General features: G+C 41.1%; 1 protein-coding gene across 1 annotated transcript; it reads left to right on the top strand.

The window, feature by feature from the left end:
* Positions 1–13,146: 13,146 nt before the first annotated feature.
* On the top strand, positions 13,147–53,755 carry DKK2 (dickkopf WNT signaling pathway inhibitor 2; the record flags this gene model as incomplete). Its single annotated transcript, XM_082316514.1, has 4 exons — positions 13,147–13,404; positions 52,000–52,150; positions 52,825–52,974; positions 53,505–53,755. 4 exons carry the CDS (start codon positions 13,147–13,149, stop codon positions 53,753–53,755), a joined length of 810 nt encoding a protein of 269 aa, XP_082172640.1.
* Positions 53,756–72,089: the final 18,334 nt, after the last annotated feature.

Below are 72,089 nucleotides of genomic sequence, written 5' to 3' on the forward strand. Positions count from 1 at the left end.
AGCAGGTTACATACGGTCTTGCTTTACAAGTCCTGTGAAACTGAGATAGTTTCATTTGTCTCGGGAAGCTTGGTATCTAACAGACTGACAAGAGGTCTATTCAACAGTTCTGAGAGGTTTTAAAAGATGCAGGGACATATGCTCCTCCTCTTCAGTTTTGAGAGGGAGCTGCTTTTTGAGACTGCTCTCCTCATCCCAGGAGCATTTTGAAAGACAAGTTAATTTCTGAACTGCAGAGTTTCACTGAATTTAACTCAGTTTAACTGAGTTTGCTGTATAACATTCTCAGCTACCACGCTTGTCTTCTGAAAGCATTCATTCTCTTCCCCACCTTGAAGAGAACAGTGGGCCTATAGGAATGTATGTCCTCTAGAGCTAATTTTAAACATTAGCAGGACAAAGTAGTCTTATTTCCTAAGATCATATGAAGAATTAGAACTAGAGTAGATTAAGTATGTTCTCAATGCAATCAAAAAATACTACAACCTCCAAGTCGAAACCAGGCATGGCATCCATGTTGCTGCAGAGTAAAAAAAGCTATCAAATGCTGCTGAAATTGGATGGTCATCTGCAAATTCAATGTTTAGTAACTGGGCAGTAAGTTTTATAATATTAAAGTCAGAGCGAGAGTGTGTGTGTGTGCGAGTGAGCTTCTAATCGTCTTGATCTTCTTTTCCAGGAGGGAATTTTCTCTCTTTGATAATGAATGCATGGTAACAGGCAGCGGCTGTCACTGAAGCGGCAGAGCTCCACCTCCCAGCCACTTTGGGCTGGGCAGTTCCCTTACAGTTAATTTCACTGCTGCTCCAGTGAGGAACTCTTGAGTTGTAGATGGTGTCCTCTGAAAAGGCCCTAGAGTCTCGTTCCTTCTTTTTTTGTTGTGGTTGGTTGGTTGGTTCGTTGTTTTCTTTCTGAAGAATACCTACCACTGATAGTAACCACCTGGATTGCTTTGATGGTTTGTTACTGACAATGTGGGTTGTGTGTGGTAGCAAATAAAAAGAATAGTCTCTTAAACTGGGTTACAAAACAGTACCATGCAATTTGGGAGGGGGTTATTTCTACAAAGATACTCCCCACCCCTGCCTCAGTGATGCTGTTGATGAGCATCTGTAAACCAGTGAGGACAGAGATAATAAAAAAGACATGTAGTTAGACAATATGTATGTTAAAAAAAATTAATAAAACAGATATTGTAACAGTAAATCCATATTAATTTCCCCTTGATTACTTATAGAATCCCTGTGAAAAACCTTCTCTCGCTCAGAGTTTTAGATAAAGTATGACGGTTCTATCACAATAGTATGCTTGTGATACATGGAGACATGGATATAAAAGATTTTTTTCAGTAAATTTATACAGAATTTAAAAATTAATATCAGAACTGATGCTTTGTTTTAAAAAGAAGCCATACGTAGAAGTCCGCACTTTATTTTTCTTTCTTCTTCATTACACCCATTTCAATATTGCAGGCTATTTACTGTTATTTTGTGAAAAATTCCTGACCAAGAAAGATTAAGATTTAGTATGTATCAGTAACAACTTCTTTTCATTTAGTGTGTAAAATTAGGAAGACTGCATGGCCCAGACATAAAGTATGGGGTAGAAGTGAGGTATTCTTTGCACATTGGCAGAGCCAAGTCTAGGCAGATACATGGAAGTAAAACACTCAAGATTTTAAAATATAAATGAAATGTCCAAAATTGATCACACTGGCGAATGAAAGAAGAGTCAATGTAGTAAGTTGCAGGTTTGAAACCTTGGATTAAAACCTATTAAAAAAATAACCATAAAACGTTCCTAGATTATTATGTGATTTACTTCTTCCTGTTGACTCTCTTAGAACTTGTTGCCTTTCCCTGTTAGTTTTTGCTCTCTTCCTCATAATTTGAATTCCACTGTTTTAGTAATTTAATCATTCATTCTCTCACTACTGGTACTTTATACAATTTTGAGGTGGCTAGTAACACCTTTTGTTGCAGTCAAGTACTTCCATGGGGATTTAAAATCTATCGTTATTCAACTGATTTCAGTACCTACTATGTCAGGATACAAGTTAATATTTTGGACTATGAACTAACGCTTTAAGCTTCTAGGGAAGCCTAAAAGATCTAGCCTGGGCTGAAAGAATCAGAAGCATGAAATGAGAATCATTCTAAAACCTAACATTTCCATGTTTCCACTAATTCATTATGTTTTGCTTTGAAAAAAATGGAAAATCAAATTCAAAGATCAAAGTCCACATAGCTTTCTACACACAAACTGGCATTTCATCTAGATTATACATGTAAATAAAGTTGCAGCTTGCTCCTAAGACATAAAAAGCAAAGGTCAGATGATGGAAATAAAGGGAAAAACATGTAAGTCTGTTTGTTCTGCATTTCTTGGCAGCCAGTACATTCAGGATTCTGGTACTTGTTATGCAGAAAAATAGAGCTGCCTATTGTGGATAATAGCAAAAAAGGCAAAGGACCAGTTCTGTTCCTCTTGTAACTCCATCGGTGTCAATGGACTTAAACCAGGAATTCATTTGGCAGGGGTCTCCAAGTCACCACTTGAGGCTCACATGCTAACTTCTTCCCAGAAAAGTTATGCTGAGTAAGGCTGGCAAAAAGGTCCCATTAACTCTTTCAGCTGGAAAAATCTGGGACAGAGCAGGCCCCGGAGCACAGTGCTAGGAAGAGCCAAGCTTTGGTAAGGAAGCTTAGGCTGAGGTTTACATAGTTATTGTCTTTGAATTACCAAAGGCCAGAGCAGGGCTGAGTTACCAAATGCCAGAATGGGAGTAAATTTAGATGCTCCCTGGGGTATATGTGTGTTGAGCAGTGAAGCAAGCTCCCTTCTCTCTATCTCACTGGCTGCACACCAAAGAGAAGAGGCTCCCCTTCCTTCCCCTTCTGATCATTTTTGTCGTCGTCTTACACTGAGAGAAAAATGGGAAAATGACTGCAACCAGGGAACGGAGCGTAAACATACATGCACAAGAGGAAAACTGCAACACGTTGTTCTTACCTGTAACTATTGAGCTTCACAGTTGCTCTCCATCACCTATGCAAGTAGCCAGGAATGCAGCCTGCATAGTTTCTTGAATGGCTATCTTAATTTTAGCCTCTTCAAAGATTTTAGGGGGGAAAAAATCCCATAACTCTGGATTTTGCTGCTACTTTATTTAGCAGACATATAGGAAGTGTGTTTAAAACAATATGGATTGAACCTCTTTTTTTCTGTCCACTTTCAACAACAGATAGAGCAAAGAGATGGGGTATCTTGGGTGCTAGCTTGAGGTTCTTTTTCTCTGCTATGCAAGAGTGGGATACTCATTTGTTCTTTTCCCACTTTTGTGAAAATTGCATGTGGAATGCTATTTTTCTTCTTTCGCAAGAAACATCATTTCCCCTGCAAAGCACACCTTTGTAGGTGGTCAGAAAGCAGGCGTTAAGTTGGCTTTTCAATGGAAAAACTGTTTCAATTGAAACAAATCAGAATTTAAAAAAAACCCAGAAATTAAATCCATTTGCAGAACAAAATGTTCCCTTTTTTTTTTGCAAAATTACTTTTTATTTAATCATTTACTTTATTTATATGTTGCTAATTATTGCAAGCATATTGGAATGAAAGGACTAAGTTGATCAGGAATGACGTTTAAAACATTATTTCATTAAGAAGAGAAGTGAGATGTCCCTTATTTTGGACAATTATTTATAAAGTCTACATTTTTTTTAGAACACAACCCAATTGGAGAGGCAGCTCATAAGTGATCAATACCAGATTCTTATTTTATCAAATGCAGTTGCATTGGCCTGTCAGTAGAACAGATTTTGACTCTATTTAATGAACTAACCATTCAGCATAAATTCTTCTAGTGTGGATAAGGAATGTTTGCCATGTCATATTATTTCCTGATTCTACAGCAATATACTTGTGCTAAAAAAAACTGCATAGGGGTTTATGTTCTAGAAGACTTATCTCTTTATCTTTCAGTTGTTTTCTTAAAAAAAGACGGGGAGTAAAATTGAGCAACCACACAGAGAAGGAAGCAACCTCCCTAACTCCCTTTTTTGCAAAGCAGAGGCTCTGCTCTTCCTCTGAGAGTGGGATATTTGTTACAGCCTGTAGATACACCATCCTAAACATTTGTTTAAGGTAGGTTTGCAAGCCAAAGCAAATGACTGAAAATATTTTTACATTTGCTGTTTTATACAGTCTTCAGATGTAACTGCATTTATCAGAAAACACGAGATAAATGTAATAAACAGGAATCAGCTTTTTCAGTACTTATTATAGCTAAGGTTGCACAATGGTTTCCATTCTAACTCCCTTTTCAGCCTCATTATTTTCTGCTGCTTTCATTCCTGAGAAGGGAATTTTCCTTACGGTTATTTTTCTCTGGAAAGTTTGAGTAACTTGGCTCAATATTCCCAAGAATATTGCAAAGAAAATGGGTGTATGTGGACTTGCTAATTATAAGTGTTTTTATTGTTTTAACAACTCTTCAACATATGCAGCTGGGGGAGGGGGGCTGAAATTTCAGCTATTTCCATATCAAGTCAGCCGTCTTTCTGGGCTACTGCGAATTCATGTTTTGGTTTGTGCGTTATGATCTTCTGGAAAACCACGTGCTGTGCATACACAGCATAGCTCACATACATCTTCCTCGCAGCGCTTGGTGCTGGGGAGCGCTCTGGTGGGGCCAGCAGCAGTCCTGCAGGCGGGCAGGGCAGGAGGAGGAGAAAATACCGCCTGACCATTGCTGCTCCTCTTGCTCTGCACGTCTGGCTCACTCCTATCTGCTCCCATCGGGGAGACCGGGGGGTCTGACTTGTGGCCTCCCGGGCATGAGACCCGCACCTTTGCTGCGTTTTGCTGAAACCTTTCCTTTTGGAAAGTACTTCTTTCTCTGATCAATGCTGAAAGGTATACCTCTTCGGCAGCACCGTCAGGCTGAGTTCTGTTCAGTGACACAGTGAAGATGTTTTGCAGAAAAATAATGAAGTGACTTAAAATAATTTAAATTGACTGGTTATTACATTTGGCTTTTGAAGCAATGTTTGTCAATGGCTATTAATTTTGGTGGGCTGGGAGTGTTTCCCTTTGCTTTCGTTGTCCTCTCAAGAAATTGGTGATTCCCACTCTGAAGGGTTAATGATCGTCAGAGGGGCTGATTCAAATCCTGAACTGTAAGCAACCAAGCCAGTCACAGCATGCTGTGTCATTAATTAACTGTGACACCATCCTGGACTGTTTTAATCAGGAAAAGGAGTTATTTATGAGGAATAACAGTAACATTCAGTACTCATCTTTTTGAAAAAAAACTAGCAGGAGAAAAATCATAAATATGGATTTCAAAACAGTTTTATTGCATCATTTGCCTTCCTGCTCATGAGGAGCACAGCATTAGGAATTAGACCCAAAAATATAGAAATCAAAGGATGTATTTCTTCTCCTGTTTCCATGACCGGGGCTGCATGCTGCGAGCCTGCCTCTCTCTGGGCTGCAGTCGTGCCTCCTGCTCCGGCTGCAGCCGGGGCCGCCCGTCGCGGCACAGCCGGGCCAGGCAGCAATTACACCAGCGGCTGCGCTTGCTGACAGTTTTGGGGAGAGGGTACCCTTTAGAGGGAGAGGTGAGCTGGGACCTCTTGATGTGGCCTGGCTAGGCGGGCACGACGTCAGCACGTGGATGCTCTGCAGCTGGCGCCAAACCCCTGCCAGGGGTTGATCGTGGTGACAGCCCAGCGAGCGCTGCGCTGGCTTGCTCTAATTGCTGGATATGCTGGCAGTCCCGAGCAGCGATGCCGCACTGCTGCTGCCAGCACCTCGCTATGCTGTCCCCACACTGCGCTGGCAGCGTGTCCCGCAGCACAGAGCTGTCAGGGGTGAAGGCTGAGGAGGAGGAGGAAGAGCTTTACCCACCTGGCAGCCTGTCCCAGAGGCTGCAGAAGGGGGTCCCTGGCACTTCTGGGTCACAGGGGCAGGGCTGCGGCTTTCACAAGTCCTCTGTTAAGAGGGAAGGAGGAGGAGGAGTGGGCCAGCTCTTGGGGCAGCGGGCACACCCTATGGACTTCAATGCTGGTAGCAACACGGCATAAGCTCTAATGAGTGGTTCCCCTGATGCTAATACAGAAATATTACCTGTGGAGAAGAGTTTTGTGGTGGCCATAGACTGCGTTAGTGTGGATTTCTGGAGCTGACACCCACCTGTCATGCTTTTGGGTATCGCATGCCCCAACCTGTCCTCTGGCTGTTTTGCTGGGGCCACAGTCCCAGGACATGATGCATTTGGTGGAAATGCTGGAGTGAGGGGATCCCCTTGCCTTTTGTCCCCATCCTACAACCAGTGCCTGTGCTCTCTTGCCCTTGTACTGCACGCAAAGCCTTCTCTGTGTGTGCGGGGGGGAAATTGAAGGGGTTTGGTTGTGAGCTGAATATAAAAATGGTGAAAAAGGGAAGAAAACCCCAAATTCATCCCCATAAAGAGCTGGAGGACAGAGGGGAGGAAGGAACTCCTTAAATGTGCTTTTTTTTAAAGAAAATGTTGTATTGTTGAGCTGCAGCCTTAGTAAAACTACGTATTGCTTGATGGTCCTGATTGAATTTTTTAGTCAGAAATTAAATAAAAGACAGAGTAGGCCCCAGGGGCAGTGCTAAGGGAGATTTGGCCATATCCAAGTTGTGAGAGTTGCTGTAAGGGGCAATGGAAATTCAATGCAGCTGGTGAACTTAAAAAATAATAACAAAAAACAATACACCTCTGTGTTATAAAATGTCTTTCATACAACAAGTACCCCAAAATGTTCTATATAGAATTAAAAACAGATTTAATTTGAAGAACAGGTAATTTTGTTTATTTAAGGGAAAGAAAAACATAGGACATTAGGCTGAACTAAAGCTGGTATAAATCAAAAATGATTCAAATGAAGTCAAGCGGTTTAAAATATAGATGCTGTAAAATACACAGGATTATAATCTGGCCCATAATATTTTGCATTTACAGTGTGTAATTCTGGCCCTTTGGAGCAGGTCAGGTAAATGATCTCCCCATTTTCATTGTATTTCCTTTTTGTTCTTAAATTGAACATATTAATTTCTTGTGTTCCTTTATTTCTTGCTTTTGTCTTGGTTTCTGCTAGACTCTGGCTTTCCCAATGTTTCCTCTTTAAAAAAGTTTCAGAAACAAAAGGGGGGGGAAAGCAAGAGGAAGAAAGTTTACTCTTCCATGCCATTCCTGGCCCCATAAAATCCCCTCTCCTCCAAGGAAAGTTAAAACAAGGCTACCATGAATCTAATGGAACTCCTTGGCAAAGAATATAAGGGGGGGGGAGCTCATACAGAAAAATAAAGAGATAGTAGGAAAGCAATTAAAATGTTGATATTTTTCAATGAAAATACTAACAAATTGATTTTTTTTTTTGCCATTTTATGTTTTGGCAAGGATAAGTAGTGAAACTGGAAAAATTCTACAAAAACCTTCATTTGTTTAAGGCCACTCATTTTTTTCATTAAATTTATAAACAAGTGTAATTAAAAGAAACACCATAGCATTTGTAAAACAGAAGTACGTGTTTGGAACATTTAAATCTCCAACATTTATTCAGGGTATGAATACCTGATTTAGAAATAAATACAAGCTTTACTTGTTGTGTGTGTCCTCTTTATGGGTGCAAATAAGACAAAAGGAAAACCTACTTTTCTTACACAAAGCATGCTAATGTAGTTGCAAAGAGATATAAATGTATTTCTGTATTGAAATATAGATATTTTAAACATTAAATGAGAACCGAGTACTTGTGGCTCACTGATGTAGTTCTCAGTGTTTGCAGCTGGAGGTCCCACTGGTGTTTAATGAACATTTGCCCCCTTGACTGGCGTGCTGCACGTGCGTGGGTTGTAACCAGCACAGCCTCTCCTTCTGCCTACTGGAAACCTGCAGGAGGAATTAGCAGTTAAAGCTGAGCATGGGGGTCTTCAAACAGTCTGCCTCCCAAGTTAGGGCACCAAGTGCCACCTCAGAAAGATCCCAGGAAGATTCGTGGTTACGTACGCAATGGTCAAGGAGCAGGTTCGGTCACTGCAATATGGTACTTAAGAGATTTCTAGTGACTGTCCCGTGTGTTATGTAGCATTTGCCACTGACTGTGGTTTTTGGGGTAATGCTTCTTCCATTATTCTGTACAGTTAGCTGTAAAATATTGTTTTGAGCAAAAGGCTATTGCTCTGAAATATTTGACTAACCACACACATACACACACAAAGTATGAGGGCCTTAGCTTCTCCCAGCTAGGCATCCAAACTTATTGGCAAACTCTCCTTCTGCCTGACCTTCAGTAGTGTGGCAACCTCTGCTTAGTGCACCTCATGCGCTTAACAACCACTGGTTTTTGTAGCTGGTTCCTCTGGTAGACCCTCCATGCCGCTTAAGAGCTTTAGAAGTTCTTGGTGTCTCTCAAAATCCAGGTTGTAGTGGCACAGTCCTAAATCTGAAAAACAGAGATGCTTCTTGGTATTTTTGCCTCCATACTATCTTATTTGAGTAGATACTGTGAAATAAATCTGTGTCTTTAAAGGACATAAGAGCTGCTGCAATGAGGAGCATAGGAAATCCATGACTAGGTTTGGAGGTCTGTATTTGACCAGCCTCCAAAAGTGTGGGCTGAATGCTGGTTAAAAGTGGGGAAAAAAAAAAAACTACCAAACAGCTTGTTTCTTTGCAAGTATTATCTATCCTTTGCACAGGAACTGTTGTGGCAAACCAAGATCTTGTTACCTTCATCCTTTTGTTAAGATGAAAAAAAAAAAAAGCTCCCTCTCCAACGCAGGTTTAGTGTCCTGTCCATCTACTTCTGATTTCGTTGGTCTCAAGCAGCGTGTCGGTCTGCAGCAGTTGCCCTGCAGTGAAGAGGGCTGTTGCTGCCTCCGGAGGGAACCATCTGTCAGGGCAGCGAAGCAAAACCTGTTTCCATTTCCTCAGACATGCTGCAGACTATCTTCCCTTCAGACCAGTGAGTTACAAGATAGGTCTTGCCCTGTTGGAAAGATACCCACTTCCATTCCCACTAAATTTAAATTAATGTCTGGAAACTTAGTTGAATGCAGCTGGTTGATTACCTTCATACTTAGCTGAATCCGGACTGATTTGAAAAAATGAGTTTGGGCACCTGTTCTTAAATATCTGAAAAGCTGTGAGCATTCCTCCCTAGTTTTCTTCAAATTTCTAGAGGTTATGAATATATGGGGACTTTGTGATTTACTTAAAAGGACTTGAAATGTGGCTTGCTTTTTACATTTATTAATCTGAGTAATAATTTTAATAAGATATTCATAGATATATATTTAATTAATTTACACAGAGTCTACTTACAGTCTGGTCCTTTAGGTGCTGTGTGCCTCTCTTTAATACCACATATGTCCGTTCATTTCAAGAAGAGCTGAATGATACTTGCATGAGGTCATCATATTGTGTTTTTTATTGTCATGGATTCTCTTTGCATGTCTCATCAGTTTATTTTGTTCTCTTTGTAATCCTCCCTTATTCAAAGCAACCCTGGTGGAGAATACGCCACCAATGACTTATAAATTTCTATTCCTTCCTGTGTAAGAGAAACACAGGTGGATATTTTTTGTGGTTATTTTTTTTAAAGAGTATCTGTCACAGCCAAATACTAACACAATACACCATCTTATAGTCCTCAGTGAAGCAAAAGACAAGTGGGTGGAAGTATTTCTTGAGTGTGCACAAGAGAACATCCAAAAAAGTTATAATTTGAGGGGGGTTGCTATTGCTGTCACCAAAGTTAACAAACAAGTCAGTTAATAGATTGAGAGCCCAGTTAAATATATGATAGATTCTGAGTTGTATTTTGGAGAAGGGGGCTGTCTGAAGTGTGAGTTAACACAGCCTCCCACGTATTTTGATCAGGAGTCCAGACCCACATTATCATTTTATCAAATGTCTTTGGGGTGAGAAAACGATATTTCGCTTGTCCAGTTTTTGTGGTAATCTTGCAAAACCTGCTGACTTGATATTTTTACAAATTTGGTACCATCCATGAAGGACAGATCAGGGCTAGGGCTCCGTGGTGGGATATATGGAGAATACCAGGAAGAGAGATGTGAATTGTAACTTAAGTGTTCTCTGCAGCGTATTTATCCCCAGCGAGAACACAGAACGTGACTAGGGCAGTCCGCGGCAATAGGAAGAGGAAATGCAGGATTGACTTGTTATTGGAAATCAGGGAGCCGTTACCAGTTTGTTTCTCCACCTCAGTTTGATCCTGCGCGAATGGGCGGGTGGACGTCAGCGCTTCTGTGTCTGTGTGCGAGGCTGCCCGTGGATGTGTGTATACACACTGCGCATGGACCTCTGAGCGGATTGCGTGTTTCTCTGTGATTTTACCCATTTTGTGTGTGCGTGGTGTTTATGTGGCGCTCTGCCAACTTGCTATGAAATTATCTGTTAGAGCTTTTCCTGGGGCCCTGATAGAGGTTTGCTTTTGGGTTTGGGAGGGGTGAAACACCAGCAGGGCTGGGTGTCCAAAACAAAAAGGACTGTTTTTTATCAGTTTATTGTGAAATTGCACATTGCTTTCTGATCTTTTAGAAACATTTCCTTACAAACGTCTTCAGGAATTACCAGGGATGAAGACAGAAATGTAATTTTAATTTATTTAAGGCTGCATAAGGATGGAAAAAGGAAATGCTGTGAAGAAGGGAAACATTGGGTTTTTCGGTATTTGGTTTTTCATGGTTTGTGTGTTTGTGTGTTTTTTTTTTTTTTTTTTTCTTCCCCTGAACCTAATTTTCTGAAATCAAGTGCTAATAAAACTGCTTCCAACTTCAAAACCAGTAAACGTGAGCTCATCTGAAGCCCGAGTCGGACCAAATGCCATGCTCTATAGGACAGTTTACAATCTAGTCTTGGGGGCTGGTATGTCATTTCAGTTGTTACTTAAAAAAAAAACCAAAGAACCTTCCCTGTAATATGGGATTAAACAAACAATTCTAAGGTTTGAGCTGTGGAAAAACATTTAAATTAATCTACTCTTTACAAGATGCTCTGTTTAATACAATACAAGCCCTAACATTAGGACACACTGCTAGCGGTCACGTGTCGATAGATAGACAATATTTTAAAAAACTTACCCAAGGTGGTGTGGTTCACGGAGTATTATCCGCAGAGAGCTCCTGTTCCCCAGGAGGGCTTCTGCTCACTGGGAGCAGGAGCACTGGGGGCCAAAAGAGTGCCCCGCTCCTCCCTGGTATTTCTTGCCTTAGCAACTTCCTTTCGCACAGCTCTTATGTAGAAGAAATGGAATTTCAGGGGTGCATTTCTTCTTCGCCCGTTCGGCCGTGTCCAGAGGTAGAGTAACTGGAAAGGATTGATAGGTTAGAGGAGGGACCCCTCAGGAGAGGGGAAAACATGAAAATTCTCTGTGCTGTTCCCAGACATGCTAGCGTTCGTACATGAACATGTGGGACAGCGAGAGAGCTGCTCCTCTCGCCCTCTTTTGTTCCCTCCACCCCGCCTTCACACGTCCAGGGGAAAGACAGGGGCTGGTAGCGGCTCCACTGCAGTGCCCCATGGTGATGTTCTCTCCACTAAATCTTTTTCAGGTAATAGGGAAAAGAGAAGAGCCGGGTTTACCCCAGTTCTGCTAATTTTGCGCTCTGTGTCCCTGTTTACCTTCCTTTTTCTGAAATCCAGTGGGTTTGGTGCTATGGCAGGGAGACGCAAGTGCCTTGGAGCGCGTGGGTGTAGCACCTGGATGTTTCACAGCAATCGGATGTGTGCTCATGCCAAGAAATGGAGAAGATGGATACAAAATAAGTCTCTCGGGTTGCTAGTGGCACTGTGGCACTGAGAAGTGTCACGTTTAGGAATAGTGCAGTGCACTGTTAGTGGCTGGACGTGCTCTTTACCTAGGCAATGGACTTTGGAGGCTCAGCCGTAAGATTTGGCAGGATTTGCCTGTCAGCCCCGTACTTTCACAGCACGGCAGGACTAGCGTGCTTTGCACTTCTGAGCGTGTCGCGGAGCTGGGGCACCTCAACACACGCTTCAGTTCAGCAGCGCGCTTCGGGGAGGCCGTGCGGGGACAGCCTGCCGTCACCCGTCCCCCTCGGCGAGACCACCTCCACCTCCGGGCTGGGCACCGGAGCGGCAGCCGGGAGCGTGGCACGCGTGTCCGGGGCTGTGCGTGGCCGGAGAGAGGGGGTCCCTGCCAGGCTGGGGGGAGAGCGGCCTCCGGAGAGGTGGGAGCTGGGTGGGGGGACGGAGGGGGCCAGAGTCACTGCTGGGCTGCGGACAGAGGGAAGGGACACCCGCTGCCGGCGGCTCTAAAAATGCGGGGGGCAGCGAGAGGCCGCCGGAGCCCCCCGAGTGCGAGGGGAGCCGCGCAGGAAGCCCGCCGGGGTCCGCCCCGCTGCCCCGCTCCCGGCGCCCCCGCCCCGGGCTCCCCCTGCCCGCCGCGCCGCGCCGCCGGAGCCCCGGAGCCCCTCGCCCCGCACCGGCAGGGCTGGAGGAGGAGGAGGAGGAGGAGGAGACCGGGCGCTTTCACTCCTGCTGGCTGCAGAGGCTGAGGCAAAAGGCAGAAAAAGGAGGAGGGGAATAAAAAGTAAAGAGAGGGGGAGAGAGAGAGAGAGAGTGAAAGAAAACTAAGCCCAGCTTTTGCCGGTGCTGCTTGGATTGGATCTGGTTTGAGTTTCCTCTCTGCTGGCTTGTGCAGCGAGAGAGGAGGAGTGGGGGGAAGTAACTCACTCACTCTTCCTCTGAAGCTTAAGCAAACGTGCTGGTGACTGCACTGGTGGGGAGCTGCCCTGGGTGCAGTTTCCTTGTAGCTTATTGCTCTCAGTTACTAAAGAATTGCCTGGACTTCTCGAGGACCTGGAGGAAAAAGCCATCACTTCACAGACCCGATAGTTGCTCAGTGCCTATTAACTTGACACATTTTTTACCTAGGGGATTCTTTTTTTTTATTATTTTTCTCCCGTGTCTCTCAGAACAGCAGTTCCTTGAGTGTGTGGCATTGAAATCCATTGCTTTGTTAATAACTTTGGGAGATATTTTTAAAAACTTTTTTTTCTCTCTTTTGTTTTCTTTGCCTTAAAAAAAAAAAAGAAAGAAAAAAGATAGTCCTTTTGGGGGGAGGGGAGATGATCGTGCTGATGTGGAATAAGTGCTCCTGCTGTCTCCTCTTACTAGCCGCGGTCCTGATCGTGGAGAGCTCCCAGCTAGACAGCTCCAGCTCCAAGGTGAACTCCATCAAGTCCACCCTGATGGGGGAGGCTCCAACTCAGGCAACCAACAGATCTGCAGGCATCCACCAGGGACTGACGCTTGCTAGCAGTAAGAAGGGCAAAATGCTAAAGCAGATGGGAAAACCTCCCAAGCACTATCACCGGCAAGGAGAGGTAGGATGTCGCTTCGTTGCTTGAGTGTCTGTCCGTCTGCGTGCTATATGCAAGGAATTGCTAGCCCCCCCCAGCGTTGTTTTCAAAGCTTTACTGTGTTAAATTAATTAATTTACTTCATTGGGCTTGCCTGGGACAGTATCATTTCATAACTGGTGTTAAGAACTGTGCAAGTGGGAGTTGGAAGGTTTTAAACCTTTCATTTTTCTCTGTAGGATTAATAACTGATGGAAGAAAGGGTAATCTAAAAAAATATCATCTCCAGCATTTCTTTGTTTGATTCCTTCAAAAGGCTGCTAGAAGTAAAGGAAGAAATTTCTTGTTAACTCTCAGACACTAAATGAATTGAGTTTGAATAGGTGAGGAAAGTTTGAGCATAAAGTGGAAACTGTGTTTACAGCGGTGAAAAAAACTTGGTTTTAAAAGTCACACCTAGCAAGTTGATCTCTGATGTCTTTCTCCATGGTGAGAATAAAAAAACATGCTGTCCCAGTGGTGTAGTTTAAGGCACCTTCATTTGCTTAATATGACAGAAAATAAATTCTAGGTTTCTTGTCCAGAATACGCTCCAGTGGTTGTGGAAGTTTTGGTTATGTCCAGTTAAGATAAGCAGGGAGCAGCAGCCCTGAATATGAAGTCTGAATGTAAGGAAGAAAGAAAAGGTTATAGAAACTCTATGAAAAAAAGACCCTGACTTGCTTATGCAGTCGTCTTTCCTCTCTGCCCTGCTTGGAAATTCGGAAGTCTGATAGAAAATTATCTTCGTTCAGCTGTCTTTGTGGTAAACTATAACGCAGCATTTTAAGCCATCAGTCCTCTACTTCCTTATCAAGTCTCAACTTGGATGGTATGAACGTTGCGCGTTGTGGTGTTGAAGGCGGTAGACTTCTTCAGAGAATATAGATTTTATATTATTGGGTATTACTAGTACCTCCAAATACAGCTGCTTTTCATAAGCAACAAACAGTGTAGCAGCAAGGGAGCTGCCAACGTTCAGCACTAAAAAGGCAAAATACTTGGTGCCTGAAGGGTCTGTGTCTTGCCTACATTTTCCTTAAAGCAGCAGAGAAGCTGCAAATTCAAGCAATCCACCGAGTTTGCTAAAGGGTTTCACATCGGCTTCCTAATAATTGAATGTTATCATTTGGTTTTGTGTGCAGGCATAACAACAGTGGTGGTAGTTTTGGTTTTTGCGTGTGAGAAATTTGTTTTTAAACTCCTCCAAGCTTTCTTTCCCTAGCAACTCAATTGTTTTATAATTTACCCAGAATTTGGTCGCCTCTCCTTACCTCTAAGCAAAGTTTAGTAACAGATGCTGTGCTGAAGTTTCATATTACTGAAGTACTGTGCTCTTTCCTAGTGCACATTGTAATAATTACTATGTTAAATCACCTTGAGGAAATACAGGAGCATGATATGCTTTCTCATATGTTCTCCTTGGGTTTTCTTTTGTTTTCTGTGTATTCACAAAAAGTGAGTATATAGGACCTGTTTTCCCACTGAGTGTTATCTCAGTCTCATGAGTTTCAGTATGGGTATTTGTGGGGCTGTGCTGTAAGCCCCAAACACGATATATAATTTTTGCCTTTTGGGGAAGTCTTGCTACCTTTCCCTATGTACGACATCCTTAGCACTTCAATGTGTATTCAGTGCAATGTTGAGAACGATGGATTATAATTCACCTAGTTCCTGCAAAACAAGTTGCACGGCCCACCGGTTGCAGTTGCAAGATTTGCCCCTTACTTGCCAACCTGGATTGTTTGCCGGGGACTTCCAGTTACTGGCATGAACTCACAAGGTACACTTCAAGTCAGAGACAACATTGTAAGTATCTGTAATGGTAGAAGCGGCGGCACACACGTTAACGTGTCCTGTTTGTAGCACAAGCAAAGACCCCTGGAGAATCAGTGACTTTGGCTCCCAGGGAGCAAAGCCTGACCTCCCGTCAAGGGCTGTCGGTGCTGATTTCCCCCTCTCTCCCTGGGACTCTGTCCCCGGCTCCCGCGTGGTCTCATGCCGATGTAGTCTGTGAAAATGACTCAGATGGACTACCAATAATTGTGGATGTTACTTTCGGCCATCTGCCTGAAGCAACACAATTAACACTGAATTGCAGTAAAAAGAAGAAAAGAAAAAAAAAAAAGTTGTTACTTTTGTGATAATGCTTTATCTTTGGCGATACTTCCAGTTGCAGGGTTGGTAAGCTGCTGCATTTTTTAACAGTGGTGTCACACATCTCAACCAATTAAGACGTGATGTTTTCATTATTTTTTTTAAAGTACTCTCTTATTAGGTTAGTACTTGATTTGTTTAGATTACGGGACTGTGCTGAAGTTTTGCATGTCACTTGCTAAAAGAACAGGCCTATGCTTTTCTTTCTAAAACAATCTGTTGCATTAGTGGAATTTATAACGTATCAAAAGTAGCAGTACCTTTTATATCTTGGTAACATTAAACCGTGAGTTGTCTTGTTTACATCTAGTAAATAGTTTTAGTAAGGACTAACAATATGCAGCTTAAAGGAAAACTTAATAGAATTTTGCTGTTGCAGTTGTGACAGCTCTGAGCCGTGCATTCAACTCTCTGCAGATACACATAGTGGAAATCAGAGAACTCTCACCAAAACTGATGAAAGGCCCATCAGCCAGCAACCAATTTACTTATTCAGCTTGGTAGACTAATGCACTTTCAGAACATTTCTTTAATATGTTAATGTAACATTTTCAATTATGGTAATTCTCAGGACTAGGAGCAACTTGGGAGTCTTTAATCAGCAATAAATCAACGGATACAATAGTTCATGGCTTATCTGGAGTGTTGATGTATTTCAGCTGGTAGTTACAGTGCTTCTGCCCAGAAAGGGAAGATCCCGCACTCCTTTGTCAGGCAGCGTTCCAGTTCAAATTAATGAAAATACTCACATGAGCAAAGCAAGCTGATCCGCCTTGCTGGAGGGACTGGCGGGGCAAATGTGGATTTTAGTAAGACTTACATTTTTATGTCTTTCTGAGGAATATTATTTATTCTCTGTTCTTATTCCCTTTACTGCCTTGGATCAGCAGAGAATGAGAAGCACTGATGTGCTAAATTGGTGAGATTTCACTGTCTTCACTGTTCTTCACTGTCACTGCTGTTTTCCCCTTTCTGCAAACTGTTAATGTTTTCCCAGTTTCACAGAGCGTCAGAAAGTATCTACAGCATTTCCACACGGGAAAAATATGCTCAGAAATAGGACTGTATAGAGCATGTTAGACTCCGTTACTTTTGGGGGGGTCAGTACTATATACCGTCTGCCATCAGTTTCCTTTCAAAACGTGATTTAGAGAAAGAAATGGCTTCTAGGAACAGCTAACGTCTCAGTGCTGTAGCCTTTCTAGGAAATTGTTCTGGACATATCATCTCTCTAAGTAAATACAGTACAGTGAATAGAGTCATAAATGAAAAAGGCCAGATTAGCAACGAAGGTGGATTAAGTTTTCTGCATGCTAGATACAGCTTCCACTGTGTTCTCGCTCAACTATAGGGATGCAACTTGAAAGGGAAAATCCCATGTATTGTAGCTGTAATTGAAAGGCATAGCCGTTCCGTAGATTCCTGGATGATGGCTCTGTAGCCTCTTTAATTCATTTTGCTATCTTTTTGACTTCTTGCATCTGGGTTATAGTCCCCTCTCTTCTGAGGCTTGTCCCCTCCACCAGTGCTGGGGATTGCACTCCTTCACATTCAACCACCTTTAATGATCTGGTAGGCTGAGACCTACCAAACTTTATTTCCAGCTGTTTTCCTTCTTTATAGGGCGCTATTATCTTCTGCCCTTTCCAAGTCCTGGCCAAAAGCCATTCTTTCAGCTCTTTTCCCGAGCATGTCGTGTGTCTCATTCCCTTTGCTGCTGCATAGCTGGTTGGGTTTATGCTGCCCGCCGAGACTATCCCTCCCGCTTCCCCCACACGCACGACGGGAGCAGCAGCAACGAGGGGAAGAACTGGGATGGCCAAGAGAGGGGACCGGCACTACTGTGGGGCTGAGTAAGAGATAATGAAGTCTGGAAAAAGGGAGAGAGGAGTGAGTGAAAAGCTGGGACAAGTTTTAACACTTCAGAAGCACGATACACCAATATCAGCTATGCCTTTGTATTCCAAATGTACTCGATCTAATTTTAAATTTTTTTTTTTTTTTAAACTCTGTCACAGCTTGAGCTAAGAGGCTTGAGACCACAGAAGCCAAACCAAAAAGGCATTAATCCAAATGGCTAAGTTGACACTGACCTCATACCTATCAGCACATGGACATACATGTGTTTCTTGAACAGGACGTAGTTACCCACAAGGACTTGCTAGAAAATGCTTGGATGATGCTTTGTAGCAAGTAAAACAGCATGAGATGTAGTAATTGACTGCAGTGCCCTGAGAACGTTACAATAAAATGCACCAAAGACACCAAAAATGTAACCGCAATATCTTGAATAGCTTGCAACCAAGACAGTATAAATTATTTCTCTGTGGGATTAAAAATAAATTAATTACAATACCTAGAAATTACATCCAGCAACAGCTTCTTTTTTTTTTTTTTTTTTTTTTTTTTAATTAAAAAAAAATACAGACTTGCTAAATCTGCAGAGGTCACCAGAGAATGTATTCTTTGCTCTTGCCGTTCGCTGTTAGGAATCTGGGAGACATACTGGTTTACTGGCAGCAATCTTGCTAAATAGCTGAGTGGCTTGTCTCTTAATTGCAAAAATGGGATGCAGAATATTATCTGGGTATTATCCTGGGTCATGCTTGGTGGCCCCTTCAATTCTTTGTTATTATTATTTGACTTCTTAATGTAGAGCAAAAGCTCCTATAAAGTGGGTTTACTACAACTATTTCCTATTAATGTTGCAACAATGCCTAGAAAACTTCCAGGACTCTGATGTGTTATCGAGTGTGTAAATACTTAGGAAGAGTTAGTTGCTGTCTGGAAAGTCTGTCAGAGTCTAAGGACAACACAAAAGATGATGAAGCATGATTACATTTTGCCCTCAGAAAAATGAGTCTGATTAACTCATTATGTTTGATTAACTGATGCTTTGCAGATGCAAATACAGCACAAGTTTAATTTTGAGTTTAATTATCTCAACACCGGATGCATCTTGCAAGCACTTCATATCTCATGGTTTGTCAGTTGAGCCTTTGGTCCTTTTACAGTTGTACTTACAAATGCCTCACCCTGGAAATGTCATTTAGGAGGAATTTAACTCTGCAGAGGAGGAGTTCCATGAAGCTCCTGCTTCTGTTTGTTCTTCGAGTATTGCTTTCCTCTTCAGGTTTTGTGTATCTGAGAATTTTTTTTAAGTATATCCAAACAAGTTTTATATATACGTAAAAATGTTAATTTGGAGAACACCTTCAAAGCAGAGACCTTCCCTTTCTGCTTGGGCTTGCAGAAGTCCCTGCCACACTCATGCTGCCCCCCCATGCACACACTGGTTGTGGCTGGCAAAAGTCAGAGTGCCCGGGGCCAGACTTGGGGCCGGCAGCCCCCCCTTGGCCCGTGGTTGGCACGCAGCTTGTCACCCTGTCCCGCTGCGGAGCTTCGTGTCAGTGTCGGCACTGCAGTCGTTAGACATTTATGATAGGTTTGAGGAGTTGAAGTCCGTATGACACTACAGAAATGGGGAAGAAAACCAGAAGCTGCCTCTCCACTTTTCCTGCATCGGTAAAACTCCCAGTGTATTTAGATATTTTTTTTTTTTTTAGAGAACTGAGGATAATTCTTTGGAAATCCTTGTCTTTTAGTGCTTTGTTCTAGGCTGTGTTTCTGGTGCCTTTAGGTTGAAACCAGCTTCTATGAGCTTCATATCCATGGATGTGAAAGGCCCATACAAAAGCCAAGAAGATCAGAAGGTTTGTTTTGTTACCTTTTTAAAATTAATTTCGCATGCAAAAGTCTTTATTTTCATTAGAGAACATGAACATTCATTTCTTTTTTGATCACGTATAGGATGTGCAATGACCGTATGTGTCCCCAAACCGTCACTTTTCTTCAGTATATTTTTTTTCTTTTTGACCAAAGGGCAGATTTATTTTAATGAAAAATTTCAAGAACACAAAGCAATTTTCAAATTGTAATGGAATGTGAAAATAGGTGAATTTGTGATACTTCCAAGCTCATTGCAGAATCCTTTGTTCTAGAATGAGCTACAGAAAGTAGTGTTAGCGAGAGAGAGAGATGGCGTAAAAGGATACATATGGTCATACTAAATGACCAAAGCACAGCAGTTTTCAGATAATGTAATGAGTTCTGATCATCTTAGTTACAGTTTTCTTGGGATCGGCCCTAAATCCATCTATGATTTATCCATTTGTGTTCACACAAACAAAACTTGAGTTATGAAAATGAATGGCTATAAACACACAGTGGGAATGTGGAGTTCACTCATTTAGCAACTATTTTGTTCTTAGTAAAGGAAAGAGCAGAGCAATGCTACAAAAAAGAAAAAAAAAGTTTAAGAGTTGTTTTTTTTCCCCCCTCAAAGCACATAAGCACTCAGTTCAGCCCCTTGGGACTTTCTTAAAGCTAAGCTTTGATATGATTGAATTTTCATATGCACAGTAATGAATCTTGGAGACATGCATGTTGCACATATGTAGTGCAAATGGCACTGGTTTAGCATTTTTAGCAGTAAGCAAAGGTGGACTGTTCTGCACATGCTCGGGAATGAGGTGTTGCTTCACTCTGCAAGCCCTCTGCCTCATTCTCTGTGCATCATGTAAGTGTGAACCTGGCTGTGCATGCTTTTAAAAGCATATTTATCGCTCCAGTGAATGAGAGGACAGGGTTCAGTTCTACGCGTTTTGGCAGCTTTTGTTGAGTGAAGCAGTGACTTGCTGTCAGTGTGATCTCTTCCCTGCAAGTCTGAAAGGCCTAAAGCGGAGATCTCTTGAAAGGAATTGCAAACAGAATATGTTTACGTTGCAGCAGGAAACTTTTCTTCTTGGAATCTCATTCTTAACTAGAACAGCATCAGGGAAAGTAATGCATCTGATGGGGGAAAAAGCTCCCTTATTTTTTTCCTTTTGCACAGAGCAAGGTAGTTTCCAGAATTAGTTCTTTCGCTATGTGTTCCTACAGAAAATGGTGCACCTCTTCTTGACAGCCTGCTGTCCTAAAGCTGGACATTTTGCTGTAAAACAAGGTCTCTGGAAGCCGGGGACAGAACTGTGTGTAAAACCACTAAGAGAAATGCAAAATGCTAAGCCTAACTAATCTAGTTGGTGTTAACTTAGTTCAATTCATTTTCAGAAGTATCAGAAAGATTTAGATTGTCTCAAAAAAAAAAAAAAAAAAAAAAAGGTACTGACAGATGTGCTACCATCTTGTATTTAACCTTTTTGCTTTCGTAGGAATTTCTCCCCTCCTTTTAGTGTTTTTTTGTTTTTTTGTTTTTTTGTTTTTTACAACAAAATTCTAATGTTTCATGAAGTACAGCCACAGTACTCTGGAGGGCCAGTGTCGAGTATTCATGTCAACTCAAAAGAAGCCATAGAAATCTAGGTCCTGTGTTTAACTGGGGCTTGGGTCCCATCTGAAATAGCTGAGGTTGTTCTCTGAAGTCACTACTGAAAACAGATTTTGGGCTCCCCAATGCTGCAAGTTCTAAGGAAGGCTCCACCTGCCACCCGCTCTCACGGCTGGATTTACTGGTGTGCCGGAGTGCTTTCCCTGATTTTCTCACCATGCGTGTGTTCATGTGGAGTAGAACGCAGAGGTGCTTTGGCTTAAACGATCTCTGTTCAGGGTGAGTTTTTAGAGAGCATGGGTTTAAAAGGAGAAAAACCTCTGTCCGATATGACATAGAGCTGCAAGCAAGAGATGGTGTTAGGGAGCCTTGGGCTTGGCAGACAGTTTAGTTTTGCAGTATGTTTTCAGTAGCAGCTGAGTGAAAAATGGCCAAATGAAGCTTCTGTTGCCTGGCCTGGCTGGGCTAGTACAGACTGCAGAACTTGCCATATTTCTTTGTTTCTTCTCTTTTGGCTTGAAAATGAGAGAGCGGAGCCTGCTTCCCATCCAGTTAATTGTGAATTGAGGAGACTCAGGATCCCGCTTTCTATCTTAAAAAAGAAAAGTTTGTGTTTCTTTCTATCTTGTGGGGCATTAGGTTGTCCAGGACACCAGACTGAGCTGTGAGTCTCCTACTTCTCCCCTTTGGTAGGAGGAGTACTGGGTGGATACTTGCGTTCTTTTTCAAGCATCCTCTCCCAAGTCATCCTTCAGGCAGGAGGGAAGGAGAGAGATGTCAAATGGCCATTTCTTCTTTCAGAGGTAGAGAGGACAATGGCGTTCCTCACCAAAGAAAGAGTTACAAATTGTGATTAAATAGTTAACATATAGCTTTCACATAGAGAGAGACCATATGGTGAGTAACACGAACGGATAAATAATAATGGAAGAAGCAGAAGGGAAGAAAAAGCTGGCTGCTATCCTGTGTTTGCATCAGGGAACAGGGTGACCATTCGGCAGGCTAGAGAAGGTGCCACAGCTTGTATATTACCTGATGATAAATTTGTGAGCATTTACGGAGATAAACAGCCTGGCATCATTAGCCTTCTCTTTGTGGGGGGATTATCTCATTAACTCCCTGGGATTATGGGAGCTACCAAGTAAATGTGAGGACTGTTTCATGTGTTTAGCATAGCCTGAAAGTTTTACCAGACTTGTCATTCTTAAATTTCAGTTTGTCATCCACTCAGGTAGTAATAATGATACCATCTGACCCGCATAACCAACCACATGCCATAACGTGTGAGCTGAACACCATCGGGTTGCCCAACGAGACTGGAAGTTGTTCTTCCAGACCCCCTCAGTTCCTGTTACTCCCAACAAAGCTAAATTTGCAATGTATATTATTCATAACCTAATAGTTCAACCAACTCCTGGGGTGGGGAGAGGGAAACCGGGAGGTTGCCATCCTCTCTCCACACCTTCTCCAGGGAGGAGCCAAGTGTTGATGCTGCCTCATGTGTCGTCTCAGGGGTAATGAGGAAAACGGCCTATCAACAGTTAGGCTTAAAAGTCTACTTTATCTTTTGGTGGAGGGGCTAAACTGCTTAGCTGCATAAAATGCTTTTGTAATTGTTTGAATAAATACAGGGGTTTGAAAATGCTCTTCTGGAATGCTTGTAAACTTCTGTGCTTGGTTTTGTCCCCGTTGCTATCTTCCAGACTTCCCACTCCTCGCCAAGAAAATGGCTTTTTAACAAGAAGAATCCTCTGGAAATTACTTTCTGAGGGGGTCCTTGCCACAGCAGCTGCAACAAATTGCAACTGAACTTCAGTCCCAATTGGTTTTTATTGCTAAAAGGATAAGTGACCAAGTGAATACTTGTATTATAGCTTCATGACAATTTATTAAGTATCAAATTGTAGTGTGTGGTGTTGTTTAACCAGCAGATTAAGGTTTTCTCTGTGGAGGGAAATTTCTCTCAGACTTTATATCAGTGCTTAAGCTGAAAGAGGCTGGGAAAGTCTTGCTGATCCCAAACTGTCCTGTGGTTAGGCTGACTTCCACTGAGACCCCAGTGCCGGGGCCTGGCCAATGATGTCAGGGCAAGCAGAGTATAACCAGCATGAGGCAGCCGAAAAGAGAAGTCACGGCACTGCAGCCTAATGCGTGCTGATCTGCTCCCCGCTGTGTAAACAAGTCTCCAGGGGGCATTTTCTGAGCAAGTTGTTTTCGAGTAGCAGCATAGCTTTAGCATAGCTCAGATTATGCTAATCGGAAGGCATTTTTGGTACAATTTTCCAAATAAGAAACACGGATTCCAGGGAGGTCAAGGAAGGATGGAGCGAAACCTTGGGATGGTACAGGCTGCTTCCTTGTGTCTTTGAGCAGAGCTTGCCAGCTGGAAAAGAGTCGCAGGTCTGCTTGCCTTCCGCTCAGCCTCTCTGCTCCAACTTCGGGGCCAGTAGGGAGGATAAGAAAGACTGGTCCCTTCATTTCGCTAGAGAAGTGACTAGAATGGGAGAGAAGATGCATCTTTTATTAAGTGGGAAATAGGAGGTATTGCATAAATATCTAAAATGTGCTAGGTAGTGCAAAATTTTGTAAGGATTTCAGATGTAGGAACTCAGGCTTTCTTAGCCTACGTGTTTGTCTATATGCATATGAAAATCTTGGTTTAATTATTATCTAAACAACAGAGGTAGACAGATAAATTATAACTTAAAAGGCATTGTTATTATTGTTATTATTATTGAAAATGCAAGAGCTTTTTTTATCTTTGGATTTCACTGCAAGTGTAGAAGACACAACAGGCTGGACCGCGAGAGGGGAACAGTAATCAGGTGGTTGGAAGAATGAGTTTAAAAGTCAAAATTTCATGTTTAGTTTTTCCCCGCTTGCTTTCCTGATTTGCCAAACTGGGAAGCACATATTTGGCCCTGTGCTTGACAGGGATTTTGAATGGCTTCATTAAAAAACATTTGTAAAATGTTTAAAGACCATGCATGGAGACGCCTGATAGGCAGAAGACGTTCATTTAAAATGTAAGTGGGGATTTCTGTTATTGGTGCACTTCAATGAACTTAGGTTATGGAGGGTCTAAATACCAGAGAGCAAAACTAGAGACACCCCTCAGTCCCTGGGAAAGCAGATTTCTAATGAGCCTTCCCCAGGCACGCTGACCTTACTGTCACTGCTGTAGGTTTGGGATTTGGGTTTGGTTTTGTTCATCGCAGTCACAAGGATGGTGCCTTTTCTTAAACACTGTCCTCTTAAGTTATCAGTGAAGGATAGATAAGAGAGTCTCTATTACAGGCACACATGTGCACGGCAGGTGTGAAGGGAACTCTCCAACTGTTTATGAGCACACAAAGCCCCACGAACAAAGAGGGCAGAAAAGAATGTTGTCATTTTAAGGAAAAATATGTTTTAAGGCCCTGTTAAAAATAAAGCCAAAAAGGAATAGCAAATGGGCTGCAGATTGTCTGTGTAACAGGGATTAGCACTGTGAAAATCTTTCATTTTTCTGAACAGGCATGTACCAGAGTCAGGCCCGGCTAGCCGAGATACCATTCGACACTGGAGGGGGTGTCCACTTTCAGGCTCTTGTCTCACTGAGTTATCCACAAAATCCCCCTCTGATAGGAACAAACAGACGAAGAGTAGGATAACCCTGTCTTAAGTCTGCTTTAAAGGTTTTAGATGAGCAGAAGGCAGTGTCTAAGCTGTACGAATAGGTACGATAGCAGTGTATGAGTTCCAGGTCTGGAGTGCAGTTGTCACTACTGAATTTGGTGGGACTGAAGCCTATTTTACAAGTAAAAGGTCAGAATGGAAGGGTCAAGCATGGGGAAAATGAGACAAAACCTCTTATCTTCTATAACAGCCACGTCATGATACCTTCACTTGTTCAGGAACAGCTTTCAGGTCTACTGAGGGGAATGTCCATAATGGTGGTGACAATTCAGTACCCAAAGAAGTGATGTAACTCACTCCCCTCCAGCACTATTTCCCAGCAGATGCACCAAAAAAACGTGGCCACAGACGCAAGCTTATGCTGCCTAGAAATGCCACACTTTGGCTCCGTACTCTGCAAAATGTGCTGTCTCATTGCCTGTCTTATCCAAGAGGTGCAACATGATTCTGCGCAGAAAGCCATCTCAAAGGTTAGGCCCTGTTTATAGATAGGATGAATTTAAAGGGTATTTATGCACCTAAGTCCCCGAATGTTTTCAGTGGGAATTAGGTTCTGCGTGCCTTTAGGGAGCAGGGTCGTGGCCTTTTGCACTCAGGAGAGAAATTCAGCTCAGAGGAAATCATCCAGCTGAGACTCTGTCGCTGCAAAGCATGCTCAGCGAGAAGGAGCTCTCTTGTCTTTCACCACCTATGTAAGACAGTCAGAATTTGGTCATCAGAATAATTTGTTATAATTATCATTACAGAAAAAGATAAATCAAAATAATTTACGTTGTCCCCTCAACGATGAAATAATGGTATGAAAGATTGGTAATGGATCTGTATCTAATGTACCAGACAGTTCCTCTGGCCCTTCTGTACAGGTTTTGATCTCCATCCAGAGTAACCCTTTTCTTAAAGCACAGTAATTTTTTTTTAGTGTAAAACTGGACAAGGATGCAGAGATGTTGCAAGCAGAGCTGTAGCGTTTCTCTTTAATGAGCCTCTTCCTGACCCACCCTATGTAAAGCAGTTGACACATCATGTGCTGCGCAGCTGGGACGGCTACCCTGGCACATGTATCTGACACATGAACATATTGACTTTGGCCTTTTGGAAGCACCGGACCCATGCTGTTCTCCAGAGATGTGTCTAAGTCATTTCCCAGATACCGTGGATATAGCAGCGGTAGGAGCAAAAGATGAAGTGGAATTCACTAATTCAGATTTAGCTGATTCTGTGAAAACAGATTGCACAACAGAGACTGACACTCAGTTTCTGGATTTGATTTCCTCTCTTTCCTTCTCTTTGACCTCCAGTGCTCCTTCTGGCTGTTGGTCAGTATTAGGGTCTCAAGTTGTAGAGTTTGTGTGTGTGTGTGTGTGTGTGGGGGGGGGGTTGTTTGGGGTTTTGGGGGGTTGTTTTTTGTTTGTTCATTTGTTTTTTTAAATGCAAGACTTTTGCGATGTAGCACTTTGAATTTGAGCTTTACCCATTGACTGAAGGGCAGACCAGGTTCTGTGAGATACCAGCTGGAGGGCTTGAAGGGCTGCTTAGGTGGTGCAGGGCTGAATTTCAGCCGGGGTGACCCATGCTGCTGAAACAGCACGAGCAGACAAGACCAGCCATGAACACGGTTCGTGTGCTGTCGGCAGTACAACACGTGTCTGTGTTACTGCAGGACGGGGAGCTCTGCTGCTCCTGGTGCTGTTGACTTCACTGGAAGTCTTTGTGCTTGTATGCTTTGACCACTTGTTAGTAAAATTTCACACTGCTTTTACTTTTGATCCCCTTCTGTCCTAAATGACCCTATTGGCAGGAAATTAATTTAAACGGTAGCTGCTGAGGACATTTTGTGAACATTTGCTTCTTTTAAAGCTTATTTTCACAGTATGTTTCACCTGAATATTTTCCAGAACAAAAAACCTCAAATGCTCTGCTGTCCCGATAACATTTGCGAGGCTGAGGCTTCCCTCTTCCTTCCAGCCTGCCTCAAAAACCACTCTCTTAATACTCAGCCTTAATCATATTTGTAAAGATAATATTAAGGGTAATGTTTCAAAACAGCACTCTCTTACCAGGCTAATGACAGATCAAAATCAAACCACAGCATTTCTGGCAAGTAATTTACCACTGCTCTTCAAATACTTGTGTGAACGGAGCTAGAGCTCAAGTAGAAAAACTTTAAAGAAACTGAATTGCCAAGGGATAACCCATTTCATAACTGATTAGGACAACTAATAACTGATCAGGAGACAGGAAAAAATAAGCAGGACTCAACGGCCAGCTTTCATAATGCAGGGAGGCTATAAGCAAAGTTTCACACAAACCTTTTGGAGACTGATGCTGCTCAACTTACTGGTAAATTGTCTGGAAAATGGGGGATTAGTGAGGCACAGAAAGTTTTAATGAAATGTATTTGGAACAGTAAGAACTTAAATGGGCCACAAAGAGTTGCAGTAAATGTCAGTATACTGAACATCTGAGAAATAAAACCCACAGGTAAAATTCCATTTCTATAGGTATAAAGCAATGTACATGGCATAATGTGATGGCAGTTAGGCACATACAGTGATAACTTCTAGATTAGAGTCACTTTAGCTATCAGTTAATGGTGCAGCAGCAGCAGAGAGAGACAAAAATTAAATATTAAAAAAAAAAAAAAAAGCCAAGCAGAATATCAGGGACTGAGAACAAAACAGAGGGCATTTTTACACTACTTCTGAGTTCATGGTGCTAAATAACTGTTAAAATGATAGAGAAGCAGTCAGGATTAGACGGGAGAGGAGGACAGCAGGGATGATCAGAGCAGCAGAACTGCTTTAACAAAGGAGAAATTAAATAGGACATGATGCCCCCGTTTGGAAAAGGGATGCCCATGGGAGAACAGGACAGAGAGATATAAAATAATGAAGAAAATGAGGAAATGGTGAGTGGGGAGCAATCACTCAGTATTTGCCCTAGAAGAAGAGCCAAGAGCAGCCAGTGTGAAATTATCAGACAGCCAGGATCTACTTTTTCATATTGCACTGGTAGGTACTAAACACAGTCGTAAAACTTCCAGCTTCAGATGTGTCTAAGCTGCTGTTGGCTGAAGATGGGAGAATGTGTCTGGGAGAAATCCTTCTGTACTTGCCTATTTTCTTACTCCTTGGAGTATTTGCAAGTAGCAGGACACTGGCCTGACCACTTTGATACATTATGGCAACTTTTATATATTTATCTAGTTTATCAATAATTTATTATTTTAATCAACATAATGAATCAATATAAATATAAATTTATATTTTATCAGTATCATAAATAACCTAGCTCGTTACTGCAATTTATCAGGAAACTTGATCATATGTGGTTCAACGTCAGCATCGTCTTGTTTATCTCAGTTAGGATGTGTGTATATATAAGTATTAGGCAAATATTTAAATACTTTGCTGGACTTGATCTTTGGGTCTATGATAGTGGGCACTGATTTTCATATCCTCTTCAAGGCCCATTGAAATCAGCATGAATACTCCCACGGACTTCAGTGTGGGTTTGTTATCCAGAGAGACTCCTAGACTACGTGTTAAATATTCCAAAGAGATTGCTGCGGCGAATGGAAAACATGACTATAATGAAAAGGAAATGGAAAAACAAAGAAATAGACAAAGAGGCTTAGGACAGATTTACAAAGTATGTAGTACACAGAAGTCAGGGGAGGCTTTTCAAAGAATTTTGCTACCATTTAGCTACGGAAGTAAATACTTTCACAAAAGGGTCAGATTTTCAAGCCATTCATCACTCAGAATGAAGGTCTTTGGTTTTGGGGGCTCTTTTTGCTTTCTTTTGTTACTTCCTCAAGCTCTTTTTTGCTCATGAGTAAATTCTTCCCTCCCAAATTATCATTACACATAGGGTTGAGTATCTTCATACTTTATAGAAACTTCCTAAATACATCCTGTAATTTTGTAGTGAGTGTCTATGGTAAATTCTGTTTAACTCGGTGAATTGACTTAAATTTGCCTTCAGGATCCACCTTCTTTTCTCTGCTCAGATCTCTCAGCCCTTCTGTATACACAGTTCTCTTTGAAGGCAGAGTTCGCTGTAGACAAGGTCAGCAAACTTGGACCCGACAGCAGAGTAAGTGTCGCTTCCTCACAAGCTCATGGCAGAAGCAGCCAATACTCCCTCCTGCCTCTTGGTGAAGTGTTTTCTAAGCTGATGAAAATACGCAACGCAGGAAGACAAAAGTGAGATTTTTCTCCTTTTAAATATACTCTGTATTTCAGTGATGCGTTAATAGAACACTTTACTAGTGCAAATTATATTTATCACTTATGCTGTTAGAACAACCTTACAGCTTTCTGAAAAGTCTAATGTCTCCAAAGTTGCTACAGTTTTGATGGAAACTACTCTTGTGCCAGGGAAGTACAGGGTCCATCTACAAACAGATGCAGACAGCTGAGGAGAAAGAGCAACTCAGGATTATAGTCAAACCCAAGAATCTCTTACTTGATAATTCAGATCTATTTGACCAGAGATTTTAGGGAGCCTAAATAAGAGTCACGGTGTTACAAGTGCTAGGGGGATGTCTTTTCCCACTTTCACCAGATCTCCCTCCGCATCAGGCAAAAGTGGGAATTTGCAGAGTCTAAAAATATTGTGTTCCCTCCACTGCTCCCCCTAGCTGCAGTCTCCAGTTACCAGCTCTGATTTAATGAATATTGTTAGTATTTAAAAAAATTTTAAAATCCCTTCTTGGATTCACCTATGCGTGGAAGCCTATCATTTCTAGTCTAACGTTTGGTCTGCTGAGTCATCAGTTATGCTAAACTTTTATGGCGTTGGTTCCAAAAATTTGTCACACACTGTCACCTGAATTTCCCCATTATGTGGAAATGCTCCTCTCTGAAACAACTGTATGATATTTTAAGGAACTCAAAACATTTGGAAGATGATAACTTTAATCCAAACATTTACCCAGTGGGAAGTAGTGTATTTTCAGAGAAAAAAGACACAGATGAAATTAATACAGACTGGTGTTAAATGTCATAAAGTTTAATAGGAAGTAGACAGGTTGAAAATGATACTGTTTAAATCAATATTCCTTTAAACAGTAGTTTTTCTAAACTTGCCTTAGAAATATTTGTTTTGAAAAGATGCATACCTAACATATTTTCTACTTTTGGAACTCCATTTTTTCACAAAATATTCTGGTTCCAGAATTCCTGGAAGTATCAGAACTTAGTGAATGCTTTTAGTGCTTAAGAGGAAACAGAAAAAAAATGTAATGGAAACTGCAAGATTTCACTGGGACTGCTCCATTTTCCCATAAAAATTCTTGGCATAAAAAGCTGCTTTTTTCTTTTTAATCCTTCAATGAAAAAAATGTGCTGTATTCACAATTTGTACAGATTCTAAGCAGAAGAATATCACCATTTATTGCAGATAGGAAAAGTACTTGCTTTGGGAACCTGTATTTGCTCTTGAATCGGCAGGTTACTGCTGCATTCATTTTCCATCTTTCTCGGCTTTCACGCTCGCTCATCCATCTCTTTGCGATATTATATCGTTCAGTTTAGTAAACTCTTGAGTGTATAGAAATCTAAGTTCCCAGGACTCTGAATTAGACTGGAACTCAATTAATCTAACAGACTTTTGAAACTCGGCTGTAATTCCCAGTTCATTTAGATACTTAATGATAATTTAACCTCCCATCTGTATTTGTACTTGCTGACTCGTTGCTTTTTAGGCAGTAGAAGTCAGTCAGCCTTCAGATCAGAAGCATGTGGTGCCCCTCCAGCAGACAAACATTTTCCACCAACATTTTGAAGAGAATAAAAATCTAAGTAAATAACCCCCGAAGTTGAAAAGATGCTATTCACCAAACATTGGTAAAGTAATTCCACAGGAAAAATAAATGTTCAGCAAAGTGATCTTTCCTTTGAAAATTGCATCCAGATTTTACAAACTGAGAAGGGTGAACAACTGTGTCAAATGCAAGGCAACGCAGTTTGTCTACAAAGTGTGTTGCCACAAGGTACTAATGTTCTGCTTATGGAGAAGTGCAATCTGGGCGAAAAGTAAACAGTTTGCTTATCAGCAAACTGTTGAAATCCCAGTACCATGAACGCCATCCCTCATGTAATATATACAATTCAGGCATATGTACCATCTCCCAGCTAGTTCCGAATGATACAATTCAGGACAGATTCATCTGGCAACACATCATTTTGAAAAGGAAGCTTTCTGTTCTTTGAAGGAAGATGGTAAAATCATTATGTCCGACAGGCAACAAAAATAGAGCACAAAATGAGACTTTCGGGAAAATCAAGCATTCGGTTCACTGTTTATCATTTGTTCTAGCATGGTTGTTCCTTGGTTAAATTCATCATTATTGCCTTTATATTCTCCTTTCATGAGGGGAAGAATTCGCTTCTACCATGGAGCTAAGTTTAGCAGTAGTAGTAGTAGTAGTATGTTATCCAAGCAGGGAGGAGAGTAGTGTAGGGACTTAAGGGGCAGTTACCCTATTAAAATGCAGTGTTATAACTCTACTGCCTCTTGAAGCAGCCATGTGTATTTAAAATCCAAGGTTCTTTTTCTGAAAAGAAAAATCACTCTAAGCTATTATAACTTAGAAAACCTCATTCTCCCTGAATTGCACTGATTTTGGTCCACCTGTGCGAGTCCTCTGAATTGAAAGGAAATTTCAGCAATACAGTACTTGTGAATTTGTGATATTTGTAAGAGCTAAATCCAAATCTTTGTGCTCCAGGCTAAGGTGAATTTGTGCTGCAATCGACTCAGCAAGCGATCAGTCAGGCTGTGGAAAAAGTTTTTTCAGAAGGTAACTAAAGCACTTCTACCTTTAAATTCCTTTCAGGATTTTAGCCGAGGACATAATTTTAGGGATGGTGTAGTGAGGAGAATGTCTCTGGCTTTCTCACTGTAGTAGCATATCCTAATTTGGACCTGTATATTATTTTTTACATTATGTCTGACATATATCTGCACATATATGCATATATATACTAAGACTATTTATGGTATGTGGATTAAGCAGGAAAGTTATAATATATTTTCTGTTTTTTACCAATACTCTGATGTTATTAGAACTGCTTTTGCAATCTCTAGTACCAGGAAAAGGAAAAATGTCATAAAAGAACATTTTCTCAAGAAGTCTTGATAAAGACACAAAACTTCCTGTTAGGGGGAAAAACCTTCTAGAAATTAGGTTTCTTCAAAACTAAATTATTTACGATTTTAATTTTCATTATTCAGTCTTATTCGCTGCTCAAAGCATAAGCAAATTTCATTTTCCAAATATCTTTTGAAGATAAGTTTGAAGTTTGGAATTAAAGTAAAATTATTGTGAAACATATTTCTTTTAAAATGGCGTAATGCGCTTTCATGTGTATTGTTTTCCAATGTTTAAATGTGGTCAGTTCACAAGGAGGATGAGGATGATTTTACCTGTTGGAGCTGAAAGCTTTCCTGGGATCAGGCTGTGCACTTTTTCTGGTTCACTAATCACCAAAATTCTTTTGGTCAAGAATTTTGCTGGTGATGCACATGCTAGAAGAGATTTCAGTTACTTTAGCTGGATTAACAGGGGCGATAAATGGGAGGAAATATGTACTTTATTAAGGAAATTCAGAAACCAGCTGGTTCTAGATGGATCTGATGGGACAATTTAACATAATCTCTTACTTCAGCAACCTGATTTCAGGTGGAAAGTCTAATTAAGACTAAGAGGTTTTGTAGCAAAAAACCCCTAGTGTTCCTTATGTTAAAAACAACCTGTGACAACAGTTGCATTTTTCATCTTGGGAAAACTTTGTTGTTAGCATGATGCCAAGAAGGAAAAATAATATTTGCTGTTCTCTTTCCCCTAATACTTTTCTTTTGCCATCTCTCCCAGCTTTGTGGGCTGGGCTTGTCTTGCTTCTGCAAAGTGGAGTTCCTTCTGTACTATCTTCAAAGCAGTGGGCACCTTTTAATTTTCTTTTGTCGTAGCCACAAGGCTTCAAGTGGAGAGACACTTACGTGGGACTCGTTGGAGGTCAGGGCATTCTCTCTGCATTAAGACTTTGAGGAAAACCAGAAGCAGTAAAATAATTTCCTGAGCGCTGTTGAATCAGAATATGATTTCTATAGAATTGCAGCTTATCACACTGCCTCCTGTTTTAGAGGAAAACTAATACAGGTGAGACTGAAGATGACTACAATATATATACTCTGCCCCAAAGCCTATGGAAGTTAGCCTAGTGTCAACTGATTTCAACTTGTAGGGACCGCTTTGACTAAGGTCTCCCAAAAGAAATAACCACAGTAATAATAAATATAACATTGCTCTCGTATAGCTATGCAAGAAATCTGGAATGCGGAATCTACCTACTTGGTGCAACTTGACATATTCCTGTGGAAATCAGTGGGAGATTGCCAATTTCCACCAACAGAAAACTGGCCCTGCAAATAACTTTATCTTCTTTTAATTCCTATCGTTCTCGAACTACAATGCCACAAAACAAACCTGCGTTAACTATTTCCTCCTGTAAGTGTATATCTTGCCATATCTGACGCAGAACAGTAGTTAGGGATATCAGCCAGCCTTCGATGTCTGGTTTTGTAAAATTGTATGTCAGTTGAAATTGCCACGCAAATATGTGTTGTCTTTGTCCTACTCCTCAGCTTTGGAGCTAAGTTTTAAAACACAGCTATAACGCTTGTTTGCTTGTATAGGTGTGCTAGCTGGTGTTGTTTCTGTCTCACGTTCATCATGAGAACGCATTGGGAAACAGAGTTGTCAGTTATATAGAATTATTTCTAAGCAACTTCCTACTTGGTAAGTCAAGGATGGGATGATAAAGCCAGGACATGTCCATTCGACATGCAGTGTTGTGACTCACTGGGTAAAACTATTTGTGCGGTGTGACATCAGCAGGTTTTCAAGCTACATCAAGGAGATATTTATTAACACCGATGGTTTCTTGTGGCACTGAGAAAAGAATAAGTAAGTGTAAAGGAACAGCTTTTTAATGTTCTTCTAGGAGAATTTCAATCCCATATTTTCCAACAACGTGAATGCGGCTGCATTTGAACACTAAACCAGAAAGGTTTATAGTGCATATGGTACCTATTTGCATTTTTTAAATGTCTAATTTCTGCTGTGGAAATGGAAGCCAGCTTGAGTTATTTATTGTGGGATGCAGAAGGAAATCACGACCCTTTGCAGGGACACGTTAGAATCCCTGCGCCATTCAGCCAGTTTTCTCCTGTCACACCTACTTAAATTTTCAAAAAGACGCTTTAATGTATTGAGTGTGCTCTGGATCATACTAGTTCCTGAGCGCTTATGACAGCTTTCAGAGATTGCTGGTGGCTCCCAGTAGATTGTAATTCTAGAAACAGAAGCCTGATGCTAAGCATCACCACCTGTTCTCCATTATTTTTCTTCAGAAGAAAACAATGCAAGGATAAGATTACATACTAATGGAACCCATTTTCACTAAATAGGTACATTTGGTCACATGTAATTTGGTGGCCCATAAAAGAAAAAAAGAAAATAGTAAGCTGTTTTCAAAAGGGAGAAGCAAATAAAACTTAAATGAAGAGTTTCCTAACCACGTTAACTAAACCCCATTCTGACATGGCAGGTATACCAATATGCAGTATGTAAGTACATACAGATCCCTTGTTGGAATAGCTGTGTTTTCAATTTGATTTGTTGACATATCCTAAAAGACTTTGGACCTCATTCAGCTCTTTGTAAATCCACTACAGAGCTAGATTTGAACCTTTCTGGCATTTACACTGGAATTCCTATTTCTGCTCTGCTTAGAACAATGCAGGTCTTGTCAGTAACTGAGGTTCCTCTGCTGCCTCTCAGTAGAAAAAAAATTATATATAACATTGTTATAACAATACTGGCAATTGATGTAGTTGTTTGTTACATTCTGTTATCATTTGCCATATGCCAGCATGGTCCCACGTTGTATCTCTGCTATACATTCATGTGACGTATATCTAGATAAGTGAAGGAATTTTAAAAATTAAATCACGAATGTTATCTCTGTATAGGTTTTAGCATGTTTATGTGGTATAGGTAGGCGGTACGTTTTTCAAGCATGAAAGCATATGTATGTCTCCTACTCTTGAAATCCTGACCGTGGTAGAATTCATATAAAATCCATGGTAGCCTGGCTCATGATAGTCACTAGTCCTGGTTATGGATGCAGACCGGTCTCTAAATGGTACCCAAATCTGCTTCTTAGCACTTTTTGTTGCAGTTTTTCCTTTTGCCGATATATTATTCCCAAGGCTGTTATAAAAAAGCACTTCTTTTTATTTTAAAAAGTTTTTCCCTGCTTGTGCTCCCTGGTGATTTTCCTCCAAGAGTCCACATCAGACTGTTTGTAGCCTTTCAGTAGCATTGCTTCTTGCAAACTCTGGTAAAAAGTGGTGGGTTTTTTGAAATAATCTTTGTTTTCTGAAGTGTGTTAGTTCCTGAATTTTGAAAATGAGATTCAGCAGTTAATTGAAAGGCAGCAAAGGAAGGGTCACTGTACTTTTCCCACAGCTGTGCACTTTTGGGGGAAGGAGGTGTTATTAGCAGTGTTTGCTTACTGCACGCCCGCTCGGGAGGTGCCACCTGCCAGTGCAAGCCCCGTGCCTGTAGCGTTGCGCCCTGGCACCCTGCTCTGGAGCAGCTCCAGAGCTCCCTTAGTGGCAGGCACCCTTCTGGGGACAACGATAGGTTTAACTGCTCCCAAACAAACCTAGAAGTTTTACCAGTTATTTTAGGCTCCTCTTTTTGGACAAAACTTAGGTAGAATCTGGAGAACTAAAAGGTTTGTAGTCCAGACTTCCTGTGCGATCCGTGAGAAGGCATCCAGCAGGGACCCGCGGAGGAGCAACATTGTGCACTGAAGTTAGAGCTTGACAGTAGGTGGTAGAGATCCACCACCCTTCTCAGCTGGGGCTTGACGACAAACCTGCAGGTCTCTTCTATTTTGCCACAAGCAGCCTGATACGCAAAGTACAGAGCTCCTGTATTCCCTCATTTAGGGCAAAACCTTCCATCAGTAATCCCATCAGAACTGATGGGGCCGTGCATGTACTGGACAATTTGTAGGTACTTAGGTCATTTTCTAGAGTAGGTTTGGTGGCTGTGTGAAGCAGCCTAAATGCGAGCACCATCTTAGCCATAATTACCAATGGAGAAAGGCTTTGGATCAAAAAGTAGTCTGGTTTATTCTCTCAGATATGTTTGTTCTGTAGTATTGAACTGGAGTCTTAACTCTGAAATTGGAACAGGTTTTGCTCAGAGTAAGCAGAAAAAGTAGATTTATGGAGTGCTCTACAACTGCTTTTTCTGAATGCAGTAATGGTTTTTAAAATATTTTTAGATTTGCAAATGTGTCTGATGACTTAAATATTTATAGACTTGGTTAGTCTACAAAAGCAGATTATTTAAGCTTTGAAAGAGTTTCATTTCAGATGTACAAAATGGATTTTTGAGGACATTGTCAGACCATGACATTACTCTGTGCATAGATGAGTGGATGTGGTGTTTCAGAAAAATTTGACACACACAGTCTTAGCTTTTCTGTGAACAAACCAGCCCATGTGTATGCCTCTTTTTCAAGAGTTTGCCCAAGTTGCTTGAAAATAAAGTGAATGCTTCCAACTAATGCATAATTTACATTGCATAATATTTTTATGCTGTCATGTATTGATGACCTGCTCTTCAAATCTTTACTCATGTGCTAAGTCTTTAATGAGTAAATCCATTGTGAAGCCCAGCAAAACCACGGGATTATATATCACAGCGAGGACTGCTCGCGTTAGGGAGAGATTGCAAGATCATGCCTTTTTAGCCTTTTGATTTCCTAAATAAATTAAACCTTTGTTCTGATTTTGGCTGGGAAAGCCCCTTTGTTGGCCAGCCACAAAATTTCCATTCATTTGCATCAGTTTTTTTTCTCACAGAGCAGATAACAGCAGTGCTGGATTGAACATCTAAAAGACAGCACTCTGGCAGAGAGGGAGCCTGCACCCGAGCAACGAGCGCTGTACAAATAGCTTTGCTGTTACTCATGTAGCTTGCTAATGAAAACAATGATCCGGGAGAGTCATGAAGGGAGCTCTGCCTAATGGAGTCTCATTAAAACAACAGTTTGCTGCTTTTCTTTTGAACTTTTCAAAAGTCTTTCTTGAGTTACACTTGATAGGAATGATAAGGGTACTACTGCACGTTCCTCAGCAAATCTGTAACACGCAGGCGTTTTTCCATTCAGATGTGTGTGTGTGTATTTACATGAAAGACGGGCCTAAGAGAGACTCTCATTTCCAAACCAGATGTACTTTGACTTGAAGACTTTAAGATAATTAACTTGAATTTTTTTTTATATGGTAAACAACTGTGGCTTAGCCATGAGTAAAAGGAAGCTGACACTGAAAAGAAATGAGGGAAGAAGGTCGGCAAAGGTTTGTATAAATAGCTGGAAGAGGTGCTGGGGAAGATGCAGGCATTTGTATTTTGCTCCTACCACACAGTCGTTACGGGCCATCGCTCTACAAACACCTGGGTTTTCCTGGTGTGACACTGCTGCTAATGCTGATATTTGTCAGTGCCTTTGATTTCCCTTCACTGAGTTTTATAATGAGGACTTAAAAATAAAGGAGAGAAATAGTGAGGTCAATGATCGCAAAGGTGTGTGTGTATACAGATTTGTCCTCTGTTTAAAGAAAAATGGGCTAACTGCGTTAGCACATGCTTCTTCATTTATTTTTCTAGATCGTGTGATCAAGCATGGTAAATCTTGTTAACACAAGATGAGAGAAAATGAGAAAAGATTTGGAGAGGGATGTTTTGGAACAGAGTGATTATGTTCTCTCAGAATGTTCTAGAAAAATGTCAAAATAGTAATGTAGTTGTATTTGCACGTTCAAGTAATATTCTGAAGCATACAGAGGCCTAACTGATGAGCAGTACTTGTATGATACGGCTTACTGAGGGACTTCTCTCAGTATGTACACCGATATCAGTGATCCCAACGCTGTTTGACACATTCAACCCGTCGGCTTCAGCATGATTGCATTGGTTTAATTGAGGAAAAAAAAAATCTCTTCTATTGAATAAACCTCGATAAAGGTACTTAAATTAGATGAAATCTTTGGAAGTACACTATATGCTATCTAAAACTTAAGCTAAGTATGAAGTAATTCATACACCCTATTGTTGAAGCTGAAGATAGCCTGACACCCTCAAACCAAGGATTTTGACTGATCATTTTAATTATACTGATGAAAATGTATGTTTTTCCTTTAGTGACAAAGCTTACCTCTCTGCAGTATATATCCTAATTCTTAACCCTTTAAGGTAGAGCACTGTCTTGCCTTTGGGCCAAGTCCTGAAGTGTCATGTTTAAATGAGGTTCTGTTGATTAAAATGAGAACAGTGCGCCAAAGGGACGAAGTATGGGTTTTCAGGAATAATACCAGTGTTTGCTAAGCACCATGCCTTTATATGTCCAAAAAAAAATTAATTTGTAACAGCGTAACTCTAGCATGGCCTCAGAGAGTCCGGGCTTTGGAACGGGCTTTACGGGACTGTTCAGAGCAGCAGCTTCCCACAGCAGGAACCGGGACTCTGTAGCAGCTCTTCCTTCCCCTGGAGGGACTGGGGGTGCAGGGAGCCATTCCTCCTTCCCTTAGCCTTTGCACCCACGTGCAGCATGTGGAGCATTAGCACCTGTTAAGCAGGCTGCAGTAGAAGCTGATAGCTTCTGTGCCACTGATACCAGGGAAAACAAATAGCAATGAAAATGGTATTCCAGCATTTCCAGGGGCATTTCTACTCATACTCGTCTGGACAGGGGTCAAAACATGAAGCTGTAGCAGCAAAGCACTACAAAGGTCTTGTACTCTCTCCCCTCTTCCCTTCCTATGCATGTAGGAAGGCCGGCAAGAGACTGGCGTAGGAAATGATGGCAAAACCTGATGTTTAGCCCCTCTCCACTCTATTCTGGTGAGCATTTTGCATGGCTCCCAGGAACCTAAATTCCGGAATTAACGAGGCAGCAAGTAGCTGCAAGGCTGTGTGTCCCAGTGCCTCAGTTTTGAGAGATCCTCTTAGCAGGCAAAGTGCCATTTGCTCTTATCCCATTTGAATCCCTTTGAATTGGTTTCAAGGAAAATTCACCAAATTTAGGAGACACTCTAACATTTTAACAGTGATACTTTGTTACGTTATGGGCTGACTTTCCTACTTGGGGGAAACTTCTGAAGCCAGTGGGAATTGTGCCCGTTTTGGGACCGAGTGGTCTGTGGGAAAGGGTGCATTTTCTGCTTTTTTTCCTGCGTGTTTTCACAAAACATGCAAACGCTCAGGTGAATTTAGACACTTGGCTACACAAAGAGCTGCCTAGCGGTTTTTGCAGCGCTTTCGGCAGAGCAAGTGTGTAACCAGCACTGACGTAACCGTTGGTTCAGTGAAGGTGGAGAGAAATCCTCAAGCCTGAGTGCTCTGCAGAGCACAGTGCTAAAGACATGGCGCGAAGGGCACCTTGCCAGGGAAATGTGCTGTCTCGCTTGTTTCGAGCGCAAAGTATTCTGTGCTGTCCTGTCTCTGGCAGAATTTGAAGAGCAGGAAAATGAAAAAGAATTGGTTGACTTGGGAAATAGCCTTCTCGTGACTGAGGAAAGCCACCTAGCGTTACTTCATTACTTTTCTGTGATTAAGTACTTTTCATTCATGTCAGTCTAGTTTGCTTTTCTGCCTCCTTGCGATGTAACTAGGAAAATAATCTGTTGCCTAAGAGGTGAACCATGCTTTGTGTACAGTAAAGTATTACAAATATGTTTATATTCTCACAAGCATAAACATATAAATAACATCAAGCATTTGAATAATTCCACTGCTGCTAGTTGAACTACCCAAGACTTAGTTATAAATATTTTTATCTGCCTAATTAAAACTTCCTTCCCCCCCAGACTGTCATGTGAAGTACGGGGAAAACAATAAATCACACCTCCTTTACATCTTCCAGCAAACACTCTAGCAAAAAGGTAAGGAAGGAAATCTTCCTTTGCCATAATCACATGGCCATGGTCAACGACTGGTTTCAGCATGGAGTTTAAGGAGAGCTCTGCACATATCCATGCTCTAAGAATTGTTTGGCAGTTGTTAAATAGTCTGAGTAAGTTCATCTGTAAAATATGCTTTAGGCAATCAATTTCTTTATGTAAAATACGCTTCCATGGGTATGACTAGAAAGTAGGACTATATTTTTTCATACTTGGCTGGTAAATGTGGCCATCTTGATTTCTGTTTGTATCCCTGTATAGAGGAGATAATTGTTAAAGACACAGTCACTTATATTTAGCACATCTGAAAGGAAGGGTACAAGTTCAGAAAAGGAAAGAATCATACAGTTAAATGGATGAGGGTTGAAGAAAATTACTTGTGTACTGTGGAATTCTTATGTGGCCTTGGTATAGCCAAGCCATTTAATCTCTGCTACCTTGAGTCCATCTGTTTAGAAGAGAAAAGAAAGAAGAAATAATAATAATAATAAAAGGTAAACAAAACCAACCAACCAAAAGCCTTAAAATCTTTTCTGCCCTTGTTTGGTCTTGCTTATGAAGACTATCTAGCAGTAAAAGAACTGATCATGCAGAATTATAAGAAAGTACAGCACCTAGACACTGCCTCTGGGCATGGTTAATAACGCAAATAATACCGACAAGAGGAGTTCAAATATGGGTTGACTGTGTGAAAAATGCTTGCTAATGAAGCATGCAGTAGCCTGGAGAATCCAACTCATGCAGAATAAAAGTTGTCAAGAAGGTGGTGCAATATTACCATGGTTCCTGTTTCTTTGGCTTTCCTAACAAGTATCAGATACACACGGAAGTTTTCATTACAATAAAGTTGCGTGAACTAAAAAGTAGTATCAGGTTGCTGCATCTGGCTTAGCTTTAGAAGTGGAAATATAGTAATGGGATAAACGAAAGGGCCACCCACTATAAAGTGTGGGTGACCTGTATAAGGAAAAAAAAAAAAAATCTTTAATGGATATTTATTCCAAAGGCTGTTACAAAGCAACTGCTCTCAGACTGATGTAGTGCCAAGCATAGAGGATTAAACTTTTTAATGACTTTTTGTTGATCAACATCCAAGACATCTAGGAACAAAGAAGACATTCCGTAACTCCACATAAAGAATATTATTTTCAGATAAGAAGAGAGTACTTGAAAACATAAGTTCAGAAGACACAGTAAAACATAGCAGGGAAGAGGATAAATACAAGTCTCAGCTGCAGAACACCTTATTTTGAGGGTGGAGAACAGATTTATAGTTCATTCAATGTTAAATACCAGAATCCTAGGCAATTGCATGCTGACAACGACTAGAATAGGACAATGTCCATTTTGGCTTGTTTCAGAATTATTCTGCAGGATTATTCCTGTTTCTTTGGACTTTTTTTTTTTTTGGTACCTTTATCAAGAAATGACTGTCCCCTGTTAGGTAGTGGACCTGAGTCTGGATTTTTTTTTTTTCCCCTTCTCTTTTTTCTCTCATGTCTATGACATTAGGTGTTTTTTCTATGAATTAGATATTTTTGGAAATCCTATTGTCTTCTCTCTTCTGTGTTATGGTGCCTAGCACTGAAGGAAGTCTTGCTTGAAAATGGAAAGGGGCCCATAAGATTGAGAAGTGGGTGTAGTTGGAGTACAACGTCTGGAATGAAAGATGGTCCCTCGGTGGCTATTGCAGACTGAAACTAAGAGGAGTCCCTACTCACTCAGGGGCTGCAGACATAGCAGACGTAGTTTGAAGCCACCCTGTTCTTGCCTCCTGGACTGCATGTGCTCAGCTTGCTCTTCTGAGAATTGGGGCCTGGGTTTGTTTGAATTAATAGTGAAGTCATTACACTATGTAAATATGTTGGTGTTCATCTGGTTTTACTCACAAGTTATTCTTGCCTTGCTGTGCTGTTATTTCTTGTTTGTGCAAAATTAACCAGGAGCATTTTAAAAGAAAAAGGAAAAAAGGGTAAATAGTGTTGAAACCTTGATTGCTACGTTATTTACCACAGGCTGAAGTTGGGTAGGCAGCTCCAACTTAATTGTATAATAAGAGTACAATGATTTTTTTTTTAATGATGCTTTTAGGGGTCCTTTCCTTTTCTGCTATCTTTGGCCTCCTTTGAGTAAAGTGTGATAATTTGTCTTAATAGCCTAGTATTATATTTTTTCCTTTTACTCTTCCTGAGGAGTCAGCTGAACAGCAATATGAGTCTAACCACTTCACAGAGGTTGCCTGTGCCCTCAGGGGGCTGCGACCAAGCCCTTTCCCAGGACAGCTGCTCTTTTGCAGGTAGTCCCACTGCGTGAGCACTGCTGGCTCCTCGTACGAGCGTAACTGCTCCTAGAACGAGTCAGGATGAGGAGCCGCGCTCTCGTATTGTAATTCTTCCTGTTGTTATGAAGGGGAAAGCCCCAAGCTGCATTATCAACTTGTCCTGTTTCTCAGTCTCACTCATGCAGACCAGATGTAAGAACTGAAGAAATATCACCCTTTCTTTTTATTTTTTTCTTTCTCTGTCCTTAAAACTCGTGAACTTCTGGGGCCACGTCTCTGAATTCTCTGTGGTGCATGAGACTGGAGAGTGGGAGCTGGTGCAGGTGCCCTGGCGTTGTTTGTTTGTTCTGATATTAAAGCTCAGCTGACTGATTTTTTTGTCTGATTTCAACTCTCTGTAGGTGCTTTAGAGTTCAAAGGACTCGGTCCCTCTCAGTTCCCCTCGCAATGGATCAGTCACAGCCACCACGTTGCAGAGGGGCTCATGTAGAGCAGGAAAAGAGGGAAGGTGTTTTGAATATCAGATGACCATGGTGGTTTCTGATGCATAGAGAAAGAACTGGGGACTGAAAGAGGCATATGAGCCAGGTCTTCTCACATAAATGACCATCAGGGAGACAAACAATAATGCTGACATGCAGTAACAATGTTAGATTGCAGTCAGCACTCTGCTGAGATGGAGACTGCGGTTCCTCCTTCTCAGACATACGGCATCTGGCTGTCTCTCCAGCTGAGACACAAATTCATGTTTTCAGGGCTGTCTTTTTAAACATGAGGGCCAGAGAAACTGCAGTTTGAAAACTAGCGTCTTAAATGCTTTGTATTCTGCAATGCAAAGCGTATTCTGCAAGGAATACCTAAGAGTCATTTCCAGGGTGAGGACTGCAGGCACTGCACAAATGTTTATAACCTGGAAGCATTCTCTCTCCTGGCGCTGTAGCAGACAAAGGGAGTTTTTGCACTGACTTCAGTAAGACAGGGTTTCCCCCTTGCTTTTTCTAGATTTTGTGAATGTTTAAAAGCAAAGGAAGATTACTTCCTTAGTAGCTATACTACAGAAGGTAAAGCTGTCACCTCATTTTTCTTGCTGTGAATATGTGCTTGTAGAGGTGGTTCCCAATAAAAGCTCCACCTTGAAAGTGCGTCATGATTTGGGGATCTTCAGACCCAGGTGTTAGAACAGTAACTTACTGCCAGTTCCCCACAGTGTTATTCTACTCCCAACCACAATATCTGAGTATCTACCTGTGGTTTAATGCTTGGTGTTTTGTAAGCTATAGGATCTTCTAGCTGTTTCTATCTTGGTAGTACTAATTCTTAGATTAATAAAAATCTCCATACTTCTAGAGTTAATAGATCCAGAGGGAAAACTTTTTGGCAACCCACTGTTCATCCATTGCAGTAAACATGATCAAAAAGCCAGAACAATCTTACTCTGGAACAGATGATAAATAGCCAATTAGAGACAAAACTAAAAAGCTAAACCATCAGAAAAGGGGTGGGGAAAAGGCAGAGATAAAAGGACAAGAACAGTCTGCTGAAAAGGCTGAACATAGAACAAAGTGCATGTTAACAAACCTTTATTCTTCGAGCAGTCTTTGGTGATGCATTTGAAAATGACAAAATCAAGACCTAGAGGCTTCCTGTCACATTGATTTAGTACTACATTGTTTTGATGCCCTCTGTTGTAATGCTGCTGCTGGTAGTTCACCAGACAATATGAATCATACACATTGACACAAAGTCCATAAAATTTGGGGTCAAACTGACTGTTCCCCAAACTTTTGAACCTTCTTCAATCATGTCTTCCATAAGGTACCAGTTCTGTGGAGCAGTAAGCCTCCTTCAAAATAAAGCAGCATAGGAGGCTCATGGTCTCCAAATGTTGGGAAGGAAGCACTGCTATCTAATCCCATGGTCATGATAAGAGGTAGGGAGGTAAAACTTGAGCACCTGTGTACGCACAGTGTGCGTAGGGCAAGAAACATGGTATGCTTCCTTTGAAATGGCATGATTCAGCAGATCATGGATCCATAGATATGGATCTAAGGTTAATAATTTGCGTTAAAGGTGTGATAGAATAGGAAGACCCATAGCTGTGCTGCCTTGGGAACTACAATGTATATGCTGTGTCCTGATGATAATTTTATGCTGTTCTGTGGTATAAACAACATACATCTGTGCGTATTTTGGGCATAGTGTACTGCCCTTTAAGTCATTTGGAAATATAACTCATTCCAGGTTTTACCTAGATGAGGAATTGAAGGTGAATCAAGTTGACTAAACTTGTAAGGTGGATGACTTTCAGAGCCTTAAACCTTTGAGTTTATACTTTCATAATGCATGTAAAATGCACTAAATTGAGGCATTCAGATAATAGTATCTACCCAGGAATTTAATTGATCCTCTTGCAGTCTTTCAGATTACTTTCTGTGTATGTCCTCCTGAAGCCAAGGCCAGCTTTAAACACACACTACCTCCTCCCAGTAGGACACGAAATGTAGGTAGTTCTGTAAGAAAAGTGTTGAATTGTAAGCTATTTTATAAGATGTTCTTCTGTAGACTTAAAATGTTCATTGAATTCCACCACGCGGGCCAGGAGATCACGTAGGGTCACGGTATGAGTAAGATTTCATATGGGAAAAGTCTTTGGAGGTTTTCTGTCTGCACTGGAGGAGGCACCGCTCATGCTGGCTAGCTCTGTGCGCAACAGGACAACACAGCTCCTGTGTTTATTTTAAGGTGTTTGACTCTGTCTCCACCAGGTGCAGCTACAGGCTCCCCCTAAGCACAGCTCCCTGCACAACTGCCTACCACTTGCATAACGGGAAGTTGCTTTCCATGACATTTTTGTTGAGACGAGGAAAGCCTGAGTCAGGACCCATGTGAGTCCTGCAGCCTTGTCGGTGCATAGGGACCTCAGTGAGGTTTGTTTCTTGGTTGTTAAGATCTGAGTTTTCTTTGGCTCTAGCAATTCATGAGAGCTGGACTACTGCACGTTTTAGAAACGTTCTTTCCCTGATGGTCTAGCAGTGGATTGAGTATTACTTTGAAACATGAATATTTATTGTCTTAATAATGCAGGCTTCTGGGGCCATTAGCCACACAGTTTGAAGGAATGATCTTTGGAGGATGCAGTATACATATCTACAATGTAGCACTCTGTGAAGAGTTGAAGAGTTAAAAATAAGTTATTGAAGTTGAAGAGTTAAAAATAAGTTATTGCTAGAAGAAAGTGCCTGTGCTTAATCTAGAGGCAGAAGATGGTGCTTTTCTCTCTGGATTTGGCAGAGAAGTGGGTCAGAGATGTATTATTTTAACAAGAAGGAGGCTCAGTGAGAAAAATTGAATCGTTAAACTTGTCGTGGCAACTGAACAGAGTAAATCTGTTTCATTGCAACTACTGTGAGTTTTCCTTTCAAGAATGGTTTATGCCATAGCAGTCACTGAGAGTTGAGAGTTTCTGGTGAGATCAGTCTGAGACAGGATCCATGTCTGGAGCTGTCTGAGAGCACAGCGTGATTTCCTCTGTGGGATAAATTAACCATGGCTTTCTGCTTGTGCACAGTGAGGTCCCTCGCTATCATCTATGCTTGTGTTGAGCTAAGAATAGAAAAAAGCAGCATCAGCAGTGCTGTGGGAAAACTGCATTGCTCCAGATGGCTGCTGATAAACTCTTTTCTCATTTGGGATTAAAAACAAAATAGTAGTAAATGACAGTCATTTCCCATCTACATCTTAATGTACGTGTTTGCTTAGCAGCTAGGAGAAAGCTAGGCTGAAGTTTGTCAGTTAGACATGGACTTGTCTGAATACACTTAAGAAGCTATCAGAAAGTAGTTTAATTGCCTTGCAGGGAAAAAAACAACCCACAAAGAGCTGAGAGTTTGGTTGGTTGGTTTGTTCAAAAGCTTTGACTTCCCCCCTCCATTCTGCTTTATCACATTTATGTGGTTCTGAATGAAGAGCTCTTTTTTCCATTGTTACAAAGGTTTGTGTCCTGTGAGATTGTGTTATGTCTTCTCCTTGGCTTTCATAGACAGGATCTTTATTCTGTCTCCAAAGAGGTGAGTGGGACAAATGATGTATTCACCTAGCTCTACAGGCCACATGTTGTGTGCAACTGTCCCACCAATGTTGATGTGCTAAAAGCCAAAACAAATTTGAGATCCCAACTCAGAATCAGGCTCAACCAAGGAGCCAAACAATGACTTGCATTCTTTGTAATTAGTCTTGACAGCAGGCTATTTGGTTAAAGCATATGTTTGCATTTCCTAATTTATTGGCATGCCTTTACTTTGGATTAACTAATTCTCCAGAGAGAGAGAAAAGCAAAAGCAGACCTGGCACCCCTGTGGCTATTTCATATGTTTGCTCTATGGGGACCAAGTCCTTGCTCAGAAGGATAGTTCTGTCCTGTCCAAAGCAGGATGGGAAGGAGAGGCTCTCACCATGATTGAGCCAGTTGGTTGCTTCATCGTGCCTGATGGCTGTGGAATATTAAGCAATACGCACAGTCCCGAGACTAAAGGGCAAAGAAGCTCTATTGTTCGTCTCTTGCGTGGAGGGTGGAAACTCTGTCCTCTTGCCTATAGTTCAGGCCAGTTTTGATTAGTTAGCACACTGGCTGTAGAGAGGTCAGCTTCCACCTCCTTTACAGTCATTATTTTAAAATTTATAAAAGTATAATTAACTGAAATAGAGAAAATAACCTTTTTTCCTTAAATAACAACTGAGTAATACACTGAGTTGCAGTACCAATTCATTTGTGGTAAGCTGTCTCAAAGGCATGGTGTGAATATGAAAGCCTATATAGGTGTGATATAAAAGGGAAGTCTTTTGACAGCAGAAAAAGACATTTCTGGTAGATGTGATAGCATAATCTAGTGGCACAGGTCTTTGCATATAGTATTAATAACTAGGGATTCTGTATGTACAAGACTGTGAGTAGTGGCCTAAATTTGATTTCTAACACACTGATACCTAGGAAGCAAGACCGTTCTGGGGATGATGTATGTGTCCATTTTCTTGAGCCACTTGTCTCTCCTTTGCAATGGCTGCTGCCTCTTTGCCAAGTGAGAGTGAGTGATGAAGGATTGACCTGGTAGCTCTACAGCGCTCTTACTTTCCATAGGCACAACTGGCTGTGGCTTTTCTCCTGTTCTTCAGCTCAGTCCCCAGTACCACCATGGGATGACTGTATGAGACAGAAGCTGACTGAGTGTCCAGTATAGTAACTGCAGTGATATTGCCATTTATGTGGTATGTGAGACTTTAGTTCTCTTCTTGAGTGCTGCTCAGCATCCACAGTAAGAGAGTCATGAATAACCTCCATGCTGTTTCTTCTGCTGGGAGTGGTAGCAGCCATGATCTCCTGCCAGGACCGACTCCGCACTTGGACTTTATGATGTGTTTAAAAAAAAAAAAAAGTTAACTGCTTCTGAGGGAGTCACTACTGATATCTGTTCCACCAAATCACTTATTTAGGGACAGCTCCTCTCAGCGTTGAAGGTGGGTCTGAAGCCAGCAGTGTCTAGGACTGCTTGTGCTGGATAAGTGATGACACAGCCTAGGTAAAAATGCCACTGGCTCTTCCTGCCTTTCTCTGACATAGTTAGCTAGTACAGCGTGGAGTAGCTTCAGCATAAAAACAAATGAGACATCATAATACGAGCAAATGAGAGCCTGGTGACTAAGACACTGGCCGGGAATATTGTCTTCAAATATTTGCTGGAGGCCGTGCTGAAATTCAAGCCCTTATCTCCCAAAGCTCAAAAAAGGGTGTCTGCTATCAGTCTACTCACTCACCCTTCAGCACATTACAGCATCTGTCTTACTCTCCCCTGGAGTGCTTCTCCATTACGATTTATAGTGCAAGAGAGAGAGAGACTTGGACTGACTGACTCCATAGCACAACAGTCCCACCACTTAGTATTGCTCCAGCTTGCGGTGAAACTCTGTGGTTCAGGATGACCATATAAAATATGCGGGATAGTAAATGACTCCAGCAAAAATATCAAGAAAACCTCATTGCATCAAGAAAAGTTGCTAAGTTAGATCTCCTCTGCCAAAAGGGGAAGACAAAGGTACAAATAAACCTCACTCCTGCACGCTCCTCAAATCAAGGGAGTGGCATTAGCCACTTAGTCACAAAAGCTGATAGTCAGTCCTTTCCTCAGCCTCACCGTGAGGTTAATACAGAAGGAAGAGCCTCAGTAGTACTCGTGGAAGGACTTGTTCAACTATAAAAAAGCCCCAACTTTTCTTCTCTACCATCTGCATCGTTTTCCTTGAGTGTTTCTATCATGCACACTTGGCATTTTGAATATAAATTCAGGTACGGCAGGAATGGAGATTCATATTCTCTCTCTCAAAAAGAAAAGTTTAACACCTATGTGTTGCTGTGCCCTGGCTGGCAAAGGTTAGTCTTGGTGGACTCACGCAGGGGACATCCTGGCCCAGCATGAGCAGCGCCCGTTTAAATATCTAGCCTGAATCCTCCAACATCGCAAAAAATCCAGTGCATCTTTGCTGTACGTTTTTGGACTCGCATTCAACAGTATCTTTTATACAAGGATACAAAAGTAATTGGAAGGACTGAGGAGAAAACATCTCAGCAACAATGCTTTTAATCAGACAACACATTCTGAAAATGCAACTCATTATCACAGGCAAATCTAGTTTATGTCATGCTACGGGTGACTTGATCGCCTGTAATCTGAGCTAAAAAAATTAAAGATGATTGTTTAAATGCAGCTTCAGGGAGTGCTACATATTTTATCTCGGTTTCATCTGGTTTCCCATAATATCAAAGCTGTGTTTAGTGGATAGAGATTTACGACCAGAAAATGATATGTATAGCTAAAGAATGTGAAGGGATGATGTGCCTTGTAGAATTAGTTATCATTGCTGTGGAAGTAGAGCTGGTTTACAGCTTGCTTTTTCCCTCTCCATCTGGGACTGATTTGTGTCTTTGTGTTGTATATAGGAAATGTTCTCTGCAATTCTCTAAACGTGAAGTCTGTGTGTCAGGCACTGTGGTGTAGGAGATTTTGAAAACCTTGACTCCTGCATAGACAATTGTTAGCATGTACATTTTTACAAGTGTGTTTTCTTTATCCTGTGTTTTTAAAAATATATACATATTTATACGTAGCTTGGCTCAGCTACTGCCAACAATGGGATGATTATGAACGCATTTTCCCCCGTTAGTCGAGGCTATGTAGACACTATATTATTTTGTTTTATTTTTGTGTTTTAACACTGAATGCTGCGCAGTGATAGAAATTACTTTGCTGGGAGCAGGAGGTATTCTAATGAATGTCTAGTGACTAGGAGACAGATACAAGGCTATGTAGGCATTTTGTTTCAAGCTCTCTGTGATTGATGGCTAGGATATCAAATGGATGGTGGGTTTGGAAGAAAGATCCAGGCAATTGATGGCATCAGGCGTTTACAAGAGGGTTTTTCATATAGCTGGCTGGCAGCTGGTCTTTTGGGGTTTTGAATGGACTTGCCAGTTGTTGTCTGAGCTACATGTAGCACAAAACTATTTTTTGATGTGCTGCAGTCATTCGCCTAGGTAGGTGAATATTTTGGCTTATTTTTTTCATTTCGAAAGTGTCATCTTTATTTAGGATGGGGCTCTAGAGTAGGACTAAAGGCTGAGTTATGTCACTTTCCTTGGTAATTTTTAATGCCAAAATTGCCTTTTGTTACTTTTACCATTCTTAAAGACAGAGCTGAGAGTTGGCAATTAGATGCATATCTTAAAATATCTTTTACACGTCACAGCCTAAAAGCCAGAAGTAAAACAGACACTAGATATGGTATGTGAGAGCCTTCATTAGCACCACTGAGGATCAGGGAACTCTTTTTTTTTTAGAAGCCATTTGAGGAACCAAAAGAAAACTGCAAGTAGGCTTCTTGCTGACAAGTTGCAGGTGTATACCACATGCCCATATTGGAAAAAAGATGCGGTTATGAAGGTCTTGATGACAGACAAGGGTCTAAAATGCCTTCATCTCCAGGTTTTAGCTAGTTCATCTGTTTTTTATTTGCATTGCCCCCAGCTAGCAGTGTTAGTGTTTTCCAAACTCAGTGTAACCATGCACAAGTCTATATAAAATTGCTTTTCCACATTGTAAGATCCTTAGTTTAGTAAGGTCTCATTTAGGTCAGGGAAGCCTTACTTTTATGGTAACTATATCATAAATTCTAAGTTAGTGTTAATGATTTCTTGCTGGAAAAATGAGGGAAAGGAGTGATGAGATTGAAGGAAGAGCACTTCAGTTCTGCTTCGCTAGAATAGGAAGAATCCATTTGTGCCTTAAGAGTACCAAACAGGTGAATGCTTGCATTTGTCTCTTATTGCCACTCCTAGCTAAAAGATCTGGCCTTCTTTGATGTTCATCCTCGAGAGGATGAACACAAGAGGAAATGTTTATTCTTAAGGGAGAAAGACTTACACATATGTCAGGTTACTCCAAACAGCTGCACTCTGGAATCATTCTTCAAAGACACATATTCAGAGGGCAGAAGTAACGGGGCAGCAGCACTTGGGAAATATCCACCCAGCACTTGTGGTACTGTAAAGTAAATTTTGACAAAGAAAGCAACTAATGAAATCACATGGGAAATGGTGTGGTTCCCCCTCCCACTAATGGCACTACAGAAACTTGCTTAGTTTTATAGACCTCTTGTTTCTTCTGCGATTCTCAGCAGAATGGCACAAAGACAGAGAAACGAGAAGTTCTCCATCTAAAAGAAAATTTCCAGAGCAAATTCTCAACAGCCTCCAAGATTTTCTTTTCTGAGAACAATATAATCAAGCCTTGATTTAAAATGTTATTAGAAAAGTAATCAGCCTACATTGAAAATTAGTCAGCTAAGCTCCTTGTTTGTGGTGAACAATTAATTGCAAGAGTCATTTTGAAAACAGTAAAAGCAATAGTTTGATTTATTTAAAATGTTGGAGAAAATTAGTTGAGGAAGTAATTTTCCAGAAAGTGCCCAAAATTTATTCTCATCTTTGTATCTAAACAAATTCCTCAAGTATAATTTTGAGGAATGAAAAAAAATCTATGATTAATTTAATAGGCAGTAAAATTAGATGCAGACAGAGAGCGTAGTTGTAGCTGTGTGGGAGTCAGCAGAGAGGATCCTGAAATGTGGGAGCGTGTGTTGTTTTGTCTCCTTAAAGCATGATGTCTTTTCCTCTTGTAGGAATAAACTTTTCTTTCTCTCTCTTTATGGGAGAATACAGTGCTTTCACACCCTTTTTTTAAAAAGTGCTGTAAGATCATGCTGGTTTTGATGAATATAGGAGAATTGTATACGTGTGTCTCTGCTTGCAGGGAACTATATGTGCAAGACAGTTTGTGCTCTATAATATATTCCATGCTGCGTACCATAGGGTGGTGTTTAGTAGGTGGCAAGTTTAAGGAGTATACTAAGCCCGTAAGTGAAGTAAAGGTTATCAAAGTGAAATGCTGACCAGTGATGTTTGTTCACTTCCAAGGAGTCCAACTGGCATGGGCCAGTGGGGAGTGGCGCAATTGCAAAGGAGCTTGTACCAATGTGGTGCAGATGTTCACCGTGAGGACAGTGAACTTACCTGTCAGTGTGTTTGACAGCTATCAAAGGAAAATGCCTCCTTGGAGCTTAAATTAAAATGGTACCTATTGCAGGGTGCGTTTCAGGATTTTTACTGACAGAGAGGAGCTTATGGCTCTGTTTATTCTTCACTGTGGAGTTTAAAGCTCTTGTCTATGAATCAGAGGCCTGAACCCACAAAAATGAGTTCTCTTGTGCCAACATATGTTTGAGGCAAGAAAAGATGAAACCACCGGGGAGCTGGTTGTATCTCTCTGATTCTTTAAGCAGATACATCTTCACCAGCAGCTATATGGCTGCAGTGAAGCATCCCTCCCTGCATCTCATGGCCCCAGTGAATGGTATCTCAACTGTTGGTTTCTTTGGGGGGGTTTGGTGATTTTTTTTTTTTTTTTTTTTTTTTAAATGGGCTGCATACATGCCTTGTACAAAGCAGTGCTTCACTGTAAACCTTTCTTTTACCCACTAGGCCTATCCTTGTACCAATGATAAGGAATGCGAAGTTGGGCGATACTGTCACAGTCCTCATCAAGCAACGTCTGCGTGCATGATGTGCCGGAGGAAGAAGAAGCGTTGCCACAGAGACGGCATGTGCTGCCCTGGGAACCGCTGCAACAATGGTACGTCAGTCAACTCTCGGTTTTCCTCCGTAATATCAGCATTTTGACAGCATCTATTTCTCTGAGTGTTCCCAGCAACATTATTTTTTTCCTGGGTGACTGTGCTTCTTTTTCTAAACCAAGAAAACTTCATTTTCTATTTTATTCCACTCCATTTTCTTTTATAGTATTTCTATGTTCAAGGCTTGTGTACTACCAGACTTTTTCCCATTTTGGGGTGGGGAAACCCAAAAATGCTGCTGCTGCTGACGGAAATCACAGCACTACATTCAATGTGGTTTGATTCACTGGAAGACTGCACATGAAACCATATTTTTAAGGAAGCAAAAGAGACTTAATGAATCCTTGATCTGCTCTCCCTGGGGGGGGTTATAACCATAGTGTTTGCGTTCCCATACTCTCCTCCGGAGACTGGAGAGAGATGTCTATGAGGCAGTCTCCAGGTGCTCAGCCCATAAAGCCAGAGTGACAGCGAGACTGTCTGACAGTGAGTGAAGCAGAGCTGTGGTGAAGTTAGGTGGCAGGGATCAGGGAGAGAGGTGCTATTAGAGCTGAGTGTCACTGAGGCCAAGCCCCAGCACTTTCATGGTCCTGGTCCTGATCCTGGTCTGCGTATGTCTCTCGGCTGCTTTTCCTCTTGTTCACATCTTTGACCGACTGTCTTTACCTCGCAGGCATTTGCATACCAGTGACTGAAAGCATCCTTACACCTCACATCCCTGCTCTAGAAGGGCCACGCAACCGGAAGAACGGTCATTATGCTAGCAAGGATTTGGGATGGCAAAACCTAGGGAGGTCGCGCTCCAAGCTGTCACACATAAAAGGTAAGATCACATTTGCCCTACACTGCTTTGTTCCTTCATGTTATGAATAATGTTATTGCTGTTAAGATACAGCAATGCAAAACAGAAATAGGCAGTAATTCCACCGGGAGTGAACGTCTATCGTGAGAATTCACAGCGTGACTCAAAAAGTGATATAACGTCAACCAACAGTTCCTGAGATTGAAATAGCATCTGCTTTCTTCTCTGTATTAGAGGTGGACTGACAATCCATTTTTCAGTTGTGCAAGATTGCACACATCCTCCTCTTGTAGCAGTCATTTAATTAAGCACTTGTAATCCTGCTTACAATCCTGTAGCTGAATTTCTCCTTACTAAGTCTTATGGCAGGTCTCATTAATTACCTCCTTGAACCTTCCTAATTCATATCTTCCCTTCTGCTTACATCCTTCAAATAGACACAGATGGAAATATCATCTCTCCTTTTTCTGAGCATCATTTGCATCAGTCTGCACTGAATCTGTACTTTCACATTTTCCCATGAAGTAAAATAGTTTGGTTGCTCTTTTTAGGACATGAAGGTGATCCCTGCCTACGGTCATCAGACTGTATTGAGGGACACTGCTGTGCTCGCCATTTTTGGACCAAGATTTGCAAGCCTGTGTTGCATCAGGGGGAGGTGTGCACCAAACAGCGCAAGAAAGGGTCCCATGGACTGGAGATTTTCCAACGATGTGACTGTGCCAAGGGGCTGTCTTGCAAAGTATGGAAAGATGCAACCTCCTCTTCTAAATCAAGACTTCACGTGTGCCAGAAAATCTGAATGAGGATTGGGAAGATAGTGTTAAGTGACTGTGGCTTTATGTATTCAATACATTACAGCATGGTGGGAAATGAGGACTGCAAATGAAAGCAGAATGGCTAAAGTAACCGTTAGGGTAGGAGTAGAAGTCACACCAAATGCATTTCTTTTTGAGCTGGTGGTAAACCCAAGTGCAGCCGGAGTTCTCCTGCTGTGCAACTCTTCTGTAAATAACCTACAGTTTGTGGGAAATGCTAGTATGCAAACAAGTACGGTGGAAATTAATGTCACTTTCCTTGCTGTGTTGTCCTGTGATGTTTCAGGGGTTCAGTGTTAGGGTACAGTGGGTTTCCAGCGTGGTAACGACTGCTAAATAGATTGTATGCATTGTACTCTTATAGGAGGCGGTGCAGGCCAGGAAGACTCATCTGTCAACACATTATTGGTCACATTGCAGGTGTGAGAAATGGAAATAAAGTTACTGTGAATGTCCACACGTCCTTGTCATTCAGGGCTGACACTTCAGCAAAGAACGCACTCCTGCAGGGCAAGAGTGCTATGTTTTGCAGGCCCTTATGAAAGAGGTGAAAACTTGCCATCTCACAATTTCAAGAGAGCAGCAGTTTCTCTAAGAGGAAGCATTTAAACAGGGGTTTGTTTCCTATACATAGGTAAATTGAAATGCTTTTTGTAGTTCAATGTCATAGTGTGGCTCTTAATCGCTTGTATTTGCCTCAGTTTACTGCTAGTATACATTGGGTTGAACAGATGAAGCAAATATGTGCATGCTGAATCCAGAATTATATACAGGCAGTTGCTCATTAGTCCTAAATATATTTTCTTTGCCTAAGCGTACTTGCATTATAGATATTTCCAAAAGAAATAGCGGAGTGTTGAAGTGCCTAACATGCAGGGTTATAAAGTTGTGTCACTGTTGCTGTTATAACAGATGATGTAGACATTTGTTAAGGTGTTTAGAGCATACTGCTACAAACTCAAATTTTTACATTTTATTAGTAGCAACGGGCTACTGATGGCACTCTGCAGAAGTATAACGCATTTGTTTCTTAGAGGCAGCAAAGGAAAAGGAGTTGGCTCTTGTGAGCACCTCCTCTCCTGCAGAAAAGGATGTAAGAAGATGGTACGTCCGCAAATGACTTGTTAAACATCACGCGATGTGACAGCATACCAGCCTCCAGCACGTATTCAGCCTGAACTTGATGTCCTCTAGTCTGGACTGTTCTGCCAGGAATGATGGGAGTAGTACATGGACTGCGGAAACAACTGACAACTCTACATTGTTTGTGTACCGGTTAAAAAAGGGACAGTCTCTATCCCTTGACTTGTCTTCCCAGGTCTTTTCAAACTTTTTTCATTTTACTTATTTGCAAGTATTCCTTTGTATAGACATTGGTAAAAAGACTGCTATTTCTGTAATGAAGTCTGATTCTATAATTGACCTACTGCTAAGTTGTAATTACCCATTTTCATGTTTTGTAATTCAAGGGACTTTTCTGTTTAATCAGTTCTGAACAATGCTGGTACACCCGTATGTAGTTTAACTTTGAAGACCATGTCACCCATACCCAAGACACCTTTTTCCACTGACATGTCTCCACCAGTGGTTGTTCTAAAGCTCTATGTTAGCTACACCACCTGACTCAGACTTCCTAATTAGAAGACAGACCTCAGCTACGTTGCCTTTGTCTTTCATAAGAGACTAAATAAGAAGATTATTTCACATGCCTCTTTCCCTACTGGAGTTAGTTAGTTTTTATTGACCTAGAGGGACTGCTCAGAGACAGGGTCTTCTGTTTTTTAATAGTCTCAGTCAGAGTTTTATCTTGCAGTCCTATCCTTGCAACTCTGCTTATTTCAGAGTTTTTCCAGTGTAACTGAAACAGGAATAAGGCTCAGAAATAGCATAATTTCAAGATATTAAAAAAGTACAGGAACCAATTTTGCAAGTGTTATTTACACTGACACAGCACATACTCAGCAGAGGAATTCTGTTGCTCTCATTGTGACTGCATATTAAAGAAAATGATACCCAGTGTGAGCAGGGGGGTTGCAGAAATGGGCTCTCAGCAATTTTTAGCTCTTCTTACCATTGGCCTACCCCCCGCCCCTTTGTCCTCTTGCAAAACATAGTTATTTGGGATAATTTATTTACAGGAAATGTTTAATGAGATGTATTTTCTTATAGAGATATTTCTTACACAAAGCTTTGTAGCAGAATATATTTGCAGCCTGTTGACTTTAATGTAGAAAAATGTATAATAAGATTAAATATATTAAATGTCCTTTCCCATACCTCCCCAAATATTTTACCCATATTCTTTTCCTTACCTGCTGCTTAAGAAGAGTAGTTCTTTCTGGAAAGATACGCAAATCTATTGAAAAAAAATACATATATTTTAGCTGTACATGAAAAAGCATCTGATTGTACTTGTGTCTCAAAGGACTATGTAGGCTGAGTTTTGGTAAAACACATGAAGATCATCTTAAAATCCCCACGTGTCATTTCTGCAAAACTGGTTTAAGTGGCAACTATCTATACACTTCTTTGGGGACAGTTTACACCTAAACATTCAAGAATAAATGTTTTGAAAATAATGCACCTGGATGCATAATGTTCAATCGGCCAGGGTAAATAAATAGGAAAGGTGCCCAGACACGTGCCCTGGATAGCGACAAATACCAGAGAGGCTCACGGTGGGTAAAGCTGGTGTTCAAATTACACAGCATTTTGCTATAGGTTACAGCATACAAATGCATTGTTGCAAGATCTATAACTAGCAATTCTGAAAGGGCAGATAACAGCATTCAGCTCTAATAACATGAAACAATCCATATGACACAACTGAAAATGTTGCTACTAAAACCAACCAAGTTCTGATCCCAGGAAAACCCCTGCAGAGCTCAATAAATATTGCAAAATAATGGCTGTGGTTATTGAGCAATGGGTCTCAATATCCTTGTTACTTGTTTCTGGTAACTCTTTGCTCAAACAGATGTACAGTTGGAGGATTGAATCGTCTCCAAGTCGCACTAGTGTTTGTACAAAATGAAAAGCTTTTGCTACTGTTATTTGCAATATTTGATGGGTAGGTCTTTGAAAATTCTGACACTTACTTTTAACAGCAACATAAAGTTGTGAGCATCCTTGGAGCCCAATGACTTCAGCAGAGCTTGAGACTGCCAAAGCCTTCAGAGATTTAATCTGGGAACAAAAACAATAGGCTCAGGCGGTTCATTGCACACCACAAATACTGAGCGACGTAGCTGAACTGAATAGCATGCAAGCAGTTTCGCAAGACTGAAGTTTGATTGTTTAGAAGCCGTTCAGTTAATATTTGGGGGAAATATACATCAGTTTGAGAATAAAAGAGCAGCTAAATTTGGGGATAATTGCTCTCACTCACTGTGTCACTCATCAAGGGAATTAAGAGTGACTTTGGCCCAGTAACATTTCAGAAATCTGCTGTCATGCCACAAGTACTGAAGAGATGGTTATTGCTGAACAATTCAAATATTCTTCCTATTAGCCTAGAATAGCCTCAGCAATGCAACATCTCTTTGAAAATACTTATTAACTTTCCTAAAATTAATGGATTTCTACTCTCTAAAAGCATATATTTGATTTACAGTATACATGTGGGTGTCTATTACTGTACTAGTTGCTTTGGCTTATGTTGTTTGTGACCTATAGTATTTATGATTTTAAATGGTTTTTAATGAAAGCAATTAAAGTAGATTTATGCACTTACTTGTAAAACAACACTTTCAACAGCATACATCCAGCACCTGACACACAAAACACAATTCACTGGAATTCAAGCCATCATCTTCTGCATATTCTGACTTTCCTGCTCAGTGTCTCCACAACAGCAAAAAACCCCACCGTGAAGTGTCTCGGGCAGTGGCTGAGAAGAGGGATTCCTATACTGTTCCTTGTCACCAACCCACCAGTCCTCTCTGCTTTTGCTTCAGAGCCCTGCATCATCACCCCCAAAAGCAAAAGGTAAACGCTACCAGAAATCAGTATTTTTCATCCCTTCCAGTTTCCTTTCCTTCTAGGAAAGCCATTTAAAAAAAGATATCCTGAAGGCCAAAGCCAGCAGTAACACATATAGCAGATACTCTAAGCCAAGGCTTTTAGGATTCTCAAGATCTACCCTCTTAACTTTCAAAACCTTCATTGCTAAGAGAATTATGTAGCCAATAAATATTTACAAAAAATAAAGAAATCTAGCTCTTTGGATTGTCAGTTGAGTGTTCTGACACACTGTCCACAGTGGCGGGAACACACACTCGCACACCAACCCCTGCCCCCCGCCTCCAACAGCCTCACCTGTAGTCCCTGACAAAGGGAATGCAGGGTTTTTTTTTGCGCTAGGCACAGTTTCGCTCTGCACAAAGACATCATTAATTTTGTTTTTAAATCACAATAATAAAGTTATGTTTTCTTACCTAGCTCACCAGTCTGATGTATGGCATCTTTCTGATGCTGCATTAGACAGGAGTGAAGGAACAGAGTCTAGAGGTCTGCGCTGCCTCATTTAAATCAACGTTTCACTGAGATGAACAGAACCTTTCTGCTCAAATGCCTTACTATCTAATACAGTTTTTCACATGCCCACCACTACCAAAGAGTGCTTACAGTTCAACACAGACCCTACACCCGTACTTACCTTATGTCTTGCTTTCAACTTTATAGGACTGTTGTTGTCAGTTGCTGAAACATGGCAAATGTCTGCTGCAGGCTCCTCTTACCTTACTGCTCTGCCAGCTTTTTACAAACCTGCTTAAGGCAGCAATGCAGGAGGTAAGGAGAAAGCACAGAAAAATGGGGGCTGGGAGGGAGAGTGGATGGAGAGAGCCAGCCAGAAGCTTGAAATGGCAGAGAGAGGGGAAATCTACCTCAAAATTTCATTAGGTGCTACTGCAAAAACCGTGAATGTTCATCGTATCCCACCCAATTACCAAGAACGGAGGAAGGGCAGACATGTTCCTGAGCCGCGTCCCCACAGCACTGACCCAGAGCGGGGAGGGCCTGATTGGTGCCTCAAAAGCTGAAGTGTTGAGCATGTCCCTCTGGCAGCAGCACGCCTCTCACCTTGGTCCTCTGTGTATCCAAATCCCAGTAATTCCAGAGCGTTTGGATTCATCACCAACCCTCAGAAACGTTGTTCAGACAACCCTGCTATAGCCTGTGCCCTGCCCATGCCTAGGGCTCCCACTGGAAGACTGCGGGAGAAGGAAGGAAGAGACAAAAGCAGGAGACAGCTGCTGCGTTGCAGAACTCCAGCTGGTCCCAGAGCTGTTACTGTGACCACCACGGATGCGACTGACCCCGATGGATACACAGCATTGGATGGAGCTCATTGCAAACTTGTTTATTCTGGCAGCTCCCTGTTTTTTTTGGAATTGCTTATTGTTATAGCATGAGTGTCAATTACTTATTTACAAATGTCTGGTACAAATAAACTCTTTGTTTTTTACAGTACCGGCTTGCAGCTAGATTTAGAAGTGGTTTGCTGCATGCCAACTTCCTGAAGCAGAGGAAATAATCGTTTAGAAGAAATTAACATTTTAAGAAGCACAGGCTTTTTTTTTTTTTTTTTCCTCCAGAAAGAAAGAGAGGAGGAAAAATACGTAATTAACACAAAAAGATTTCCTGACACAAATCTTAGTCTTTGAGTCCTTGACAAAAGTCATACTGTAATTCTCCACTGCTGTTATCAAAGTTGGCCAAAGAGTAGTCAACAACTCAGAAATGTATACCTGTGTGGCTGCTGTGGCATGTATGTTCCTGTTTTCTATTCCTTATAAGCTATTCTTTATTTCTAAGAGTATGTTATTCATCAATATTCAATCAATAGGCTTGCAAATTTTTTTTTAAAATCAACTATTAATCAAACATTAAATAATTCAGTACAACTGTAAGTGTAGGGCTCACATATATTGTTTCTTTCCTTAATGACAATAATTTTTAATGGAGCCATCAAGTTATATAGACACATACAAAGTAACAAATGACGTGGTTCTGGAAGAAATTTGCCAGGAATTTTGGAATGCCTCATATTAATGAATCCAATGACCACCCAAATCTTTAGAAAAATCCACCTCAAAATTATTTGGGCAATGTCTTTGACTCACTATCTGAGCAGTTATGGATAGTGTAGCAGTGCTTCTTTAGAACAATGGATCATAAAAGAAAATCCTTATGGATGTGCTCTCAAAGAACCGTTAAATCTTCTGTTTCAAATAACATTTAAGTTTTCTATTGAGTTAAGTTCAGGAGACGGCAATACTGCCTTTCCCAATGCAGCACACTGTTAACTAGCAAAATTGTGTTAAATTTGGAGCACTACTGGATTAAGTTATTAAAACTTTTTAATTACTTGAAAGCTAGTGCTCCTTATCCTGGAGCTTCCTTCTAACCTGTGTGGCGATCAATGCTTACGGGAGGAACAGCCTGCAAGTCATAAATGATCTCCATCAGAAATTCATCAAGATGACTGTAAGTAACTGTGAAGCAAGAAGCCTTCCCTCTGCTACCATGGCATCCAGTGAGACCTCAAAATGTATCAAAATCTATGAGTTTATCATCAGATTCATTTTCCTTTTTCTGCACCTCTGCATTTTTAGTTCTGGCATAGTCAGATGTGGAAACGCCAAAATACAATTCTTACTGTATCTCTAGCCTGACAACAAATAGAATCGTACAGTAATAATTCCCATTGCAGAGACTGTTTCATGAGATTTGCAGCTCAGAACATATATTCAAAAGGTTCAGAAGCTTTGAAGCAGAATCCAGAATTCTTTATGTTTATTCAAGTACCAGCTTCCAAACATTTTGAGATTCGCTTATTAAAAGCTCTTGTAGAAATGTACAGTTATACAATTGCAATTACGTACCATATTGTGTGATGCACAGAATAAGTACATCTTCAAAAAGCAGAAGGAATCAAATGAAGAAATTTTCCCTCTAAAGCTTAATGCTGAAAATTAAAAGTCACCCGTGACAGAGTGCAATCATTTAGCACTCATATTGTACAGGGGACTATCTTAATTATTCAAACGGAAAATATGTAAGTGCTTTAGTACAACTCACCTGAATGCTTGACTGACACCAAGACTATAATATTGTCATCAGGGTACACATTGCACTGCTGTATATCTTTCAGCATTTACAGCAATAAGATTTCACCCTGGGTGCATCGTAATAATTACTTATTGAAAATAATTGGTTAAACCCAGGCAATTCCTATCATGGTGCCATAAATCTGGCCATGTAATTTATGTATTGACCATCATTATCACCATTGATGATACAGCCTCTCTGAATAAGTGAACAGGAAGACACTCACATGAAGAAATCTTGCTTTGCGTGCAAACATTGTAGCAAAAGATGGAATTACTTAAGTTGCGTCTTACCTTTAATAAGGGTCATCTTCCCTAGTGTTGTCTTCCCCATCTGAACAAAGATGTTCATTTGTACGTGACCAAGCATGCATTTAATGAGCTCCTCAGCTGCGTTATCAGAGTAATTTTACGTGTCCTAGAAACAACACAGGAAATTAGTTTTCATCCAAGAGTTCAAATCTAATTTTATTTTTGATTATTAATTCACATTTCTGCCTTCAAAAAATTAGACTGCTAGAATTTGCCGAGTCTTTCAGGAATATTCCACCTCTAACTGCCCAACTGCAGAATTTAAATCAAAGTAATTGCATGAAATGTAAAAGAAAGCAGAAATGAGCAGTTGTTTCTAATACCTACTGAGCACTAACAAATCGAGTAGACAAACTGTCAAGGAAACGCGAGATGAACTTCGCAACAGCTTGAAATAAATATTAAAATTCCTGTTTCTTTCAGTACAGTCTAAGTATTTCCTAAAATACATCTCTGAAATATAAACACTTTGAGTATATAGAGGCTGATTTACCAATGATCCAATAGGCAGAAAATCCTACAGAAGTCAACGGTGGCAGCTGAGGTGCAGCACTTCAGTCGTGTTATCAAATGTCCTTGTGTCACCATGTGGCACAGGTCATCTTTCCCGAAAAATAAAAGCAAACCCAGAAAACACTCAATGCAGAACTGAAAAGACTTCAGAGATCAGCAGGAACAACATCCCAGGGATGGAAAACAGTTGCAAGAAAAGATTCATGGAGGAGAATAAGGATGATTGGTTTAAGGGGTCAAGGGCTTATTGATTATTTTAGAAAGAAAATTACTGTGAAGACGATGAAGTGCTATAAGGCAGCTGAGAGAAGGTAACCTGATGCAAGAATTTGAAATTCTTCATGTCAGAAACAGTAGGGCATCATAATGCATATGTAATATGTAGGTATGAGCATAGTAAGCTACTGTATTTTACCCACTTAGCCCTTTTAAACACAGTCATAAACACTTTCCTAAAGCACAACTTGCACATGATGTCAAATAATATTTCCCTCACAGTCATCTCAATTTGAAGTCACCAAGAGAGGAGGTGGCTCATTCCATATTTAAATACACCTGGCTTATCCCCAAATATCCCCAATATCCCCAAATCCTTATTGTTTTTATTTGGATTTTTTTTCTGCCAGATGAGAGAGATATCTAGTACCTACTAACTTCTCATCAAGCTACTTCTACACTGAAAGCCACTCACATTTCAATCTCCTTATCAGCCTTGGTATCGTGGTCCTTTTGGCTGATAGTACATGTTAGCATTATAGAATAGCCGAAGAGAGGTAGCAGGAGGTTTTTGACAGCTGTACTGAGGACATCTGAGGCTTTTGTATCCAGGGAAATTCGTGAAACTGGGATTTTGGGACAAGCACGGTAATTGCTAAAGTGATCAGCAGTTAAATGCTCATATCGGCTCTGTTGACATTTAAATTAGTACCTGTGGAGACACTCAAATAAATGCTGTAGTTTAAAGCTCATCAGAACTAGAGCTGGTGGGAAAACCTGTGGAAAAGATTTTTTTTATTATTTTCTTTCACTGCTTCCATTTGGTGGTAGAAAACATTTTTGATCATGGATTTTCATGTTTGGTCATAAAAATAAACAGGTTTGCTCTAGATAAAAATATATTTTATACTAACGAAGTGTTCATTATCAGCGCTGCATCATTTTTGCAAAAAGTAATACTGCAACCTTGATATTTAGAAAATTTCCTCAGGTCATAGCAAGAGCTGTAGGGTCCAGCCCTCCCTGTCTAAGCTCCCATCACAGAAATGGTTTCCAGTTCTTAGGAGGGTAACATTGGCAATGGGAAATGGAGTGTAACTTTCCTTCTTCTGTTCTGTACAAGGGTGACAAAATACATTATCTCTAGAAACAGTAGTTTTGAGTATCCCTGGGAACTGGAAGTTTACTACATTTTTAAAGTTGTTATTTTTAATGCTTTAAAAAAAACTTATAGGTACTTAAATAAGGGGTTTAGTCAAAGAGGAGACCTGGCACAGGATTCCTTTCAGCTAATTTTAACTGTCCGAAGGTTAGGTGTCATGACAAGATTAGTCATACAGACAAGAGATGCTGAGAAAATAATTCACCCGCCCCACGTTAGAGCCTGCTCCTGTAGATGACTGACTGCTGCTTGCCTCTGTTTCTCCACTAAGTAAAGGTAGAGCTTCGACGCTGAGCTCATACCAGACCTATAGTTCTCAGATCAAGAGGATGAATTGTACCCTTGGTGCACAGAAGAGAGGCGTTTAAGCAGCGTATGGACAGCAGGAGGAAAAGAGTGGGTCAAGTACTGCCTAAGATCAATATTGGAAGATCTATCACTATCCGTAACTTAAGCTTCCCATGGCTAACCCTAGCATGGTGCAGTTTTTGTACCCCTCTAATCAACACTTCACATACTGGCTCTCACTGCATCTGGTTCTCGTTCCCTGTTCTTCACACCTCTAACAGTCCCTAACAGAGGGACAAGGAGGCTTTAACAGAGCCGCCTTGGCCCCCGAGGGACACCTCGCGTGCCCTCCTGAGCACCTCTCCCTCCCTCTGGCTCCGGCACCCTGCCTGATGATGCCCCCCTCATTGACTGCTCATTAAATTTTCGAAGAGTTTTCACCCACATTAACTCTTTGTTTCTGGAAGAGACTCCCTGTAAACAACCAGGACACCCACAAGCATCTTTGACAGCAGCTGAACCACCAGGATGGCCCAATTGTTTTGTTTTACCCATTCCTCCACCCCAGTCTGCAGCCATCTCTCTGTACTTGAAGTTTAAACTCTTTGGTGCTGGGACTGACTTTTCATTCTGTATTTGTACAGCACTTAGCACAAGAGCATCCTAGTTCACAGCTAAAGGTCTATTATCTTTACTATTTTTACTATATTTCCAACTATAACTGGAAACACAAACATCAGATGGGATTCTTCTGTTAACGATTCCTAAAGCAAAATGAAAACACAGCACCATCCTGCCTCACAACAGTTTTCAACTTGTGTTCCATGAAACCCCCATGTTCAGAGAGCTTAAACTAGAAAGCACGCCTGTTGTAAGTTGGAAAAAAATTAGGAGTTTGCAAATCAAAAACAGGCTAGAAAAATACTGTACTAAACCAAGCGTGAAAAACCTCATACTCTGCATAAAAGTGAGCCTGTTACAGGCTCTGGGAAGTTATTCCATCTTTTCAGCGAGAATGTGAATCAAGCTGCAGGTGTCTGGGAAGATACACAGCCTGCAAATGCAGGCAAGCTGATGGCACTGCTTCAGCGTCTTCTCTCAGGAAGGCAGAACTGCTGTTTCTGTGGCTGTATGTTTCCATCTAGGACAACAAGACTTTTAAAGCTTATCTTGCCATCACACTTGATATCATGCTAACTACAGAAACTCTTATTATCTGCTGTTCCCATCCCATGAAAAACGTATGACTTCGCTATACTGGGATTACAAGCTGCCTCTAAAGCAATGCGGTAATTTAAATTCCATTTCCCAGATGGGCAAGGCAAACAAGCAGTAGATGGACCTTCCAGTGAGGCTTTTTTTTTTTTTTAAATAAATGATGCATGACAGTCATATGCTAAACTCATTTGTCAATCTTACTTTTTTTATCTATTGCCTGGAAAATACAGCAACCTAACCCTGGACTGATGGAAGGGAGACTTTGGGGCTGTGAATTAAAAACAGCCTGCTAGGGGGAGTGAGGACAGGTGCAGGCTTTGGCCAGCTAAGGAGGTGGAAGAGTTGATGGTGAAAAGGGTCTAGACAGGGCCGTTAATTAGGAAGGGGGGAAGAACAGGGCACTTTGTCAAGCCAATTTTAAAACCCATGACCTTTCACCTGAAGCACCCTGGTCCAAGTCCAGCCATGACCAAGGGGACTCCAGCTTGTCCTGATGATGTGATGGTAAAATGCTCTGCGCACATGGTTGGTGGTCTTGGACCTATTCCCGGAGAACTAGAGTCCCCAGCTCGGCTTAACTTTGGTCCAACTGGCAATTCTTGTTTTGTTATAACGAGGCCCGAGGTGGAAATAAGCCGGACAGGCGCATTCTTTCTTTCCTCCTGACAGGTGCCTCTCTGAGGAGCTGCTCACACTGGTGTGGCCACGTGAACTGGGCCACAGGCATCAGCTCGAGCTGCACCACGCTGAGCAAGGTGACGCAGCCTGGCCACTGCACGGCCCATGAGGAGGGGTCTCCTCGGGAAAGGAAGAGGCTGTGTGCACCCTGAGGTTTTATAAAAAACCCTGACCAGCCCCCCAGGAGCACCGTGCATCCCACGTGGACAGGCAAAGTGATTTCGCTCATAGCCAACGCAAGGCAGCCCTCAAGGAGACATGATGGATAAGCTGAGTGGTGCAGTTCAGCAGAGCTGTTCCTTTCTCCTGGGGGCAGAAGAGCAAGCACCTGCCCCATTTAGAAGAGGTTATGGACATGTGTCTCCCTGCTCAGACAAAGGGACAACTCAGACACTGACAGAGCCACACGGGTGTGATTCTGCACAAGCCCACAGAGGCTGGGCACATCGGGCCCTGTTGACCGATGCCATGACACCTATTTGGTGCTCTGCATGCCAACCTGATTCATGTGGTTACTAAGAGCCACTCACCTACCAACTCAGGAAAAGGAAATAAGTCAAAATAAGCTTTGTAATATAGAAACTCATTACATTATACAAAATATAAAGAAATCTAAAGGAAACCAATACTTGCCATGCATAAATTAAGTGAACACTATATAGCTTTTAACCATAAAAAGACACCAGCCTTCAAAAAGGCAAGTTGGACATGGAAACATCTTTTGTACATGACTGTCATGTTTTTTTTTTTCTAAGTAGAAAAACATCCCTCCTTCTTCCCTCCCTTCTTCCCAACGCTATCAGTATTTCCTTTGCTAGCCAATACCAAACCATTAAAACCAGAGAAGTCTCACTGAACTATCACATCACTCCTTCCCCTGAAGGGGCAAGGTTTCTGCTCAGGGTAAGTTTCTTGGATCTTTTTCCTTGAAATTGCTTCATTTTTAGTTTTTGGAAAGTTGCTTTGCCTCAGGTCAGTTTTTTCCCTGCTGTTTGGTTGATTTTGCAGTGGAAAGGGAAGGGGTGTTTGGACTTCCGGACTGGGAAGGTCGATGCTGGGGTGGAAGGGCCTTTCAGGTATTTTCTAGGAAGTCTTGCTGGTATTTACTGACCAAGTCTGGAGCTCTGGGACAAATGCTGGACCCCAGCTATGCTTGGGCAGTAACAGAAGGCTGAGCTTTTACATATTATCCTTTACCTATTCCTGAGTTTACAAAACTTTCCCTTTTTAAGGGCACTTAGCAGCAGTCTATGTATCAGAGGAATGTAAGGTCAATGACCTAACAGAGTTTATCTGGAAGCATCCCTTACTCTTTGCAGGCAAGCTGTACGTCTATTACCTTCACCATCTTCAAAACAATCCCAAAAGCACTAGATATATAGAGGGACAAAATCTACAGTTCATTTCAAATCCTAAGCTAATTCACACAGTTCTCAAGATAAAAATATCATGTCAGAATTAACATTTTTTTGGTTTTTGAATCAGCTGTACCATCATATGTCTGTTTATATCACTCTTTCCACTGAAAAACCTAAAAACCACTTTCTCTTTTTTATTTGCTTCTGTTAACAAGCCCATTTCCCTCAAAAAAAAAAAAAAAAAAAAGGTCTTAAGGACCATGCTTCTATATAATTTAAACAATTTTCAACTGCTTTTGAAAATTTTCAAACATCATATTTCTAATAAAATGCATAGTTCTACTTGTATTCATTTTGTCCCTTAGAGCCCTTTTCACTGTTTTTCAAATGCATCTAAGCTAGGAAAACCAAGGACAAATTTCAAAAAATCTGTATTTAGTGACATGAATTGTGAAACAATATTTTGGAATTGGTTTTGATTGGTGAAGGGAGTGAAGGGAAAGACAGCCACTTCAACATAATACATAAAACATTTTTGGAATATACTAGACAATGCACAGGATGAAGAAAGATCTTTATGCTACTTAGCTGTTCTCAAGCAAGGCATGTCCTTAGCCAGAATGTAAAAATACAGACCCAACAATCTAATATCCATATTTTGAACTTAATAAAAAAACTTAAGCATTTAAATGAATTCAACCTTATATATCAAATGTCAAGGGCTAGATTTCTACTGTATTTTTTCCTGTATATGCAGTAAGTTGAACTAATCTTCTTGCCTCTGGAATGAGATCATATTAAAATGGCTGTAATGATTTAACTGAATTCACAATTCTAGGAAAATAAACAACTTCCCAGTGTTCTTTTCTACATAAGTGCTTGGCAGAGACAAAACACTTAATTTAGGAATATGTATTCAGAAGCCCTAAGCTACCGGTCTTGAAACGGGGGGCACTTTTGATTTGTCATTTGACCAAGATGTCTAATGAGGACAAATCAAGTGAGATTTTCAGAGACGCTGACTTTCTAGCAATTTAGCTGGCTTTTGAGATTAACTTTTCAACAATTTTCATTAAATAAATCCTTCTTATGACTGCCGTAGTTGTTACATTGCTGTTGCGACACTTGTACCTGTTATCGTTAGCACACATACTTTCAGGATTGCAATTTGAATTTAAATCCTATCGATAAACTTCTAATACACTGGATATAAAGAGTCTATTTACTTTTGTAACACTTCTAAATCTTGCATACATACCATGCCACACTTTTCACTCAAGTGCAAGATACTTTCTGTACACTTAAAAGCCTGGAGCTTTCTCACTCAAGCTGAGAACAGCTTCTCAAGGTTCAGGCTGGAGGAAAGGAGAGGGTGGGAGTGCCGGCTGCCGCAGCCCGCTCCCCTGCCCTGCAGCGTGCCATGCCAGGGGCTTGGACAACCCACTGTCAAAGGCAATGTGCATCCCACAGAGCCAATCTCCTCTGACTTGAGCCACGCGAGCTTTGCAAAAGAAACTGCAAGATAGCAACAACCAGGCACTGAAGCCAGCAGAGCAGCTGTAGAAAAAGCTAAAGCAGGGACTGCTGATACTGAAAATATTTTCTTGATTCTGACTGAACTTAAACTGCACTTGACAACAGGCTGCTTGATCCAAACTTGTTCCACTCTCATCTCAGTCCCTTCACCTCTGCTGTGCTCCACAGCTGCCCTTCTCGTCTTCCTCTCCTCCCCTATTGTTTCCCACAAATCTCCCCTTTTCCTTGTCTTTCTACTCCCTGAATAATATTCCCTTGCCAAAAAGGGAGAATTAACATGTTATTCATCATCACAACATTGATAGCTACGTACTACCCCTTTCCTTTCCCTTCCCATTTTGTCTATTTATATACTATCTCTTCAAGGCAGGGAGATTGTCTCTTACCCTACCATTTATACAGTGTCCAGCAAACTGTGCCTGGCTTTGGTCGGTCTCATAAATAACAGAATCAGCAAAAGCTCTGCAAGAAGAAAAGCAAGGAAACTTCTTCTCCAAGGACTTTTGACAGTGATGAGATATTTTCTCAAGCTGAACTCTGACAGAAAGTACCATGGTCTCACCACGTAGAAAATTCATACCATTAGTCATTTGACTTAAATAGGAGAGCTGTCTATACTCCTAGCACAGGCTATAATTCTTCACTCATGGCCTAGGAAGATGCTTCCATTTCTGATGTTTACTGCCTTTTCTCTTTGAATTTCCCCTTACTACTCAGATAGTACAGCTACAATACTTGGTTTCTCACAAACATAAAAAATACAACCCAGACTTCCATTTGTCCCAAACTCCTGCATGTTGTTGCTCAACAGTGTTTTTAAACTGAATAATTACACCAAGATCCAGATAATCTTTGTAATGTAATTATAGCAACACCTCAAACGATCTCAACTGTGCCAGGGATATGCTTATCGGCATACAATTCTACCACAGAAACTTAAAAATAACCTACGTTATAAGATATGACAGGTAAAGTCAAAGATCACTAGAATGCTACAGAGCTTTTGCCCCAAAGTCACCAGAGTTTGCCAGATGGTTGGAGAAATCTCTGGTTTATGTTCAGTTTATAAGTTAAAAAAAGAAAGATGCATAATGAAAAATTAGACAGTATGAGAAGAGCACACCATTCTGGAAACTTGGGAAACTTCCTTCAACAAAGCTATAAAAAACCCTCCCAGCAGCGTTTGCCAGGTTTTGTAATGTTCTTACCCATTAGCTTTTTGAACAGGCACTTAGGGCTTTTCAGGGCTTCTGTTTGCACCGACCATCATTCTTCTGCATGGTCCTATGCAGCAACGACCGAAGCGCCTGCAAGTCTCCGTGCAGATTCGTTACTCAGTCACCATGCCTTCCCTAAGCCATGACCGAAATGTGCAGCAAACCCTCTCATGCCAGAGCCCTCCATCTGCCTCCTCAGTCTTCTGGTTTCTTGACTTGCCCTTCCCTGAACCGCCTCTTTTACCCTCCTATGGACACCATCCCTTTGTTATTATCTGCAATAGCCACAAGCCCTGTGGGTTTTATGCTCTTGGCCAGGTTTCAACTTTCAGCGCTTCCCTTGCTTTTCGCCCTCCACATGCTAATCAGGGGATCCCTAGTGGGGTCCAGGATCTAGATGCCTGTTTAACTTCTGTCCTCAACATTTCAAAACCATTAGTCAGGGCCTGGACTGTGGCCATCAGAATACAAGTATTGTAAGATAAACAGTAACTCCCATATTTTCTTCACCCCCTGCATCTGGAAGACAAATAATGAGCCCCGCAGTGTATTTTTCATTCTCATCCCATATTAATTTTAGTTATAATGACAAGTTAATAGCTGCTTCCTGGCTATTAGGTGGAGCACAGCGAGGTACCACGAAGCATGAAGATGGGTACCCTGAGATGGGAGGATGGCAGACCTGTGCCTTCATGCATTTTACCATATTCTGAACTTTCTCTTCAATTAGCAAGCCTGGTCATTGGCACTCTAATGAGTTACCCATGACAGTCTGTATTACCTGCAAGACAAATACTTGACCCAGACCACCCTATTGTCAGTGCAAACTTCTGAGTAAAAACCCATTAAATCCCCAGGTGATCATGCCTCTACCTGCATTACTATAAATACACATCTACGCTGTTAAGTAGCCCGACTGTTAAACTCATCTGCAAGTACCGTGCCTTCAGCTCATCACTGTTAATTCATTCAGGCTCCCCTCTTCTTCGTTTTAGATAATCTCAGGTTGCTTCTCCCTTGAGTGAGATAATACTTTGTTTACTAACTCCCAATTTGTGGGAAGGACAGAAAGACAACAAGAGCTTGTAGAAGACAGAGACAGCCACAGAAAACTTGAAGACAATCTGCAGCAATCCTGTCAGTCTCAGGCTTGAGACACTGGGGTCTATTGGTTTGCTTAAATTTTCTTTTGGCAGCAGCAGTCTCCTAAGGTGTCCTTCATATTCCTGGATCATTGATCATATCACTTCACTTTTATATGTGCAAATCATAACGTTTTCCTTCATTTTAACTTGACCCTTTGCTTACCACCATTAAATTTTATTGCAGATCTGCTTTTTGCTCTGTATTGTGCTCACATTTAGACTATATAAATTACATTAAAAATACAATAGTTTGATAAACTGTGTTAAACTATAGACTATTCAAACTAGATAAATTTTAGTAAATATCCAACAAAGTTTTAGGCTCTCTTGTATTCATATCTGTTTACCTAGCAAACCCATCCACCTTCTTTATCATAATAACAAAACCTGGTCCTCAACAAGTGTCAGTGAGACTTGGGTGCATGTAAATTGGTTGTATTTCATCAGTATAATACCTAATCAAGTTCTGGTACACATTAATTGTGATCTTCATCATAAAAAAAAATTGATGAACATGTGAAAATGGAAACAGATGCTTTTCTAATAACCATAACTGAGAAGACCAATTTACAGACTAGAAATATTTGTTTGCATGATCAACAACGATGTAACAGATCATGTATCTTCTGCCATATGTTACAAACAAACGCCTCCTTTTTTTGCTTTACGATGAAGGATAAGTATCTAACCCAAACAGGTTGAGGAAAGACCAGTGAATAAATTATGCAGAAGCAGGAAAGAGAAGGTATCACAGTGCAAAGAGAAAACTATGAGGGGAGAGTAAGATGACAGTATTTTTATGAGAAAAGACAGACAAGACAGGAGTAAAGAAATCCTACCAGAAAGGACTTCTCTAAGGCAAAAAGGGGTGTGTCTGCATAGTCTTCATACACACATACATTACATGGTCTGGCTCAGGAGTGGGCTTTTGAAGCACTTACCCGTACCAAACTTCTCTGACGTAAATCTCCTAAGCAGTAACTCAAAACTATGTATCACATTTTGGTTATCCACTAAAAAGATACTTTTTTTTTCAGCTTTATGCTTACATTTTTTTCAATGTTATTATCTTTGTCATCCACTTGAAAAGAAAAATAAAAGCAAAATATTATAGAGGATGAAATCCTAACCCTACTGAAGTAAGTGGGAGTTTTGCCAGAGGAGAACAGCCAGAGCGTTTGTACTAAATGACTTTGAAATAAATGGGCAGAAATTTTATGTGTTACCTTACACAGTGTTTGGTTGAAACTATTACAACAGTAGTATTGACCACTGAAAGGAACACGTGTTGTTCTGTTGGGACAGTTATGTTATTTCAAGAAGTACCAAGAATAAGAGAAGAAAACTTTATACATAAATGGAAATTATATAAAGTAATCACATGGTAATTCCATGGTCATTGACAATTTCCCCATTTTTAATAATCTTTGGATTTCAGTTTGCTGAAACAAATTTATCAAGGAAGAAAGGAAATCTTATTGACGCACTGTAATTACAAGACTAACTAGTAGCTTATGCTGCACAAAAACTAAATTGAAGCATCAACATTGGAAAAAAGACAAT

Source organism: Platalea leucorodia (assembly GCF_965183815.1).
Source record: "Platalea leucorodia genome assembly, chromosome: 6".
NCBI lineage: Eukaryota > Metazoa > Chordata > Aves > Pelecaniformes > Threskiornithidae > Platalea > Platalea leucorodia.